Raw genomic sequence first — 71,939 nt, forward strand, 5'->3', positions numbered from 1 at the left:
ATTGCTCGGGGGCTGTCCCATCGTGCTGTGGCTCTTGGCGACCTCTTTAGAAGCTGAGGGAGAGATCCTCGGCAAAGCACAGCCTGGCGCTTGGCGGGGTGACAGATCAGAGGAAGGGTCTCAGCAGGTACAGCTCTACCTAGACACCGTGGAGCTGACCTCGGGTAACAAGCACAGCTCTTGCGGCTATATTCTGTCACCAATGCAAGAGCCATCAACCGAGCAGGTGCCAGCGGCACTGGGAAAGAGGTACAAGTATCACTACCAGAAGGTACTGACCTTACACTTTGTGTGCATCACTACAACCACATATTCTCCCCCTTAGGGAATGGGGAGGGAAGAAGGGAGCCAGAAGACAAAGACAGAGGCAAGCTCGTGGGCACACGTGTGCAAGGAGGAGAGGAGAAACCTGCCAGAACAGCCTTTTACATCTGCAACGGGTGGATTAGTCTCTGGAATAAACAAGGGCACATGCAGTCATGAAGATCTTTCGTGGTTAATTGCTGTTGTTTATGTTAGCAATTACCAAGTGTCATATGTGATTATTTTACATCCTTAAAATTGGTCAGTTAAATGTGTAATCTTTATCTCTCTGTGTGCTTAAGGCTTATTTTTACTTCCACGGTAGTTTTTATATCTGCAGTAATTCAGCAGTCAAAACATGAGTTGGGTACAGATCTTTCCATTTTAATTCCTCCACCCTCCCCTCCAGTAACCAGTCATGTCTGACTGATCTTTTCAGATTAAAAACTAAAAAGGAAAAGATGTGGAATTTATTTGCAAATTCTCCTTGTTGAGCCCTGTCACTTTAGTGACAGCCCTCCCTGAATTCCCCCCTTATTTGGATTTGAAAAGTGCTTGTAACCCTTTTGAGACCAAACACATTTTCTTTGAGTCATTCTCCTGTTTGATTTCAGGGTCAGAGACTGCTCGTCCTGGTGCTATCAAAGGGCATTATTAATTGTGAAAAAAAACTTAATCTACATTATTTTCAATCACATATACACACGCACAAGAGGCTTAAATCCTTGAATAGCAGAGAACATCTTGTTGAAAGACTCCATACGTTCCCAATGACAGGTAAAAGCTTCCAAATCATCAAAATAATTAGCAAAACATTTTTAAATTTGTACACAGAAACTGAGTTTCCCTGAATGAGTATGAAATCCTTAAATTTGTGAGGGAAGCCAGTGGGCAACCTCCATCACTATAAATGCAGACTTTCTTCAGTGCTGATGGAAACAAATTTCTGGGAGAGCTCTGTTCATGCTGCGTGTACCCGAAAGGGGAACGGGAGCCTCTCCAAGACCTATGGCATGAAATATTATCAAGATGGGTGCACAGAACTGAAATAGGAACAGGAATGGCTTAGGATAGCAGCAATGGCATTTTGACTGCTCGTCATGGCACCTTTGAGCCATCTATACTGATATGAATATTTCCCCCACCTATATCATGACTTTATCTTGTAGCATTGAACCCGACTGCCTGTTGGAGTGAGTGCACGTTGCTCTTTGGCCACACCACAGATGAATTTGGCCACTGAATTTACCCAGGTTGAAATGCTGACCTTCACATACATGGTTCAACCAGCATTTCTAAAGATACAGCATAGCAATGCCTGAGGGGAATTCAAAATGCTTGTCTAAACCAATTTTTAAAGAGTTAAAATATAGACAAAAGCCAAACAGATGCAGCTAGGAGTGAGCAGAAGCCAGGTGGAACTTGGCAGGACATTTTTGCAGTCCTTTGTTTGGCACATGCCTTGCTCTGTCTCACTCCTGCTTGCTGGAGCTGGTGAAGGGCTGCCCTTTCTTACAGACTTTTTTTTTTCCAGGCTAACCCTTTGGATTTAGCACCGCAAGCAGAAGGAGCCATTTTGTGTCAGGCAACTGCGTAACTTCTTGTTCGGTTTTCTCCAATTTTTCCCTATCCTAATGCCGAGGCAACAACACGTGCTTTCTCTTTCTCGCACACGCAAGTGGAATTAACATGCATGTTACGCTCTGACATCTTTGAGGCTCCGTATGAACACCAACTAATTAGTCAGTAGGGGAAAGAGCTGTGGGCAGGCTGTTTCAGATGGCAGAAGCTGCAGGGAATGCAGCTTACACGCTGACTGCGGGGCTGAATGTGTAAAGGCCCCAAGAGAGCAGGGAGGTAAGCAAACAGGCGGAAGGGCTAGGGCAAGGTGCAAAGAAATGTAGTGCTGATCACCGCAGCAGCCAGCCTGGGTGTAATGGCGTTGTTGGGAATGGGCTGGCAGTCTTGGTTTTTAGCATGGAGAGGAGATTGCATTATAACATAAATGGTACCCAGGCCTTAATTACAGTGACTTGATACTATGGCAAGCCACTTCAGGAAAACTAAAGTCCCACAGTGAAAAGACATTTCCACATTTTCCTTAACTTTGTTCTAAAGTACTGAGACCTCCAGTGCGTAACTTTTCAGCCCATTGGTTTTCTGTTCTTGGTTTCCTTGGAAAAAATATTTTTCCTTGAGATGTAAGGATGCTCTGGTAACTAAAGCACTGGTCTAGCACTCACCATCCCAGGCTGTGTTCCTGGCTAACACATGGTCTTTGTGGACAGCTCTGCACAGGGGCTCACCCTGTGCTCTCTGTTCTGCTTGCTTACACCGTGATTTCTGTGGCTGGCTCATGGGCCTTCTCTGAGAGAAAGTCTGCAAGTCTTGAGTGAATGAGCACAGAGACTCCTGGCAATCTGCAAGAGGATAAAACTGAGCAGTAAGAAGGTAGGCAGGACCTTGCATTAAGAAGCAGGCTTATCCTAGCTGGAGTAAGGGTACGCTCAGCAAACCAGTGCCCAGGTGCCACCCAGAGTCACCACGGCTTGACAGAGCACGATGGGTTTGTGTCTCTTTGAGGACAGGAGAAGAATTGCTGCCTCCCCAGTATGTCACACGGCCGTTGCAGTGGAGGTTTACGCACGTCCTGATGTCATGAAAACCTCCCCGGTTCGAGATGACTAAACACAGCACCCCAAGGGCCCAGCTCCAGCCTGAGACTGACCTGTCTCTCCCAGCACAGCTTTTTTGCTTCCTGGAAGGACAAAAGAGCGGTGTTGAAAGCCCTCTCCTGTGGGGTGAAGAGAGCGATGAGATATAAATATAATCCTCCAAATGTGCTCAGCTGCCTTCCTGGGTCTTGAGCGGCAGCCCTTTGCTAAGGGAACGGGCGAGCTTGTGTCAGTACCAGATAAAGAATCTTTTAAAGACAGAACATTAAAGAAAAAAAAATAATAAAGAAAGAAAAAGGGTGGGTGGGGGGAGATATTTACGAACGTGTGAAATGGAAGCTTTATCAGGAGTTTTGTGGGGAGATAAGGAGCTGGGCTGGCCCATCTCTGCACAGTGCGGACACACTCACTGCCTTTGAGTCTCTCAGGAAAGAGCAAAAGGAGCTGCTGACATTTCTGCTTAAAAGGAAGAATCAATGAATCTTTGTTTCCCACTGCCTGCTTGTTTGACCTTATTGTGTTGTGGAATAGAAAAGAAAGAAAAGAGAACGGGTAAGGGGAGAGGGGATTCGTGCTAATAAAATCCAAGACAAGATCACAGCCCTCTGATCATCACTGGAGATGCTATTATTTGGTTGCTGTCCTATTTGCTGCCATTGCTCATTTCGGATTCCTGCCTTGCTGTAATAAGTCACACTCTTTCCAGCCATCATCCCTGTATTGACAGGCAAATGTCACCCACGTTTGATTGACGTCCATTGCTCCTGAATACAGAAGTATGATTTAGGAATCAATTCTGTTTGTTTATTTAAACAGCTCTTTGTGTACCTTGTGTATTTGTGAGCAGGACAAGTTGCTTAATATTTTCTCCGGAGAAATGCCACTAATATTGCACATTCACCTTCCTACCCTGTCACAGAGGTGCCCACCAGCTCTTGGGGGAGGAGAAACCTTTCACCAAAGGAAGAAAAAAAAAAAAAAAAAAGACTCAACAAAACACTTTGCTGCCGTGAAGTTAAGCCGGTGAGATGCTTTCTCTCAGGTCCAGGCATCTGTTGATCTGCAGATGCCCCACGCTTTCCTTCGGCTTCTGAACGAAAGGGAACTCTTTGCCTTGTGTCACTTTGTTAGCAAAGCAGTGGCTGGCTGTAACACCGGGAAACACTGCAGCCGGTTATGAGCATGCCACTTTCACTTCATGAACAGAAACTTTGCATTGATAATTGTAATTGGGGAGGGGGGACGAGGGAGACCCAAAACTGTGAGAGATGCTGATGTCTGCTACCGCGCGTGGTGGGAGGCATATTGTCAAATAACTTCCACTTGGACACTCAGTAACTGTAAAGCATCCCCGCGTTTACAGTGATATTTCCCAGCGAGTGCTAACATGGCAGGGTGGCCTCGGGGATGCGTTAAGCAGGAGGTGGATTGACCTTTTAATTCTCGATCGGTGACCTGAAGGGTGCCCAGAGGCTGCTAAGCAGATCTCTTCCTTTCGGTCTAGCTCCAGAAAGAGCTGTCATCAGGCGATGCAGCTAGCGAGTGAGCCTCACGATTTCACTGCTCATCCGTTCACGGAGGGAGGAGGGGGGGGGGGACCGGGGAGGGGAGAGAGAAGGGAGGGGGGGAGGAAAAAAAAATATATATTTCCCACACTGCCAGAGTAATGCCAAACTCTCTGTGAGTGGGAAGAGCAGAGCAGATGCTGGAATGAGATGCCAAAGCAGCTCCCCTTTCCCCTGCGCTTTTGGGTGCCTATAAATTGCTCCAGCGCGCTCGTCAGCCTCCTCCTCTCCTGGCAGGTGGCACCCGGGCAGGATCCCGCTCGGCTCCGGCTCCGGCTCCGGCAGCGCTCGGCGGTGCGGGCTCTCGGCAGCAGCAGCAGCAGCAGCAGCAGCGGGGCTGAGCCCCATCACCTCTGCGGGGAGAGAGGAGGGAGAGAGCAGAGAGCGGGGCGACCGCGGCAGGCAAGTCCCGGGGAAAGTTGACTCGGACTGACTGGCACAGCGTGCGGAGAGAGGAGGAAAAAAAAAGAGAGGAGAAAAAAAAAAAAAAAAAAAAAAAAGTCGATCGCCAGCGGGAGCATAAAAGTGAGGGCGGCCGGCGAGCAGGCAGCTCTCCTTCCTTCCTTCCCTCTGTCCGTCCATCCGTCCGTCCGTCCATCCCTCCTCCATCCATCCCTCCTCCTGCCCCCCCGGGCCCTCCGGGTGCCCCGCAGCCGCCTCCGCGGCGCAGCCCCCCCCCCAGGGGAGCCGGGCTCTCTAGGGCTCGGCTTTTTTTCGGCTCTGAGGAGGTCCCCGCTCAACCAGCAAGATTTTGTCCAAAAGCAGGCAAGAGGATCGCCCTGCGCTGAGCCGGCTGGTGGGCAGCAGGCGGCGGCTGATCGCGGCCGGCGCGCTGGGGGTGGTGATGGTGCTGCTGCTGGTGGTCCTCATCCCCGTGCTGGTCAGCTCGGCCGGCACCTCGGCGCACTACGAGATGCTGGGCACCTGCCGCATGGTCTGCGACCCCTACGGCGGCACCAAGGCGCCCAGCACGGCGGCCACGCCCGACCGCGGCCTCATGCAGTCCCTGCCCACCTTCATCCAGGGCCCCAAGGGGGAGGCCGGCCGGCCGGGCAAAGCCGGGCCCCGAGGGCCCCCGGGGGAACCGGGGCCGCCAGGGCCGGTGGGGCCGCCGGGGGAGAAGGGCGAGCCGGGCCGGCAGGGGCTGCCCGGCCCCCCCGGGGCACCGGGGCTGAACGCGGCGGGGGCCATCAGCGCCGCCACCTACAGCACCGTGCCCAAAATCGCCTTCTACGCCGGCCTGAAGCGGCAGCACGAGGGCTACGAGGTGCTCAAGTTCGACGACGTGGTCACCAACCTGGGCAACCACTACGACCCCACCACCGGCAAGTTCACCTGCTCCATCCCCGGCATCTACTTCTTCACCTACCATGTGCTCATGAGGGGAGGCGACGGCACCAGCATGTGGGCAGATCTCTGCAAGAACAACCAGGTGGGAGCCGGCAGGGGACGGGGGGGCTCGGGGAGCCCCGAGGGGACGGGGAGCAGGCGGGGAGCGGTACCCGGGCAGGGCCGGGCAGGGCCAGGGGAGCCGAGCGGAGCCCCCCGCTGCCAGCAGCCCCCGGCTCCGGGACGGCTCCTGCGGGCGGTGGCTCCTCACAGGGAGCCGGGAACGGAGTTAACGAGGGCAGCGGCTAATTCAATTAGGAAATGTCTGCTGTAAATACTACGGGAGCAGGGAAACGAAGTGCCCCGTGGTATATTCACTCCCAGGTGAAGGCAGTCCCGTCCATCGCGGGGATACCGTTTTACCGGCAATTAAGACATTAATTTTTTTTTTTTTTGGTCCCTATTTATAACGCGTTTTAAGGTGTTTGCTTTCCCCAGACCTGCTACTTTTTTAAAAAATAAAATATTAAACGGAGCCTGGAGTCTAAGCGCCCCCAAGTACAACCGCTCCCGGTACCAGACATCAGACAAATTAAACCGATTCAAGGGGAAAAAATACAAAAGGGGAGGGTTTCTAGGCATGTACGTGTGCATTTTTATGCTAGGATAAATACTTAGGTAAATAAAATTGTCTGAAATCGACAGCTCGGATGCGGCAGCGCTGCCTTTTGGTTACGGTCCGTGCCCGGGACGCGAGCCCCGCGTGGTGTGTGGGGAAGCTCGCAAGTTTTGCAAAAAAATCGCTTAAACGGCGCCTGACGGGGCTGACACTGTAAAGTCGGTGTTTTCCAACAAAGCAAAAGCCGTCGGCAAGCGGGAGCCGTGGAGGCAAACACAGCAATTCCCACGCAGTGCCTCCGAGGGATCCCGAGGTCCCCGGTGCTAACACATCGCCCGCTGCCTGCCGGCTCCCCGGGCGTCCCGGCGCAGCGCTGGGAGGCAGCAACATACATGTCTATGCTGCCTGAGTGCTTTAATTTCCAGATAGATACACTGACACAGCGGCACGCTGAGAAGTCATCTGAGACCTTTCTGCCAGGCTTTAAGAGGAAAAAATTATGCTGCCTCACCCACCGAGGTGAAATACTTGAAAACAGCATGCTGGGGTTTGCAGGACGTTTGTCACCACTCGCATACCTGCACTTTACTTTCCAGGCTTTTGAATCCAGGGTGCCTTTTCTCCCCCTTCAGCCACTGTCTCAGGTCTTACAATGAAATGTCCATTATATTCAGTGTCCATACGCTGACCTCCTCACGACAGTCACAAACACGGTTTGAATTCGCTTTTACTATCCACAGCAGTACAAAATTTTAGAGAAATCCACTAAGCAGCATTTAATTATGGTCTGCGTGGAAACTAGGAAAGTAATTTAAACCATTTATTTTTGCCAACACGCAAGATAATGTCATTTGATGTGAAAGTTTGTCTCCTTCAGCTGTAGCCCTTTTACTCCTTTCCATTTTGCCCTTTCCATTTCTATTAGCACTACAGCCTCAGCCCACCTTATCTTCTTTGGAGGGCATTTCTAGGGTTAATGGCCCAGAGCCTTCAACTCCACCCTGCTAGTCATTAATCCAGACGAAATACCCTGTGCTTAGAATTGTTATTGCTAAAACACTAGCAAAATAGGTGCCCTCCGTAAACAATACCAGGAGATTCGGGATCAAGAAGTCCTGAAATAGATGTGGTTTATTATCATGCGATGCATCAGTTTAAATTTGCAGCCTGTCAAACCTCTGCAAGATTTTCAAGCCCTTCTCACTCATACAGGATGTGTAAAGAAATGTATAAATAATTTCCACCTACAGTGATGTTTAAGCTGCATAACACCACAAGATCCTCCATGGCAAAGACATCCCCCCCTGCCACCTTTTAACATTTCAATATTAATGTGAGGCCATATCACATGAAAGTTTAATTGGAAATTTATCATTTAAACTTTGAAAGGAATCTGTGGAAATTTGTGACTTATAGCCTATTTTTTCAATTCAGAACAGATAAAATCCCACATACAGTACGCCAAGTCATGCATTATTACTTAGTTCAGGTTTGCAGTGCCACTAAATCACTTACTGCTCTGTAACTACACCAGAACAAAGACAAGCAACAAGCAGATGATGTGATATAAATCTCATACAACTAAGTTTAAATATTTTAACAAACGGGGTCAAATTATATATAAATGATTTGGAGACTTACAATGCCACAGACTATTCCTTGCTGGAAACCAACATACATCCACTTCCAGTTTGCTACTAATGTCAGATTTAATCAGCTGTGGAATAGCAAGGGACAAAAAAAAAAAAAAAAAAAAAAAAAAAAAAAAAAAAAGCATATGTTTAAATGAAAGTTGCAAATGAAATTAGAAGTCCTCCATTGCTTGTAAATTCCAAGAGCTCTCAAAGTAAACAGCGACTCGCCCATGATTTTTCAAATATGCATCTTTTACACTACACAGAAATTAAATGTTTGTTTAATGAAATGTGGCATTAACAGCTTTTCCAAGCCCTGACTAGATTACCTTACCTGCCTGTGTGCATTGGAGCGAGCATGTGGGTGTGTGTTTTTTTTGTTCAGTTCTCTTTACAGCACGATACTATTAGCAGCATGACAATAAATCGCCTCTGGAAACACTCCAGCCTGGTACCAGTAGGGCCTCACTGTGGACCCTCACCAATGTCAATCAATTGTTCTGCTGAAATACAAGTCACGCCAGTGTAAAATGGGCACGCGACCACATTCGGTGCTCCCAACTCTAGCTCTTACTACACATGTATATAAAAAGGCACAAAATATTTACGGGATATAAAATATTAAGCAGTTTTGTATTGATCAGAGGACTGAGAAATAAGCAGGTTACTGCTGTAGTTTCAAATACTGTATTGCAGGAGAAAATTAGCAGTGCCCATAAGAAAAAACTACAATGAACATTATTAGATATTGAAAGCGTCAATGTGTGCATGCTGAATCAAATGGTGAGGCTATGCTTTAATTTCACCATGCAGGAAATATGACCAGAGTTTTATTAACCACTCCTTATGTATTTTATGTAGGTTCGAGCTAGTGCGATTGCTCAGGATGCTGATCAGAATTACGACTATGCCAGTAACAGCGTGGTTCTTCACTTGGAGCCCGGAGATGAAGTTTACATTAAATTAGACGGGGGAAAAGCACACGGAGGAAACAACAACAAATACAGCACATTTTCTGGATTTATTATTTATGCCGACTGATAACCAGTAAAAAGACCCACCAAACCAGTCCAAAAACAAAGCTCGCTCTTCTAAGCAATGGATTTGCGTGGCAAAAGTCAATGAAACAAGCACCCCAGCAGAGATCGACCACCGAACACCTCACTAGTGGGGAAAAAAGTCGAATGCTACCTGATGCACATCTGTACGACACAGAGAAACCTTATGTTAAAAAAAATTACTAAGCGAGTTAAACAGATGTGTGATCCACTACCGCCAAAGCAAATACTTCCTCATTGTTAGTGTCCATGTGAATGAAGTCCTACACAGGTCAAATTTTTATAGGAGAAAAAAATAAAAACAAACCACTAAAGACACTGAGCTACTTCTTCAGTGTATATGATACTTGGATGTGTTATGATCTTGCTGCTTTATCCATACTTCAGCTTTGGTTCTTGTGACTTACTCGCTAACAATGATGCTTAGAGTCCACTCATAGTGTGGTGAGGAATGATTTTACAATAAAAGGAAGAGGTAATCGAAATATACTTTCTCTCTCCAAAGGAATTGTTTGCCTTGTACTTTTCTTATTCTTCCACTTAAAACTAGAAAGTAATCAGCTTCAAGCCTTAACTCAATGTTCCTGCTTTGTAGGTTTACATTAGACTTTTAACATAAAGTCAAACCACCGGAGTTGTTTAAATTTTGTCTTCCCCTTAGCTATGTTCTAAAAGAAAAAGAGGGATAGAAGAAACACTTTTTTTTTTCTTTTCTGAAATATTTAACAGCTGACAAACTATTCTATTGGACCAAATCCCCAATTACACTGAAGCCAATGGCAAAACTCCCATTGATGTTAGTGGAAAGAGGATTTGGCTCTTCATTTGTAAACATGTGTAAATATATAGTTAGCCAGTTTTACAGGCCCATTCTTGATGGTTAGTTGTGTAAATATTTAGCAAGCCTAGCATCCACATCCTCAGACCAAGGTCAAATGTTTTCTTTGCAGCAATTAGTCTTCATTAGTCCTTCAACACTTAGACTGCACTTGGGTACAATTTGTAATAAAATAGTAATGACAGCATACTGCAGATGTTCAACTAGAATTTTGTAGGAATGGGTCAAAACCTTAGTTGTCTTCGGTGTCTTGTCTCACTGGAGTTGGTGAGATTACCCCCACAAAGGAGGAGTGGGAGATGTGACCTGAGGGAGAACGGTGGGACACGGACCTTTTCCGTGGTAGCTAGTCAGAGGTTTGTGGTAAGGCGTGCCTATGAAATGGACACAGATAAGCATACTACCAAAAATGAAAACACATATGCAAAGAAAGAAGCAGATATTTACTTGCAAAAAGAAGCGTGTATTAAAACCTATTTTTCTCATTCATATATATAGATATATATATATTAAGGCTCAAAGAAAGAAGTTTAATACGTATAAAGGATTAACGGCTTGGAGAATTAAACTAAACACAGGTACTATGAGTTACATAGTTATAAAAATGCTTTAAAATCTGTCATTCTACTAATAGCCACAGAATACGTGTCATCAGAAATCAGATTTATTATTTGCTTTGGTTTGGGGAGGGGAGGCTGTCTATTTCTCTCAGGTTCAAACTTGCAGGTTTCGATCTAAAAATTAAGCAAGGTCATTAACCAGCTCCTTAGCAGAGATGGTTAGGTTATTTTTAACATTTTGGCAAATTGAAGGTAACATTTGTATAAAGTGTTACAGAGTAATAGAGGCTACCCCTAACATTTCAATTTCATGCAATTTGCCACAAGCAACCTTGTCTAATCTACTAGGGGTACAAACAGATTTATCTGCACTAGAACGCCAAAAGTGTCTGCCATTGAGACAAAAAGCTCTTCAGTGCTGATTGCTCAATAAAAGACGGACAGAGATTTTAAGAATCTCTCAAAATCTCGTTTGAATGAGTGAAGCTTTTCTTAAACAGAACACGTTGCTCATTCTGTTTCTGTTTTTGAGTTGTCCAGCTTGAAAGATATGCTGAGGTAGTCTAGACTAAGAGGATCGCCAGTCTAACCCATTTAGGTTTTATAAAGGGACATAGTGCTGCAAGCTGCTTGTGTATTATCTCATCAGAATGGCTACGCTTCTAGTCTATAACAACGTGCCAAACTACATCTGCACATTGTAGTGATTGCTTTTGTTTTTTTTCTACTACTTTAATAACAGACGTGTAACTGCCCTCACGTCTGTTCAGGCCACAACTGCTTTCAATGCTTAGCCCACTCGCAGCAGTGTAGCTGGAGTTTGTCTGTGCAGCAGCAAACAGCAACGTGCCAAGCTAGAGATCATTTACAACTAACAACGCATATTTACTAAGGTATTTATTGGAAAAGGTCAATACTACAAGACATATAAGGTCAAATTTGAAGAAGCTTTCAAAATCAGACTACCATTGCTACTGGGTATGATTTTTTTTTTTTCTTTTAGATAAATCACTTGCCCTGGTTTAAAGTTAGACAAGAGGAAAGAACACACTTTATGTGAAAAACACATATAAGGCAAACATTTCTTCCTTTTTCATCATATCTTGATATACTGATTTGTAAAGACTTATATCACAACCTTTGTTATAACTATTGCAACTCATTAAAACCGTATTATGTAATATATTTTGCCTTTTGGTGTTGCATCCTTGCAAAAAGAAGCTGGTCTCTATTGCAGTTTCACATGATCACTGTGAGATTCCATCAATTCCCAATGAAAAACTAATCTGGTTAAAAAATAGACATCCGTAACAATACTACACACAGTTTAAGAGGTCTACAAATGGTTTTATTCAAAAATAATTCTTTCCATGTATTTTTTACACATTCAGTTCAAAGTAAGTAAATGATTAAATGAAAAAGAAATAGTATCTTTTTAGAAATATTTGAAATTTGTTTTGCCTTCTGTTCTACTTGGAAGGTATTTCAAAGTGCCAGACCTTTTATCTAGCATTATTTAAATGATATACGGATAATTAACGGATTATCGATATTACAAGAACTGATTTATTAAAATCAACCTGTGGAATAGGGGGATTTAATTGAAGACTGTAATGTTCTTCAAAGCCCTGCTGATGCATAAAAATATTCCTGGATAATGTACTAGTATTATTAGCTTACCCTCTGGAAACAACTATTTTAATACATTGAGAAAATTTTGCAGGTAGGCTCATATCTAGTAAATCATTCCTGAACTGGCTTTCAGAAGGGAGAAAACAAATAATTCTATTATTCTAATTAAAAAGAGAAGTCCTAATCAGGTTGTTCATAGCATGAATACCTTCCAGTTTCTCTGACAATAAGCATGACTGCTCTTCTGAAACAAATTTGAATTATGCCAAGCTCCCCTATAAAACAGGAATTTATAAGTTTATTCACTATTCTTACTTAAAAGTCAACCACCGCTTTGGATTTTCTAGGAGTATTTTATCAATTTTATCTTGGGAGATGCCTCTAATGAGCATTTTAGGAACTATGTTTTTAAGGATATGCGAATATCCATGACCTCCGTATTTTATCAATCTATTCTTCGTGTGCACATCATGAGCCATCAGAATTCTGTCTTCGTAGCCTTCATTGATCAGCATCCGAACCCTGCAAAGGTAAAAAGTGTACCTGTCACTGGCAGCTCTCACTCTGCAACACCGCAGAACTGATCAGTAGTTAAACTTTTTACATTATTGTAGTCCTCCACTGCATCATAACTGAAAGTAGCTACTTTAAGGTACTCAGAAGACATGTTCCTGATATTTAATTAAACCTAAAACACTTACTTTATTGAATGATAATAATACTACTAATAAAAACATACCAGCAAATATTGCAACGTGGACAAGAAAAATTGTTTCCAGCTGGCATGACTTTGAATTTCCAGTCTCATGGGCCCATGGAGGAGGAATTCAAGGATTTCATTATTGCCAAGCACAGGACACAGTTTTTATATACATGAGTAAGTAATCATTTCCTACTAAAACTCCTTGCTAGCACGATCTACTCATGGGGTTAGCTCTTGCTGCTGTCACAACACTGGCCCCATAACAATTGTGGAGGACCAGACTCTGCCTGTGACAGGTCCTTCATGAAGCCTGGCTCAACAAGGCAAATAATTTCACATCTGTGCTTTATTCCCAATTAGAATAACCAGGTTGTCAGCATCATATTCCACACAGGCAATTATCAACCAAACATGTTTCAAAGATGTTCATTAGAGAAGATAAATAAGACAGGCATTGTACGGTGCTAGCATGTGCCAGCAAATTAGAGGAGTTAATTCAGCAGTCCGACTAAGCAGACTTGGCAAATTGACAAGTCAGCTTGAAAAAATAACGAAACAAAACTCATCCTTCTGGTCATTCCCTTGCAGCAAGCCTCCTACAAGGCGTCCTTCTGTTCTGCATTGCACTCAGGTAACCTTAATCCCTGGCTAAGCTCAGTTTTTAGAATCTATTTGGTAGGTGGCTGAACTTCTCTGTTGCATGACTCCACTGAGTTTCAGTTTTCCACTTGCACTGGCGGTGCTGAGGTGGCACAGACAGATAGAGCAGGCCTGGAAGTGCTCATTCCTCACTAAGCCACCCAATTCCACCAGATGCCAGCACTGTGAAATTCTAATTTTCACCTTCTTGCCTGTGCTTTGATCAGCAAGAAAGCAAACACTGGTTTTATAAGTAACCACACTGCATCTGAAAGCCTTTACTGTCAGTTTTTATTACAACTACTTACGAGGAGATACATCAAATCAATATGGAGAGTAGAAAGAAGGCAAGTGAGATAGAGCTTTGTAAAAAATCAGTGTCTTTCATAAAAACAATATAAACAGTGCTGTATAGCACACAGCACCATGTATGCTGTAGGGTTATAACACCGCTACTATCTTCTCCAGCTTGAAATACGAAGAGGCCACAAGCTAATCTGAGAATAAAAGCAATGACACTTCAGTGACTAAGTTCTTGGCTGATCAAACATCATCTTAGAATGATCTCCTTCCACATTTGGACTCAATTTTGTGGGGTGGGGAGGTATATGGTCCTTTAGATTCCTTATTTATTGCTTCTTCTTGCTTGTTCCTGTAAGTTTAGTTCATACTTCCTGCTGACTCAAAAGAAAACTCTTCTCTAAAAAATTCAGTTTTCTACTTGCACTGGCAGCAGATTACAGCATAAATGCCTCAGTACACACACAGTTAAGCTGTGTTTGAGTAGGTATGGTACGGCTACAGAAGTTTACTTATCTTTTGGACAGGCTAGACCTGAGCAATGTTCTCCATTTAGTTTGGTCAAAATGTGTTTCAGTGACACATTTAAAGATCAGGTTGGTTTCCATCTCTGGGGCGCTGCTAGACCAGAAAAAAAAAATCACAAAGAAAACCAACAATCCAAGGAGACTGCCACTGCCAACATATGCCCAGTGTGGATGCATCAAAAACTCAACAAAATCCATGTAATGGCATTTCTAACTGGAGGGCAGAGAGCCACACCACACAAAGAGAGGACAAGCTCTTACTATTTTCTTCCTATAAGCAGCCTGCTGCACTAAACGCTCAGCTGCCAGAGAATTTTAAGGAGAAATCTCGGTGGCTAAGCAAGTACCACAGACAGAATAAAAGCTGTGCCATGGCTGAACAAACACTTGCTAACCAGGGCATGCCCCATTCTTCTACACATTTTCCTCACAGTGCTTCTGTACACGCTGACCTGCTGTGGCACAGGAGAGCGGAGCAACTTTAGTGATTCTGAAGGTGAAAACTGCAGATTCATCACAGCAGTTTAAAATACTGTGTGCAAGACTGAGAGACCTGTTAGCAAGAGAAACTATTTCTAGTGTGAAAAGCAGCAGCAAACGCCTGGCAGTAAGTAGAGCAGTAGCCACAATACCTTCTTAGGAGAGCAGCCTGAAAGCAGAGAAGAAAAGTTTTGCAGCTAATTTGACAGTGAGGGGCAAAGCAGTGTCTGAAGTGTGAGTGAAAGCTAGAAAGCTCCTTCATTAGTGATCAGGGACCTTAAAATCTTTCTCCTGAAAAAAAAAGGAAAGAATTATTTCTGACTCTGGAAGCAAAACGAGACATAGGGCAGGATGGCATCCCACCCCTCAGATAGCTGCTGCCTGACTACACCTGAATACTGAGGATGAACAGTGAAGGAGCCTCACTCCTCTGGACAAACTGGAAGGAGGGAGAAGCCCACTCCCAGCTGACCATACCTGTCTCAGGCAGTTTCTGCAAGGAATGCATCTGCTTGCAATACTTTGTGTTAGCACAGCACACAGATTTGTTATGCAGCTGAGCTGAGAGAGAAACGGGGAAGAGAGATCTGGCCAGCAGGGCTAATATTGTCACAGTGTGGCTGTGAAGAGCACGGGAGTTGTGAGCCTTCACCAGTGGGAAAGGACAAAAGGAGAGGGGTGGGATAAATGCTAAAATGTATGGAGGAACAGTTGTATGGAAGTGCTGAAAGGTATGGAAGAAATGTATGGAAGGCTGTATTTCAGGATGGAAGCACAGGACCAAATCCACCCAATGAAACTGATCACTTTTGCTCCTGTAAGACACTTGTGAGAAGATGTAATAGGCTCAGAAGACACATAGTAGCAACACTAGTTTCCAACAAAAGCCAAATCCTAACATAAATCCTCTATCTCCAGCCTTTCCTTTTATAACACTTTAATTTTTTATAATACATTAATATATAAATGCAGTAAATGATAAAATTCAACCAAATCAGCATGGAATTAGGACAGAGAATGAAGTTCGAGTAGCTTTTGATCTTTCCCTCAAGTCACACTCTATGACTTTCTGATTCCACATTTTCCTTTGCAGATAGAAGAAATTATACATGCTGCCCTAAAGAAGTGACAGCAGCAGAAAAAAAATTGCCATTATTTTAGTATGAAAAAAGACACTTTTGAACTGCTAGCAGAATCACTTCGTGATGCCCTTTAAGACAAGTACCAATAATATTCATTTGTCAATGGCAATGCTATTGCTCAAACCCCACTGAAGCAGATACCTTGCAATTCTTTCGTTGTCACTCGGCATGTCGATGTCCGGATGGAACTGGTAATGAAGAAACTCCGTACCAAATAGGTCATACTCTAAATAGCACCCAAGTTTAGCAAATTCCAGAAGTTTCTCTGTATCAAAGATAGTCCTGCAGAGCATATATAACACAAAGTCAGCATTGTAATGGGAAGAAAAAAATCTCACGGTGTGAAGGTGATGTATTCTGTGAGCTCCTGTTTGCAGGGAACAAAACCAGTTGAGGATTTTGAGAAACAGAATTCCCATTTGGCACATGCAGCCGAACCTGGTAGACAACAGTGTCCTTCTTACATCCATCTGGGACTTCATGCATTAAACAAATATGAAACAAAAGCAACTCTTCCCCCATGATATATTAATAATAATAATAAACAAAAACATTTACAATCATCTTTAAATGGAAACAGAAAAGTTACTTACTTTTGGTATCACTAAACCTCTCAATAGACAACCTAACAAGGAAGGACATTTAAGGAGGAGGTTAATTCAGAGTGACATTTAAAAAAAAAAAAAAGAAAAAAGGACAATAGATTACTGACATAAAACAGATTTATGTTCTTAACAGCTACCAGAGACAGCTACATCCAGGACTTGTTTCATCCATCAAACACCGTTAATACACAACTTTGTCTTTAGTTTCTATAAGGTACAGTGATGTTTCCAGATTGTCACCAGAACTGCAATATATCTTAGTCTGTGCTCGGATCTGCCCGGAACACCTCAAGGAAATGCTCTTACCAAAATATATAATGGGACTGTGAGAACCCGAGGCATGGGCTCTGCATCAGATGTGGAAAGCAAAGGAACAAAGCTGCTAAAACCCATCCCTCACTTGGAAAAGAATGACAACGGAAATAACAGCTCTCTGGAATATTTTTTTCTATGACACATTTTTACCAAGAGCATAAACTATCCAAATGAAAAACAACAACAAACCCAATCACAGAACCCTCAAATGACACCTGGTAAATTTATCTTTTAAATTTATCACAACACTTTTTTTTTCATCTAGGGAAAAAGCAGGTTCCCACCAAGGCAGCGCAGGTAACCAAAAGTAGCCAGGAGTACTCATTCCTATGCAGGTGGTCCTACATGTTTTTAAAAACAAAAGAACAAAAACCCCACGAACAGTGTATCTCAAAACCACAGCCAGAAAAATTTCTTTTGAGAACTGTTTTTGGTGTTTTTTGGAAGCTCTGTCCCAACAAGGGGCAGGAGAGCTTAATCCCATCAGCCACGGGTTCCTCTTGTAAGCCCTGCTGATGTAGCAAGAGCAGCAGCTGGCAGCTCGGTGCTGGAATGAGGTGTTTGGGCAAGTCACCACAGGGACACCCACCAAACCCTCTTCAGACCAGCATTCCTAGCAGTTGCAGTGATTTTTCTAACAAAAGCTGCTGAATTCAACATATGTTGATCTCTAAGATGCCTCTGTAACCTTTTTCCCTATTAAATGATGAGGTTTGGTAGCCAAGGTTTAGCAGCTGCTCCTCCCTAGCCTGCCTGGGCACTGTGCTTTCACGATGGACACTTGCAACCTTTTGCTCTGAGATGTTACACTGCAAAACGAGGCAGCCAGCATTTTAGCTTTTGCATCCGACTGTAAATCCACCTGAAAACTGCCCTTCTGTCTGTGTCGAAAGCAGGCATGAAATATGGAGCTATGCACAAATTGGTCTCACATTTAAGGGCCTGGGATGCTCCCACGTGGATTCTTCTCACTGAAAGAGACTTAAAATGTTAAACGCACATTGCAAAGCCAAACTTCACAGCAGTTCAGAGCCTATGTTACAGCAAGTGCCAACCTGAATGTGTAAAAATAATGATAGAAGCAGAATAAGGAAAAGCCATGCATACCAGCGGCTGTTAGTGAAACTGCACCTCTGCCTTGACTGTTTTCCCACTTATGCTGTTTATCTTTTCCATCAATAAATCACTGAATTCAATGATTTACAACAGTGCATAAAAGCAAGAAAAAATCAGAACTGATGTTTATGTTGTAGCAAAAATGGCTACATAAGTACTGACACTGCAGTTTGCTCAGTCGTCTTTCGCAGAAAGATTTAAGCCGTCTGTTTGTCTTAATAATTGAGAAAAAATACAGCTAGACATACAATGGCATGCAGGTAAATAAGGAAAGCCCATATCATTCCTATACAATCAAATATAAATAAAATTTCATGGCACTGAATTTTATGCTCCTAAAATCGCCACACAACATTGAGCTCTGTATGAATACCAAAAAAAACCAACCTGACACTTGATTTATAAGAGCCTATAATCATTAGAAATTTAGAGCACAGTGCTTTTGGCTGTGTTACACTCACATCGACGACAAACAATCCGATTGCTGGGAGTCATATGACCACAAACAGTCTCCATTATTCAGCAACTGTCCAAACCAATCAATGCTTGGACATTTTCCAAGTCATCATGAGCCACGCAAGGTCAGAAGAGAGAAAAGTACCCCAATTCCTTTACATGTCTGCTGTAGGGCTTCTGGTGTTTGCTCTCAAGGAAACTAAAAGTTAGCTCTGGGGTCTAAGATGAGAATTACCCAAAATCCAACTGTTTTCTTTTTACGTAGTATTTCTTCTGTCTGGCAGCAGAACTGAAAAGATCCAGAATTCAGCCAAATCAATGAGTATGTTAGCATCTGCAAGACTTTGGTCAGGCCCTTAAGAGTAGCCCTGTTTTCAAAAGTGCTGAAGCCCGACAACTTCCCACCCAGCCTGGCAGGAGCTTCTCAGTGTCCAGTGCTTGTTAAATGCAGCGATTTGCACAGGGATGTCAATTAATGGAATCCTCTTTTTTCTTTTTTTTTTTCCTAGTATGGTTACAGTTATTCCTAATCTTGCATCCCAACCTTCAAAAGGAGTGTTTCAAACCCCCGGATCATTTTATCAGCGTGAACCTACGAGCCGATCCAGTTTGAAGTGCTGGAAGCTGATTAAGCTCCAAACAAGCAGTTTCCTTACCTGTCGAGGTGAGACATGACGGTTTTGGAAGCGTCAGCCCCAGCTTCCTGCAGAATGCGGATGATCTGGAAGGGCGCATCGCTGTTCCTGCCGGGGTGGATGATCACCGGGCACCCCAGCTGCGCCTGGGCGCGCGCAGTTGCCTGGAGCACCCTGCGTTCGCTCTGGGTCAGGGGCCAGGAGCAGCCGATTTCCCCCACCACGCCACACTTGATGTTAGTCCCATCCGCTCCGTCGAGGATCTCACCAACAATGATGTCTGTAAGCTAAAGAACGGGAAAATGAGATATCTGGTTAGTAATATTGTCTGTGTTACACAGCATCACGTTTGGCTGATGGACACTGCGCTGGTCCTAAGGTCCTTTTGAACCTACTTAATTAACAGTTGGGTGTGTGAAAACACTGCAGTTAAAATCTGGTTTCTGCCAACTAACGTCAACCTAGCCATTAACTAAGACCAAAATAAACACAGAGGCAAATCAATTTAACAGTATGCACTCACACAGCTGCCTGGGTTTGCAAGGAAAGATTGTCTACATATAATCCGGATACTGCTTTAAACTGAGACTAATTTTTCTTAAAAGTCCAGGATAAAATCTTGTGCTTCACAAGCCTATATTGGATCCAGAAACAATTCAAGGTAGTTTCTTGCTAAACAAGGGCTCAGAGATTAAGGAATCCTTGTCACTGAAATGGGGAAGGAACAAAGTCCTGCAAAGATTCTGGGCCACAGATCCTGAAAAGACAAGTTTAAGGCAAATCCTGCTCTTGCGAATGCCAATGTAAAACTACTGTAACTCTGCTGACTTTGGAACTACAAGAACAAAGCTCAGCTGACAAACTTACAGGGTCAAAATTACCTTGCTTTTAAAATATTCATAGGCAAAAAAGACATCAAAATCTCCAAATAAAATCAGCTTGTTATAAAATCTTTCACTTTTCTTTTTCAGAATAGGCTTGTGTCTTCAAGAACACACTCAGAAATGAAAGCACAAAATGGCACTGATGGTGATGTTCTAACTATTTGTCCCTGAATGTTAAAGAAATCATGATTTAAAGGAAGAATAAAGTGAACAAAGGAAGAAGGTTTTCAAGCAAACACAGGAAATCAAAAAAGCTCACACCAGTTTTCAAATACATTTCTAACTTACCTTTACTCTGCATCTCATCTCCTCAACAGGTCGATACAAGACATTTTACGGCAGGTCTCTGCCCATCACTTTATCCCATGATCACACACCTCCTGCCTTGTGTATAACCAATCTACCACCCACTTCCAGGGACAACCAGACACAGAGTTTGCTTCTCTCCTGAGAACAACCTGAAGAACATTGCTCCTGCAGCAACACCCATGTGTCACCAAACTGCTCTGCAACCTCACTTGTGTTAAAAAACACAGATCACTAATGCCGAAATACTTCTCTCGTTCAGTTGAAGTGAGCACCAAAATATTCAAATTATCTTTGCTTAATCAGGAAAAGTATCATTATGACAAATTCACTGGCAAATGAAGAACCACCAGTTATCATGGTGCAGTCCCTGCACAACCCTCGTTAAGCAACTGATTGTTGTTTTGCCTGCATTAAGTATTGATTAACTGTTGACTACAGGACACCTGTGGGTCTTCAGCAGCCCATCAGATCCAGGAGGGAAACTTTTGCCCAATGAAATCTTTTGTATCGAATTCCAAGTGATGCAAAAATATTTAGGAAAAGTTGGACCATACAGCTTGAGCCAATTTGGTCCTCGGAGTTGACAGAGCTATGTCACATTGCATCTGCTGAAGCTTTCAGCATTTATTATTAAAATGAACTTGACTCATTTGTAAACTGTGATAGAATTAAAAAAATAATAATTCAGCTCCATACATTCTCATTCACAGCCTCCTGCCTTGGAGGGTTCCGCTTCCTTCTTCTCCCCATCATCACATTTTCTTAATAAAAGACGAATGAATATTTATTATTACAGAAGTATCTGGGGACTTCTGTCATTATTAACACATTGTCGTGGGCACTGCACAAACAACTGGATGCCCTGAAAAAAATAGGGAAATGGCGGAAAGAGAGGTAACAGGCAGCTTGAGCAGAGCGATGATTTACAACCATCCTATAAATACTGCAGTTATTTATGCTTCTTAAAAGAATTCTGGGTGATCTAATTGGGAAGTAATTAGCCAGGGAAATATACAAATGAGGAATAAGGAATAATGTTTCTTCCTTAAAAAATTGTAAAATGCACAGGGTAGATGGTGTTGTACCGAAATCCCACATATGAAATATTTTATTTTCCTTTACTGTTGCAATCTAACTAATCCCTGAGAGAAAAGAGAGTTCAAGAACTGGAAATGCTGACAGATACTCCCAGTACACACAAGTAGGGCTGGTCCAGCTACAACACACCAGCAGTAACACTGCTCTTAAATTCTGCAAATTAGGAGCTTTTAGATTTCATCTTTCTTACTTGAACTTCTCTCCAATTTTGACTCATCCAGAGATAATCCATAGGAGAGAGGCTCCTAGGAGATAGTTAAGACTTACCTGCTCCACTGTCATAGCCTGTGTTTGAGAAGAGTGAGTGGAACCCACATAAAACCCAGCCCCAGCAATAATATGGACTCCAGTTTCTTCAGCGAGTTTCTTCAAAGTATTCATATCCCGACCGATTCCTGTGGTCGTGTTCTCCACGATAGTCCCACCGCCTGCTGCTTTAAAATTCAGCAGCTCCTCCTTCACAGCATCCCTTTCCTGACACAAAAGAAGGTTTTCTTTGTGGCTGTAGGGGTTCTGCTTAATCCAAAACAAGTTCTTCATCTCAATGGGCCCATCAGACAAAGGCTCTTGGCCTGGGGAAGGTGGACAAAAACAGCTGCTGTAGTTCATTGACAGGTGCTCATGAGTCAACGTGTAGCCAAGCTGCTCCGGCTCCACGAGGCCCAGGACAGCCTGTGCCTTTCCTCTCAGGGAAGGCATCTTCAACAACTTCAAGAGGAAAAAAAAAAAAAAACACAACAGATTCTGCAGAAGTCTAGGAAGGAAGAAGAAAGGACATTTCAGAAAAAGCCAACATTTCTTGGAGAATGTCTGAATTCTCCACTCTCACACGCACATACCTACATGCTGTGTGTTTGTTAGAATGTTTTCAAGTGCTAAATCCAAGTACAGTAGGCATTACGAAAACCAAAGCATTTATTTTACCCAATTACACTTTCATCAGTACTCTAGTAACGTAAAAATACCACATTCAGTAAAAGGAAATTGTCATCATTTATTGTGTCGTAGTCAATACCCCATTAAGATAAATGTTTCCTATTTAATAACCACCACTGTATGTTTATTTAGGATTCTTCGCTCTTCAGCAGCTGTCAATTTTTGTCAGCTTGAGCCACCAGATGAACACACTTGGCACCAAGAGTGAATGTTCCTTACTGGTACGTTCATTTGATCAGTGTCCTCCACGACTTGCTATCCCCTTCCCATGCCGAGGAACCCACCTGGCTCTGGGCACCTCCCCTGCCCCTCCACTCGAGGAGCGCAGGGATGGGGTGACATCTTCTCAGGCATTTAGCAGGGGCTCGAGTCCTCCTGCCAGTTTTGCTGGCAAAGCCTGGCCTAGCCCCAGGGCAACTCCTCCAAAGCTGACAGCAGTCCCTGAAAACACAACCTGGCCCCCATCCAGCTGGGCAGAAATTCCCATCTGGTTCCAAAGTGCTTTTTTCTGTCAGCTTCGTTGGCCAAATGTTTTACCAGTTTAGAACAGACCTTAGCCTAACGTCTCATTTCCATGGCTCAGCCCCTAAGACGATTTTTCCCTCGTCTTTAATATAAATGAAACCAGGTTATTCTTCAAAACTTCAAATGAGTGGTGACGAAGACATACCTTGGGGCTGCTGTCTACAATTGGTTCATGTCATAGGCATCTGCTCTGTGAAAGTTTAGCCCGGATCTCTACAGGTTAGAATTAGCTGCAGCTGTCTCCATTGGGATTTGGGGGGATTTTTTTTTTCTTTTGAGGGTGGGGATGATCTTTATAGTTTATGTGCCGTATTAACATTAAACATAGCTGACTACTCAGCTCATGTTAGATCTTCCTGATGCTGGTTGCGAAGGCTTGAGGATATGTAGTTATAATCCCTAGTCAACCAAAATCATCAGTTATGAAACAAAATACATGTTTAATCATGTCCAGGGGACAGGACTAACTAGAGCATGCATTATTGATTAAAGAGAGAGGTCTTTCCCATTTCTGTCTCCCTTTTAGTGAATAATATCATAAACATGGGTTTGTTACTGGTAAAGCCCTCAGAGGACGTCTTCCTTTTAACTGTTAATGTTAATCTACCAGGATGACAGAAAAACTGAAATCTGAAGGGCACTGAACTCTACATATCAAAGGGCACAAGGATGTCTGGATCTCTTTGGGGATACTTTCTTTTCACGAGTAAGACTCACTGCCAGAGTACCGCTGTAATAGTGACCCAGCTCCTGCAAAAGGCAGATACCCCCTGTCTAGTGATGTTTGAGTGCTGGCAGTTAATTTAACATGAAAAGTCAGCCATCCATAAGAAAAAGAAAGGACTGATTGACTGTGTGTGCTTGTCTTGTGTATAAGCAGACGTGTATAATAATCCCACGTAGGAAGAACTGTTCTTTTATGAATCGCGTTTGTAGACTAGCGTCTTGACTTGTTTGAGAAGGCAGAAGTATAATAACTCTCACGGAACAGACTGCTGGCTGATTAATATCATGTTGTGTTGTGGCTTTTGCCAAACAAATTAAGAAGTCCATGATTTCAGAAAATATTATTCGTGAGAAAATAATGAAAAGCAAAATACCTGTCTTAGTCAGAAACTGCTGCTAACTGCAATTCAGTTCAGTTGTCCAACTGAGCCATTAATTGCACTCCTGAATAAAGCTAGTGTTGTGTAGAGCAACGCCCCAGTCTGGAAAAAGCTCAACGAGCCAGGTCATTGTCATACACGCAGCAAAGTGACTGCAATAATATATTCTTTAATTTTTATTTTTCTTCCATCAAGTATCTGCTCTGGTATTCAGTTAAGTCCCTATAGCATAAAAAGTGATATCCACTCTCTACTGGAGAAGCATATTTTTCTCCACATTTATTGACAATTTTCAAATCCATTTATTAAGTTAGGAAAACAGACCTATATAAATAAGTTTGTATATACTCAAGTATTGAAGCTCTTTTAATAAAACTAGACACAAAGTGATTATAATTATGGCCCGTTTCCTTAAAAAGTTTCCACTTTATTTTTTTTGGTTATTTGACAGTGCAGTGGCTTAAAACAGCCATTCTAATTGATTCAGATTTTTTGCTCACTTTCAGATTCCTCCTTTGAATGTAAAAAGGACAATAATTAAAAGTTTATTTTCAACATTTGTTCGACTAATTCCTTTCTGACATAGCTAAATTAGACTACCATCAATTAATCTGGCCCATACACTGTGAAAACCTATGGTGGTGTGAGATCTTCTTACAGCCTGAGGCTGCTGTCCTCTGATTTATAACAGCAGGAAACATCTAAAATTACCTGTTCCAGTGCCAGGTTCCTCTTGCAGCAGACATGAATCTGTTGATTTTTAGGCTCTGTACTTCAGATTATAGCATACGTACAGAGCTAACAAAACCAGTACCTACTATTGAACCTTTTGATTGAGCACAAGTGCTTTTATGACTGTAAGAAGCATCACAGAAATGGAAACTGACATAAACAGCATTTAAAGCAGGCCTAATTTTATCTTCCTGAAAAATATGATTAACGTTAATGTCAGTGCCTGCTTACTAACAGTTTTAGAAAACCAACACTTTTAATAAAAAAAAGAAAGAAAAATAGACAGCCAACAATTCGTGACTAGAATTATTTTTAAAAACACAGTCCTGATATCTTCTCTACCATCATTTACATAGACAGCATGCCATGAATATGCTATAATGATACATTATTCTTGATAAGATTCACCTGATGGAACCATAATTTAATTAGTGTCTTTAAAATAGATTTATGTGCAAACAGCTTTCAAATTGAATAATGACTGCTGCTTAATTTAAACACGTATACGTTAATGTTCGTGCGGTTTTCTAATGACTTGTATGCCACGTTCTACACAGAATTTTCTTTTTTGAGCAAGTTTCTTCTTTTGTACACTGGGGATTGAATTCATACCCTCTCACTTAGCCATCTAAAATGGTACACGTCCTTACAAAATAACTGTCTAGACTATTTTCATACCGGAGATGGGAAGACATATCTACAGGCAATTCATCCAGCCTATTTTGAATGCTTGTGACAGGACAGGACAAGTTACTTTCTCTAACATCTGCCTCCTTCCATGGACTAAGGAAGGAGCCAAGAAACAATCTTGGACAAGCCAGTAGATCTTAAATGGCCCCGTGTGAGATATGTGAATTAAACTTCCTGAATCCTCACCCAGTTCAAGGGAAGGGGCAGGGAGAGAATGTGAGAGGAAAAAGGGGAAAGGAATTCATATTTCTATGACAAAAAATAAACAGGTAGGCTTTTATCTGGCAATAAGATGTATTTTGGTTTTGGAAATCACTAATTTATACTGTGTTAGTGCTAAGGCACTCCCACTCAGATCAAGGTTTCCCTGTTTAGGTGCTGCATAAAGAGAAATAAATAGTATTTCCTGAAAATATACTCAGATAACAAGAAAATAATCTTGAATAAACAATCTTTTTTTTTTTTTTTTTTTTTTTTGTCCACAACAGCTTTGAAATAATGACCTAACATTTCCTCAATAAACTCTGGACTAATCTTTACAACTCATTGCACGGTGAAATACAACTCTCACCATCACCCTCCTGTTAAATACCGGCAAAGTACATATTTTTCCTAGAGGTATTATTAAGAGGAAAGAAACTTGCTACTAAAAAGGTCACGGTACTGCGTTCCTTACTCTGGTAAAAACTCCACTAAATTCAATGGGTGTTTTGCCTGAATATTGATGGCAAGACGCGTGTTTCTGCTTTTCCCATCTGAAACTCACACTTCAGTCATCGTGTCATTTTAATGGTCTTGTAATGGGACGTCTCTCTAGGTTTGGATTAGTTGCTTCCTACAGTAATTTCATATTGCTGGAACATTATAATCTCATAAACGCGGCTTCCACACGCTAACGCTGCGTTTGTTTTGATTCGGTAAGCACATCTGAATGGTATTAGCACAGATTCTCTCGACTTGCATGAGAATAATTGTATTGTTACGTTACAATGCCAGATTACAGGGACACTAAGTGGAGATTGTTGTGACAAAAACTACAAAAAAGCAAAATGAATGGGTATTTATTGTGTTCAGAAACAAATTACACACAGCTGACATTTAGAAACACGGGTTGCCCTGGCTGCATGAAGAATATTATAAGAGGGTTTTTCCCTGTATAGCCATGCAGCTTGAGGAAAGGTGACACAGCAGAGGTTCAATGTGTATTCACAGCTGGAGGAAATGCTTCGAGCATTCAATTCTACTGTGAGTGACCTCAGCAAAGCACGGAGAAGCCCCGTATCAGTACAGGACACATCTATGGCCCATTAGCTAGTCTATCCTGCGTTATCTCAGCATCCCCCGTATTTGAACATTTTGCAATGAGGGAAAATGTTAGCAAGACAATGCAAGAGGAGAGGCAGAGGATACGAGAACACGTGCAGGCTGTTTCAGGATGAAGTTAAAAACAGAACTTCCCTCTCCCTTCTCACGTGCTTCTGCCAGCTCTGCAGAGCTTTGTGGGGTGAAAGGAACTCAGTTCTGCAGGCACACTTCTCCCCTATACCCATCAGACAATCAAGTTTTCTAACTTCTCTGGCAGACAGGCTCCACATCAACTTTACCTTCAAAAATACATGTAGAAGCTTTAATTACAGGACAAGCATGCCTGAAAACCAGCCTTCTCATCCACTGCTTGCAATAAGCACATTTTTGCTCATGCACAGTGTCAGCAAGTGCAGCTACAGTGCTGGGAGTGGAGCTGTCTGTGAGCTGTGGGGTTGTGGTGGCCAGCAGTGACGCTGCCTCTGCTTCAACAGGACCTCTACAGGCTCACCCTCAGCTTGCCCAGACACTCCTCTGGTGCCAAAGGTGTCCAACAGCCTCCTAAACAGGCATTCTCACTACACAGTTGTCTCTGAGTTATGTGAGATGCCAGAGAATGTCTCCTTTGGGTTATTTTGCCCCAAAAACAGAATTTGGAAATGAGGTAAAAGGACAATGAAAACTCTTGTCTCTTCTGCAGAAATGACAGAGGGGCTTCTCTGAAGATTGAGTGGATTATTTCCATTAAAGTCCTAAATATCCTTCCCCAGCTCAATGATCAGAAGTGACATCGAACTTTTTCCTCTCCCAAACTGGACCTACGAGACTAACATGATTTGCTGAACTTCGTGCTAACTCAGCAAATAGAGCCAAGGCAAATAACCTTACCTAATCACAGGCAGTGTTTTCTTTCTTCACCAGCTTCACACTCTGTAAATTAAACAAAAAACAAGTATGATAAGTATCATGGCAGTTTTTCACAGTATAAACAAGCATTGTGAAAGTTTTTCACAGGTGTTTGTTTAGCGCAAAAGTATAGTAAAGGGAAAAGGATGTACAGTGCTGGCCTTCCTCCTAGTTATCAGGGTGGCATCCTAGTATTTCCTTGCACATAGCACTAAGGCAAGGCTTTGTGTCCTAAGGACCTGTGCCACATGGGGGATTTTCCACGCATTGACGAAAGCCCTCAGAGAGGAGGGGGACACTTACAGCACCTCTCTCCTACAAACACTCTCATCTAACCCTGTAAGAGAGTATGTTGTAGATCTTCCCTTACACGGTACCTGCACAGTACTCATCTTTGCGTGGCTGTATTTTCAAGGAAAAAGTAAGAACCTCACCATTTCAGATATCTGTCATCTCTCGACTGCTTAGAAATTGGCCAACAGATCCCAAACCTAGAGATTTCTTGGGGGAATATACAAAAAGTGAGAAGCAAAGCTTTTAAATGCTCATCTGAACGGGTAAGCGAAAACTCTCTGTGGCTCTCATAGCAGACCTCTGGGACCAAAGGAAGCTCCCGTGACCTGCACAGGGCCATGTGTGCACTACTGTCTTAGTATTTAATACTCTGAGTGCTTTTTCCTCAAATTGGTTAAAGTTCAGCTGCTGTTAATGCAGCAGAGTCAGACTTTTGTTTTACCTTATTTCTGTGCAGATAAGGGTCGCAAAATTAAGGCTCCTCCGAGCAAAGTCACATTGAAGTTTGTTCTCCTCAGAGATACGAGACCAACATCCCCATAAATGTTTTTTCATCAGCAGCTCCTTTACAAGAACTTCAGGGGATTTTACATTTTGGGCAGCTTCCAAAGCAACTCCTGAGAAAAGGTCATAGAAGAACTCTCCCCTGGGGTGCAACATTACATTAATTACATTTTACATGCACACACAGTGTTTTTAGGCCAAAAATCAGGCCTGAGGAAACTTTATACTGTATAATAGTCCATGCAAGGATGGATGAGTCCTGCATGCTGCTACGTGCACGTGTGTTTCTTTACCCTAGATGAATCGTATGTACCCCTTGTGGGTGCTGGGCTACAAGCACACACTCTTTCTTGCAATGAAAATACCACACAGGACAGCAGCCTGTGCTTTTTAGGAATATGTCTTCATTCTTCATTCCCTCTAAATTTCAAATTTGAAACTTAAGCATATACCTAGCTAGCTTTACCATTATTCTCATTGACTTGATTGGTTTCACCAAAAGGCATAGCAAATCACTCCCTAGATCTTTACACGCAGAAATAAAGAGGAAAGGGATGGAGATCTGAGACACCAAAGACTCAACAACATCCTTCTCACCACACAAATCTAGGCAATGGAAGGGTGATGTTCACTACTGCCTCTTGGTCAAGACTAGACCAAGAACTGGAGCCATTCCTAACTAGGACATTCAGATGAATGAAACCCAAGGCCAGCTCCATCCACTGTGGGCTGTGAAGAAACACAGAGAGGAAAATAGCATGGAGAAAGGTTTAGTGCCTCATTCAAAATGGCAGACTGCAGCAACTGGTACAAGCAGGGATTCCAGAACACTTTCTTTTACTGTGGTGGATGGGTCGAGGGTGACCGAGCACTGGCTCAGGTTGCCCAGAGAGGCTGTGGAGTCTCCTTGCCTGGAGATCCTCAAAACCCACCTGGACACAGCCCTGGGCAACGTGTTCTGAGTGTCCCTGCTTGAGCAGAGGGATTGGAGCAGATGATCTCCAGAGGCCCCTTCCAACCCCTACCATTCTGTGGTTCTATGGGCTTACACGCATGGAACCAAATTCATTTTCCTGCTGCTGCAAACAACTGGGTCCCCAGACTTACCACCAATCTGAAGACCCACCGAAAATAAAATCCCCGGAGAACAGTTCCCCTTGTGACTGCTCTGCTGCAGTTGTTAGGAGACAGAAGCCACACAGCTTTCCACAGCAGCCCTCACAAGAAAACGTGAGCCGACTGAAAGCTTGAAGCTGGTGGGTGTAACTCCACAGAACATCTTTCAACTCCGAGACTGTCTTTACAGAGCCTGCACGCTTTGTCAGTGGTCAAAGCCACTGACCTCTTGATTGTACAACTGCTGGTGCAAAGTTCTCTGCCCTGGCTGGGTACAATAGCAGAACAGCAGGCAAAGCCAACACACAGACCCTGACACGACTGTCAGATCCCCTGCGTGGCCTTTTGCTTTCTCACCAGGTACTGCTGAATCTTCAGTCTTAACAGGAACTGGACGCAGAAGCCAGCAACTGCTCTGGCTTTTTGTGTTACAGAGTGACTAAGTATTTTTGCCAGAAGATACAAACTCAGTATCTTTATCCTGGAAACTAATAATTAGCCAGGTTGTAAAAAATCTTTGCTTCCAGACTAAAGTGAATAACAAAGACCCAAGTCCTGCAATGAAGTTTACAGCCCTCAAGAGTTCTAGCAGTAAGGCTAGTGGAACATTTCCAGACCCATCTGAGAATGGCAGATGGTATGCAAACAGCAGTGGTGAAGGAGTTAACTTGCTTTCATTCGGTTCTGGGTAGGTTTTTTAATTTGTGACCATAAAGCAACAAGATGTCAAAGCAGAATCCTACAAGAAAACCTCCTTGATTAGCTGAGATAAAGGTGAAATTTCTTTTTATAACCAGGGGGGTAGGATACTCCCTTTCCCTCCACAACACAGCTGATCATGCAATGACTTGGATATTCCCCAGAAAAACAGAAGACCTATGTTCAAAACTCTGCTCTAAACCAGAAACCAGGGACTTGAACCTTAGGTTCCACATCCTAGAAGGATTTCCAATCCTCCCACACAGGTGGCATGTCGGATGCAAGCAAAAGATTGCCTTTCTCTGCTCCAACTAAACCTTAAGAAACCTTGGTTTCAGCTTACTGAAAAATGAATGTTGCTCAGTGTTTTAATTTTTGAGATGGAAAAAATATTTGAGATCTACATAAAGCGAAATAAGAAATAAAATACACAGAATGATGAGAGAAATGACTCTTTAATAAACACTCTCCGTTGCCATATGGTTCACTATGTACTGGTGGTGATATGTGAGGAGCAAGCTGATGGCTTCCTAACCACAGGCAGTGACACTTGCTCCTGCTCCACCACGCATTAATTTAATAAGTTAACACTGGTCACCTATACGAAATGTAATTAAGCATCTGAATGCCATTGTTGCCACCTTTGATTATGGCTACAGAAATGAATGTGATGATGGTGACACAAGGGTAAATATTACGTCTGTTAAATTCCAAAACACGAGAGGCATTCGTAATAACAAATGACACGCACATAGTCCTTCATATGACAATCCCACAGTACCTGACAAAATGATACAAAACCACCTATTACAAGCACCGCTTCGCCCATCACCGAAACACAGCCCCCAGCAGAAAGGAGGCAGCAACCTTTAAACACTACAGAACATATTATGGCAGACAACGCCGAATAACGCATCCACTATAAACCACGGGAGAGTTCTAGACAGGCAAAACGCAATTTTCCAAGAGAAAGTGATCTCTGGCTAAAAAAATTGTTTCATCCAAGAGCTATCACAAGCCACCAGCACAGAGAAAGCAACATCCTCCGCAACAAACGGGCCTAAAACCAAAGAGCTGTGCCTGCAAGTTTCCTGGAGATCAGGCGTATTGATAGTTTTGGGTCAGAAAGTGTTCATCCGAGTTCCCTGCCCATATGACCAACATGCTTCAGCTCAGGTCCAAGCTCACGCAGCCCAGGACGGGCTGTGCCCAAGGCACCACTGGGTGCTTTTCCCTCGCTCCATGAGCCCTCATCCCTGCTGCAATGTGAGGAGAAAGCAGCCCTTGAGCCACAGCAGAGCTTCCTAAAGGGCAGGGTATCGCAGGGAGAAAAGATGTGGTGTCTGGGTCCCAAAGCTGGTCCTGGAGCTTTGCTTTTCAGCCTTGCTAAGCAACTGTGTAAGCACCTCGCAGGGGTCTGCGGGCGCTTCCAGATGGAGAAGCCGCCGAAGGCAGGCTTGGAAGGTCCAAAATTTGGACCGAGGCACTTGTTCCCTCACGGATCCACCCTGAGGGACAGATCTCCAGCTCACAACTTGGGGCGGACCAACGCGAAATACCAGCGCTAATAATAGCAGCGCAGCCCCACCGCGCTGCGGGGCCAGCCCCAGCGGGCTACTCCTGGCCAAAAACCTCCCAGCGCCTGCCCAGCAGGGAGGGGACGCTCCCCGACCCCAAACAACCCCAAACAACCCACCCCAAAACAACCCCAAACCCCAGCCCTCTCCCGCTTCCCGCTTCTCTCCGCCTCACGCAGGCGCCCTCCTCTTCCTCCTCCCCTTCTTTCTCCTCCTCCTCTTCCTCCTCAGCGCCCCGACCCGGCCGCCCCTCACCCCCGGAGCCGCCCTCGTCCCATAGCTCCGGCCGAGGGTCCCGTTAGGGGCAGCCACCGGGGGCCGCCGCCATGCCGCGGGGCCCGGCCGCGCTCGCTCACCCCGCAGCCGGCACCGCCACGGCCGCGGCCCGGCCCCGCTCGGGGCGGGACTAACCCGGAGCCGGGCTTGGAGGAGGTGGCTGGGAGGGCGGCGGGGACTTTGGAGCCATGGCAGCCCCCGGGCTCCTTCTTCTCCGTTCCCCGTTGTCCCCCGTGCCCCACCGGCCGCAGCTGGTGCTCCCCAGCGGGCCGTGGAGCGGTGCGGTGGCTCCAAGTGGCAGACGCTGCCCGTCCCCGTTTGCATAGCGGGGAGGGTGCTTGCCCCGAGCCCTGTTTTTGGGGGGTGGGGAGGGGGTGTGGGGCTGTGCTGTTACGTTTTATAATTTGCCCTTGCAGTGCAAAGAACGGGGAGGTTGAAGAGGTGCTTCTGAGGGCTCACAAGCAGGAGGGTGAGGGCAGTGATGCTGGGTAAAAACAGATGCAAAGTATGAAGTGAAAACAAGCCTGACACCGAAGTTTGTACACTTCCCGCCTGGATCTCAGAAGTGTTTTATTTCCCTAAGGCTCACAGCATCTCCTGCTATGGCACTAGTCCGTTTTCCAGCAGGGTAAGCAGACGCTGGCAAAATGACTGCCAAAGGCACTAAGGACAGCAAACTCCAGCCCTCGCACACAGAATTGCAGCAAAGCCGCCTTGTGCACTGTGCCGACATGTCGCCTGAACCCGGGAAGGGTACCTCACCCTTTCCTGAGAGGATTATTGCAGTTCTCACTGCTCTCCCTTCTTCTTTGACCCCTTCCCAGTCCCATTCTTAGCACCTTGCTATGCAGAGCCTCAGCCTGTGCTCAGAGGTACAGTACAGTGCCTGTGAACAGATTCTCATGTGCCTGCCTTCAATAAAGGTGTTCATTGCCTGGCGATGTTGGATCCTAGCTCTTACGTGGATCCCAGACAATCCTGTGACGTTTTCACTATCATGCAGAAAGTGAGTGGGCAAAGCTGGGAATGAAAGCCAAGGTGTTCTGATGCGCAGGCCTCTTATCATCTATCTTACTGTGAAGGACAAAAGTGGAGGTAGTGGATGAAAAATGAGAAGGATTCGGGAGTAAACAATGTAGGTGGGAGGTGAGAGAAAGTTGTACTTTTATAAAAGTGATGGAAGGAAGGAAGGAAGGAAGGAAGGAAGGAAGGAAGGAAGGAAGGAAGGAAGGAAGGAAGGAAGGAAGGAAGGAAGGAAGGAAGGAAGGAAGGAAGGAAGGAAGGAAGGAAGGAAGGAAGGAAGGAAGGAAGGAAGGAAGGAAGAATGAAAGAAAGAGAGAGAGAGGGAGGGAGGGAGACGGAAAGATGCTCACCACGAGGGGCAGAGTCCACCATGACTGGTGGTATTGATGTGGGGAGGGCTGGGCCTGTAGGGTCTCAGCTGAAAGGGAGATTACTGCCCAGTAAAGGGAAAGTAAAGGTGGAGAAGGTGAGGCAGGTAAAATGTTTGGGATGTTTCCCATTAGCAGCAAGTCGCCACATATATGCACCAGTTATTAATACAGATGGATGGCTAGAGCTAAGCTTCTGGGACAGTTCCAGTCATCAGCCTCACTTGTTTTTATTTGCTTCTCATATGGAGTCAAGTGAGCATGGGTCCAGCAAAGATTAAGTGGAGATATGAAAGCCTGTCATTTATAATGCCTTGTACTTCACCATGTTCATATAGCTGGGCAATCAATGCAGGAGAAATTATGTATGAGAGCTATGTTAAAAATAGTCATGCAGCGGTTTATGGGACATCATTTGTCACTGGCCATATCAAACCTATTTTGAAGATTTGTGATGAATTTTACATAAGGCCTGCAATTCTACATCTCTTTTGTGTTTTAAAATATAAAGGCAATATTAAAACTGGGGTAGGTCCAAAGTAAAACCATATTCAATCTGCATTTTTACACACATAGAATGAGTTTCTCTTTAAAGCAATCTTCAGTATGTCCAAATCAAAGTAAGGTACTATTTTTTTTTATGTCCTTGCTTCACTCTCCTACAAAACAGAGGCTTGTAAACATAAAGTAATGAGACTGTCTTGTTCAGACCAAATGTGTAGTGAACAGTGAAAATAAGTCAGCACCTGGCAGAGTCTGTACATATGACACTGCATGCACAATTTATGTGATATACAACCTTATGTAGTGTATCTGGCTTTTGTAGCCCCTTTCCCAAGTCCGATAGCCAGGCTTTGGGCTTCCTAGAAATATTGAATTGGTTACCACATTAAATGGCACATGAAACTGGGGGAAACAAAACCAAAAGAAGCCTCAGCTGCATTGCCATACAAACAGCAGTGGCAACTATTTGTAACATCACAAACTAGAATATCCATGTTGCATGGTTCAGAAGCAAGGGCCAGCAACTTACTATTAAAAAAAAAAAAAAAAAAAAGTTCTTTGCTTTAGCAGGTCTGCACTAAAGAAAAGCTTAATGGCAGTAGCTTTTGCAGAAGTTACAGTGTGCTAAGACCTAAATAACATCCGTTCTTTTGCCTACCTCCATCATGCAATTATCAAAAAGGACACTACAGCCTGTGAATTATGTTTTTCCCATCTGGACACTGTTGTAAACTGGGTCCAGTGTATAATAGGAAACACAAAATAAGGTCCAAATACCATCAGTTCATTAGCTTCAATACCATTTTCCCTCTTTCCATGGGCAGACAAAGAAGAGAGCAGACCACTAGGTGCAATGCCAGACCTGATACAACAAGAGCTCTTTGCTGTACAAGAAAAGGGACTCACAAGAGAATTCTAGTTTGCTAGAACAAAAATTAGTAACCAAAGACCACAGATTGCTATTATTCTTTCTTCAGAAAGACAAACAAGGAAAGGAAAATGAGGCAGTGTGTCATTTAAAGTAATCTTTGTGGAAATGACTTAACAAATGTGTATGCACATACCATTGAAAAGTATGAAGCAAGAGCAGGACTTGCACACATGTGCAATATATTCCACAGTTTGCAAGTTGGTAGCAGGTATAAATGGAACCCCCAGAATGATGGGAAAATTCATCCAGCAAAGTTAAAATATGCAAAATTAATCCTTCAGAAAACCACTTTATTTAGCATGATAAATCAGCTCCCCCCTCCCACCCACCCCCTTTCAAAGTGGTTGCATGAGCTGAGAGGGTTGCAAAGAGCAAATGTGCTTGTCACTGTGGCATACACCCATTGCTCTGAAATGAGAGGACAACAGCCAGGAGTCCTTCAGTACACGCAGGAGATGAATTATATGATAGGCAGGGTTTTGTTTGGAAGTTTTTTTTTTTTTTTTTGGTTTGGTTGTTTGTTGTTTTGTTTAGTTTAACAATGTTATTCAAAGGTGACAAGAGCTGCTCTTGAAGAATTCTGATGTGCTGCACCAGTGAGAGTTGAATTGCAGGTGCTCCAAGGAGCAAAAGAACAGGAAAAAGTAGGTAATACCTAATATGTAACAGAAAATAACACAAAGCTGTTCATTAACAGCAAAAATAAACTGTTGTTTCTGAAGAATATGAAGTTAGAGTTTTCTGGAGCCAAAAGCAGAGCAGAGTTGACTTTTGACTAAACTGTCAAATATTACAGTCTTAGTTATTATTTAAGATGGTGGAGGGTATTTAGAAAAAGCCAAACTAGGCTGATCATTAAGAAACTTTGAAGAATTCAGCTTTAATATTACTTCTGAATGACATTTTTTCTCTTTATATTTAGAATCAGCATCTGCTTAAAATCCATGGAAATAATGCAGAAGAAAGTGCTTGCTATAACTGAGAGAGTTTGGAAGACCAAGCATCTCTAGAATACAATATAATTTTCCATCTGTAGAATAAAATTATTTCACCACCTTCACCTGTTTTTTCTTTGTCTGATTAAGCAAGAAGAGAGTTTTACGGTGGCACCTTTTTTGTTGATTCATATTTGAGGAGTATATATATTGTCAAGCTTTTGTCTGATCTGAAAAATGTGTTGTTGTTGGTTTTTTTTTTTTTTTTTCTTCAAAAAATACATATTTGCTGGGTTAAGAGGAACTTACCAAAGACACGCATGTAAATCTACTTGATCTAGATGACAAGTGACTACACAGACTTTTTTTAGAAAATGACAGGTTTACTAGTCACATCTAATCTTAAGCTGCGGGTGTCTTACTACTGATGATCACACAGTAAAGGAACAGAAGGAGAAGAAGGATGAAATTCTTGGTTGCACTGCCGTAGTGGAAGATGGGATGATGGGGCAATTTGCATGATTCATAATGGGCTTCCAGTTGAGAGCAAAAAGTTCCCAAATAAATATTTCAGTCTCTTTTCAAGAAATAAAGATTTTTTTTTTTTTTTTTTTTTTTTTTTAACCTGCACACACAATAAATAAATAAATAAATAGATTAGTGTGACTTTTGCTGTTTCGCTCACAATTATTGCCTTCGACATATTTTATAGTACTACCTGGAGGAATTTTGGAAACTTCTGCTTTGTTTCTATCTCTGTGGTATGGTGGCTTCGTTCAGAGTACAAAATGCAAGCTCATTTCTGTCAGTGATCAGGTATAACACACATGAGTAAACAAAGAGTGGTCACTTCAGCCTGCTGTCTTACTTTCATTCTTTTGATAAAACCCAAGAGCTGCAGTTAAATTACTTTGATACTCTCTGTACTTGCAATTAGTGCCAAAGTTACAAATATCATCATGTGGATGTAATTGAGGGCAAAACTTGAGGCCATTAGATTTCAATTCACTGTACAAACACAATTCCTTCTAGTTAGTTGCCACCTTTTAAACTTTATATCTTTAATGAGAGAAACTGAGAATGAGAAAAATTCCTTAATGAGAGGAATTGAAATGGAGATGGCTCTACAAACTCAAACTAAACCGTAAAGGGAGGCCAGACAGCTTTGTTTTCCCACTAACTCACTGGATCAAATCCTATCTCCTTAAATCAATTCCCCACCTCCCATTACTGTATTGTAAACAAGATTTGTCCTTTATAGCCTCAGATTACCATACCTTTGAAGGTCATGAGATTGCTTATGTTTAAGAAAAGTCAAAATTCGTCTCATGAGCCATTTGCCTGCTTGCTTGCTTAAAGCACATTTCTTTTTTTTTGTTTAAATGTGTTTCTGTGCTAATTTGGGCACAGAAAGACGCTGTAAGTAGTGTTCTTTAAACCTAGGAGTGAATTTAGGGGCATGGGATCAGGTTCTCTAAGCTCCATCCTCTATGTAGTCCTTTTGAAATTAGTGAGGAGAGCATAGCCCTCGTTATGGCCAGAGGGGGGTTGCACGCTGGGCATTATCACAGGAGAAGGTACAACTGCTGGCAGCCTAGAAGCATGTGCAGTTAACACGAAACATCCAGACTGCTAGCCAAAGTGGGGCAGATGGGTCAGAAATTGGTTAATGCTCAATCAAGTAAAGCCCAAGTGTGTGTACTTATTAACGTTATCTAGGTTACCTCAAGTGATTGTGGTGCACTCCTGCATGCTTTGGCTTGCCTGTACTTTGCACCAAGCTAGCCTGATCCAGAGAAGTACATAGACAGCAGAGGAGGTTATCACACAATGCCTTTAACCATTTCCCTGTTGAGTAAACTTCAATAGCTCTGTCTCCAGCCATCCACATCCTAAAAGTTTCATTTGTGATGGCTTTTGCTTATAAACTTATATTATTGGTCTATTTTTTTTTCACAAGTGGAGTTTCTTTATTTTCCCTTCTTGCAGTATGACCACTTCAGCTTTAACAGCATCTTCTTGGACTTTTATTCTCACCAGTTCACTTACCCGTTGTTTTCACCTGTCTCTCTAAGTAATACTAAGCATATATCTTTCCATGCTTCAGCGTCCAGCCTTTTGCTCTGCTCCATCTTCTCAGTTTTTGCTCTCTGTCATGGCTCATGAGACACACAGTTCAAAACTTTCTTTTAGAGAAATGAAAGATATTGCATTTTCGCCAGTCTCTTCACTTTAACCTTGATCCTTTCTCTCTCATTCTTTTTTTTTTTTTTTTTTTTCTTAATTTTTTTATAAACCAATTCATAACATCAGACCAAGGAGATGCCTCCCCATACAATGCAACATATTATTATTTCATCTTTTATTGGAGAAATAAAATTACTTTGTGCTCACAGCAAAAATGTAATTCAGTTTTAGGCCTCATAGAATTGTGCTTGGGAGATACACAACAATTGTTCTGATCTGTGACATTAACTTCCAAACGCTAATCGTGATCAGAGTTAGCTTGCTAAAAGGGGATTCAATTGAACATTTAAATGCCTGAGGGTTTTACTTCTGGTCTGTAAAGATGAAGCTCATTCTTACTGTACAGCAACCTTGGCTATATGCTATTCCCCTAACAGCCGACGTGCATCAAAACAGCCATTTTTCATATGGAATCCTCTTCTTAATACCTCTTTTTGGACAATATCTGCGCATTTGTAGGGGCAGCCTCTTGCACTCTTGCTCTGCTCTCATATTTCCAGCCAGTAAAGCTGCCATGATAGCAGGTCTGTAAGTGACCTGGAAGCTCCCCCGGGACCAGATTGCTATTTAAGACTTGAGCCTTGTCAGTTTGCCTGCACTGCAAGGAACTTGCTTTTATCTATGGTAATTGCTTTTAGAGCTGGATAGCAAAGAGGCTCTACTCTGAGATTCCCATGCTTCATCCTTGCTTGTGGCAGACTACTTTCACAGCTGCTCCAGCCCATTTAGGAGTCATTTTTCTTTCACCTCATGGATATAAATCTGCTGCATTCTGCCTACAATTGACTGTCCCTCTGCCTCACTTTAGGACTTGTCCATTCAGCACTGCTTAATGATCCTGATCCTGCAGTCCCTTGGCACTGACCAGAAGTTGGGTGGGAAAGGGGTCGAGTTTGAGGCTGATTGATAGGAACAGAAATGACTGCCCCTTTCAAGTCAACCTACGGTGAGCCAATTCTGCCGGCCTGCTCCATCTAGCATGCAGCTGCAGTCCACGTTATTTAAAAGCAAATGTTTACAGGAGACAACCAGTCTTCACAAAGCAAACAATTTTCTCTGGTTCTTACAGATTTCCTAGTTATTGATCAGCACAGCAACTTTTCTGAAAGGGAATGAAGGAGCTACAGGTTTTAACAGCAAAGTAGCAAGATTTGCACTGTATTAATTTGTATGATACCAACTGTATGCTAGATGGTATTGCTTCTAGCCATATTATTTAGCCATAGAAATTTCAAGGCTGACTACTGTCACCTCCAGGGGCTATCACAGCAGCTGGGGACTGCTGGAGTGAGGGTGACCTGGGTTTACCTTTTCCTGCATAATTCCTCAGTTGCAGAATCACTAACAGGGACAGGAATCCAGCTTTGAAAGTGAAAATGTTTCCTTTCTGCCTTGTGCTCACCATGCAGGGATTGATGTAGCCATGGGGAAAGGGAAGAACTGACAGCTCTTCAAGAATAACCAGCTGGAAACCAGGCAAACAAATAAAAGGGGTTTTCTCATATTGAATGTTCATGGGGGAAGGACAAGGAAAAAATCTGTTTTCAATTTTGCTTTTACAAGGAATTTCTTGAGCTTTTAGATCTATTGCTCTTCAGTCAAGTTCCTGCTTTAGACAACGTTTTGCATCATTAATTAGCCACTGATGCTGCAGGCAGCTGCATGTGGGAAGCCCTGTGCTCCCATGTAGAGCCTCGCTATTTTTAATGGTGTGCTGTGTGGGCAAAGGCATCTCTCCCTGGAGAGAGACTTCCAGCATGAGGTGTGCCAGTCACTCTTCTCTTGTTTGTTTGTGTTGATTTTCCATTAAAAAAAAAATAAAAAATAATAAAAAAAAGGAAGGTAAAACATAGCGAAGAATTGAAAGCCACATGCACATCCTCAAACACAAGCATGCAAAAGTACACATATATGAGGACAGGACTAGACACCAAAAGAAGCCATTCTGATGAATTTTTGTGTTGTCTAAATTATGAGCTGACAGTACCCCCTCATATCTTAAAACAGTGTTCATCAGTTGAAAAATTTCACAGCAAGAGTTTTCACGTTTCTCTGTGTTTTGATTTCACTGGATATAGCTACAGTTAGTGTATATATTTGCATTTTTATTTCTATTCCTATTTTCTGTTGAATCTTAGTTTTATATCCAGATGAAAAATAAAAAGGCAAGTACAGTTCCCTTTCAGCTGAAAACATTCTTTCCTTAAAAATTTGGCTGCTGTGTTCTATGATTTGTTGCCTGGCTTATGTTGGACAACATACCAAGTCTCAAGTCACAATATTCCTATTATGAATAATAGTGTTTTTTTCTCCTCTCTCAGTGATAGATAAATCAGATGAGCTTACATTTTAGGAGACAAAACTGCCATTTGCTGTTCTGAATATTACAGTAGCTATCTAAGACACCGCACTCGGGACACTGTACATGCCCTTTTAATCACCGTGCAGGAGATGTGAGTTCCCATATAGCCATGTAGATTATAAAATCACTTACCCTTGTGCAAAAGGGTTGTGAAAACTGTACTTACTGAAATTCCTCCTTTGTTCGCACCAGTGACAACAATCATACGTGGAAGTCCATGTTTACAGGGAGATCATCTTCTGAGCAAAACAGATGGGGCAAATTAATCAGAGATAATAGGCACATTTTACAAATTTTGGTTTTATTTTTGTTTCCTGTTTGAAAAGCTATCAATTCAGAAATGTTAACGAATATTTAATACAATTGTCTGTAAAATGGGTGCCAGGTTTCTAGAAATATTCAGAGTCTGATCCAGCTACTTGTGTTTCTATCAGATTTTGGCTTCCTTTACCAAATCAGTAAGAATACTTTTAACTCTTATATGATGTTACAAGCCAGATTTTTTGACCCAGACAGGGTCAATGCTCAGTGCTTGATGTATAGAAATCTTCTGTCCAGTGGCCCCCAAAACACCATCAAGAGGATGAGGATCCTGGGCATATATTTCCCCCAGTCATGCCACCTTCCTCAGTAGCCCTGAGAAGTGGCTGCCTCCTTTGACAAGGACACCCACACACTCGTACTAAAATGCCTTTACATTACTGGAAAGTGTGATGTTCCCCAAAACAACATCACATTTGTTTCTAATTTGTCCAACCTGCCTGAAATAGTTTGATACCTTGTCTAGAAAAGAAGGTCTGGTGTGGAGCCAGCAGAGCTCTGCTGGTGTTTCCATTGAGAGCACAGTAGAAGAAATACACAGGAGGTCAGCTCCAAATTATGCCTGCACATTAAATAAAGTGGAGAACACGCAGACATGAAAAACCTGGGAAAAACATTGTCACTGCCTGTATCAGAACCTGATGAATATTGAAAAATATATTTGCTAACATTTAATAGAATGAAAATGAGGATGTTATTCTCAAAAGAGACTAAGCAGATGTTCCGAGAAAGCTAAATCTCCCTCTCTCTCTTCCCTCTATGAAAGAAGACAGTATTATGAAACACAAAAGAAAGGTGTTAAAATATCTGTAGAACTGTTTATACTCGTAGCCATCTCTCCACAGAAAGACCTTATTAACTCAAGGTAAATTGTACCAACTACCTTAAAGTGGTGCCTGTCTGTTCTAATTTTTTTGATGTAGCAAGCCAAAGCTTAGCATAATAGTGATTGCACTGACCTATTAAGACTGAAACAGGAAAATGCAATTGTAACCTACAGGTTTATATTTTGATGAAACAGGAATATTCTTTTCTTGCTCTGTTCTTGCTTGAAAAGGAGACAGCAGTTCATTCCTTTTGTTTTCCAATTAGATAACGCTGGTAAGTTTTGCTATAAGGGTGCATTTTAAGTGGGATTCTTTTTAAAATGCATTTGGCAGCCTGAAGTTGCTACCAGAATAAATTACTTATGTTTAGTTCTGTGCTCTAACAGTACCTTTTCAACTGGTTTGAAAATAGAGCCACTTCCATGCTTGTATTGGTTTACCACTGCTCAGTACAGCTCGTATCATTCTGCTAAGCTAAGCTGGTAACTTTTCCTCTCTTAATTTTTTTTTGTATGAATTTGGTGTTCATGAAAGATACCAAATTAACAGCCTAGAGACTTTCCTTTCTTTGTCCTGAGGACATGCAGAGGGTCAGAAGCAAGACTACAGTTTTCACTATATTGCCCCAGCAATGTGACATTCATTTGACCACCCCAAACGAAGGAGAAGGTAGTTCGGATTCCTGTGGGCTGGGTCTCTGCCTGTCCTGCTCACACTGCCAAAAAAGGAGGTATCGCAGAGCTGTGCAGCATTGAGAGCTAAAATCACAGATTTGCCCATCTGCCACATCTTCCACCATAGCACGTCACTGGATTTTCCTCACAGTTTTTTCCAGGTCTGTTTGCTATGGGAAAGTGTTTTGGTAGGTTTGTGCAAAAAGTGCTGTACACTGATGGATAAATAGCCATGAGTTCCTAAAGCAGCTAAACATAGTCCCACAGAAGAGGTTGGGTGCCTGCTTTGGTTTAAACACATAGTTAAATGTTCCATTGACCTCATTCTCAAAGACTTTTATACTTAGTAACAGCTTTGTGCTGCTAATCACTTTTGATTAATATTGAGAGCTGTTGGGTAGTATAACTAAGTCCTCTTGTAACACTTCATAAAATAATTCAAGTCCAAGACATAGCTTCTCTTTTAGGTACCAAAACATGCAGAAATCTGAGGGTACAGGATATTTTCACATGTGTTTGAGTGTCTTGGGAGCTAGCATCCTGACTGATAAGCAAGCGTTATCAGATAGTGCAGATAGGACTTCAGACGCAGAGAGATATTTTTAAAACCATGATATAGCAGGTGTCAAGCTTTGCTTGCTTCTTGTACTTAGAATTCAATTGTGTAAAGTTTACACCTGAGTACTTGGACCATGAACAATTTATTTGAAGGTGCCAGTCAAACAGGCAGCAATACAAACACTCCCAAATGTACCTGCATTTCATTTTGCAGGTACAGGAGGAAAACTAGTTTTCAGAGCAGTTGAGTGCCCCCAAATCTTGTTTCTTAATTAAAACTTTATAGGGTTTATTTTTGTTCATTTGGTTTGGTTTTACACATGCTGTGGGGTTGTAAGGGGGCATCAAGAGAATTTATTTGGCTTTTCTTTAAAGATCAGCAGAAGCATTTTTAAAACTATGATTTCAGTGAAATACCCAGGAAGGAACTATGACATTATAACGTTATCAGTAGCATCACTATAGGTTTTTCTCAGGATCTACGAGTTAGATTCCTGTACCAGTAATAAAATTTTTTCCTATCCCTAGCTGACCCAATAACAGCCAGGGGAGGCTTACTGATGTTTGGTACCGAAGTGCTGGTGAATGCACTGCTGTCTCCTCTGCCAGCTGCCTTGTGAGTCAGTGAACATATGGGTCAGGAACAGGGAGGGGGCAAGGCAAAGCAGAGCTCAGCAACATTTAATCTTCCAATACCTAAGTGTTGCATCAGAAGAGACATCATTTTTCGCAGGCCATCAGCATGTTAGCATTGAGACTCAGTGTACTGAAGCATGGAGGACTGTCTTCACTCACTAGGAAATCGGTCTGATGCAAACCTACAGAATATATCAGGCCTACATTGTACCAACATAAAGTAATTGGTGCAGTTTGATATATTCATGGGAGCGTGCCTTGGTGTAGCTAACTTTAAGACAAAGTCTTGGGTCTAAGCCAAAAGTAGTCCTACAGGTTTTGAGGGTGTAAGCATGTGTTATAAAATGCAGTAGGTACGCGTTATGCTGTCCCCAAATTCCTTGTTCTGGATTAGGATGAAGCATTCTCATTTTCAAGCCCTGAAGTATTGTTTAGTGTTGGTGTGCACTGTAAAATAGCTCATAGGTTTCAGTTTCGAGCTGCCTGTATTTTGTCATTAGGTATGGGATGCAAGAACATGTAAATCAACTTGGCATCTCACTGCAGGAAAGGTGCTTCATTTAGGTTAAACCTATGCCTCTAGTGTCTTTCTGTGGTGGACTATTACAATAGGCATATTTTCTATAACTAGGGGAGCAAATACAAGCAAATTCTCTCATTTGTGATCTAAAAATATAGACACGATTAATAGTTGCTAAAATATTAAACATCTAATTTTAAGAAACTTCCTCTCTTGAAAATATATTGTCATATTGGGTATGATCCACCTCACTCTCATGTTTTTTTTCAGAACAAGTCTGTTCCCTCACCCCCTCCAAATACTCTTACTTTACGTCTGTTTGTACAAAAGGTCTGCGTTTTAGAAGTCTGAGAACCAGTGGATGCTCACAAAGGAGATTTTCTTGCTACCTTAGGTCATAGATTTAGTTCCTGCCCTCATTATAGAGTGAACACAAACAGTATTTACCTTCTCTAAATCACTTGTCCTTGAATATGTTTTTCTTTCCTGTAATCTCTCTTTTTAAAGGTACTTAAGCAGAAAAAAAGAAAGAAGGTAAAATACCTTTTATCACATGAGATTGTTTAATGTAGCTCAAGAAAATTATCGGCTATGCAATATGCATTATACAAGATTAGTTTATATTTCTGAAGCCTTAGTCTTCGTTCTCCCAAGTTCAGGTTGTAATGAGAACATATTAAATAACTAGTTATAATTGTATGCTGAAATAACGCTATGTACACATTAACATGAGTCTGTGTAGCCCATAGACACACAGACTTTATAACTGCTGTGTGAGCAAAGTTATAGTCAAAGTTATGATGACACCAGTTTGCAGATATTGGTTCCAGGGTTGTTGCATAGCTGTACTCCTTGAATAGGCTGAGCATTAAAAAAAAAGAGATGAGTACTCTATATTTACATTAAAAAAATAAATAAATAGAATGCCCCTGAATTTGCTACATTTATCACAGAAAGTGGCTTTTAGAGATTTTCAATATTTTCAGAGTAGTACCTGTTCTCCATAAAATTCTGTTTTGTTTTGTTTTCAAAAAAGGAAAAATATTTTTCACACAAGAGATAAAAAGGTCAACACGTACATTTGACCACTTCTCATAACAATTTCTAGAAATACAATTTGAAACTTGAAAAATACACCACAGAATATGTGATTGACATTACCCGTATTATCTGGAACTTGGCTACTTAGTAAGTCTCACAGAAAAAAACAGTAAATTGGAAAATAATTATCTGGCAGGGACAAGACATCTATCTGTTCTTGGCTCATTGCCGTTCAATTGTCTTACTAAATATTTTTGAATCATCAAACTAAAACGTACAGACTGAAACAAAAATCATAATGGGATAGATTATATTTGATGTGCTTACTTAAAGAATGTATTTTTTTAAATTCAACACCATACAAAGATCTTGACCCAGAGAAAGTATTGATGAGAGTGCGAATTCAACAGGTCTGAAAATGAGATAAGAATCACAGCAGATAATCAAAAGAAGCTGAGTTCCCAATCTGATGCCATATGCAAGACAGCAATGTAATTCCTCCGTGCTTATACCTGCAAATATCAAACAGAAGTAGGAGATAGAATTACTTCTAATCCATAGTGGCAGTGCCTCATGTCTTATTTCACTATTCTTTCTCTCTCTCTCTTTTTTTTTTTTTTTGTCTCTTCACAAACAGTACTGAAAAACACAAAAAGCACTCAGGGAAGGATTACACAAAGGGGTCTAGGGTCAGAAAACATGAAAAAAAGAAGCGACTCAGAAAGCTCAGTCTGTAAGTTTTCAAATATTGCTTATCAAAGATAAGATTAAAAAATATGATCATTGTGTATTGAGATCACCAATTTTATACAGCTCTTCATCTGAAAAAGTAAAAACACTGAACCTGAAGCTAGACAAAAAGAGATTAGAAATAATACCCTTTTTTTTAACAAGTAAAACAATTGATCACTGGAAAGATTTATCTAGGGAAAAAACAAACTATTCATATCTTTTCTCCTATGAAGACAGGCTGGGAGAGCTGGGATGTTCAGCCCGAAGATGAGAAGGCTCCGGGGAGACCTCATTGAAGCTTTTCAATACTTAAAGGGGGCTTAAAAAAATGTGGAGAGCAGCTTTTTGCTCAGGCAGATAATGATAGGACAAGGGTGAACTAAACTAAAAGAGGAGAGATTTAGATCAGAGGTTAGGAGGAAATTCTTCACTCAGAGGGTGGTGAGGCCCTGACACAGGCTGCCCAGAGAAGCTGTGGATGCCCCATCCCTGGAGGTGTTCAAGGCCAGGATGGACGGGGCTTTGGGCAACCTGATCTGGTGGGAGGTGTCCCTGCGCATGGCAGGGGGTTGGAACTGGGTGATCTTCCAACCAAGTTCCCTTCCAACCCAAACCATTCTGTGATTCTATGGTCTTGGTTTTAAATCAAAGGATGCATTTATACATAATCCACAGTCACTCAAACCAAACTTGTGTCTGTGATATTGAAATGTTGAGACAAAATTCTCTGTTCCATAAATGCTCACCCTCTTGTAGTTTCTTCAGTCTCTCAGGCTTTCAGTCTCTCTGCTTCAGTGACAACACTCCACAGTTCTCCAGCACTTTCTATCAACAGCTCTCACATGGATCAGTGAAATAGTGGGACCTCTCCAAGACAGGGATGCATCTAGGTACTGCTTCAGGAATCTGGAAACCCAGAGTCCACATGTACCATGACTAATTGCTTCATTCTTCTGTTCCTTTGCTTCTCTTCCCACCCCTTTTCCATTCTATGTGTTTAGGTCATTAGCTTTGAAGACAAGAATACGACAAAGTATAAACAGAACCTTTTTGTGTGTTTTTGTTGTTGTTCAGTTGGTTGGTTGGTTTCTCTAGATTAGATTTTCATGTTTAGACACCAAAAAATGGCCTGTAGATGTTCACATTTCTGAGAATCAAAAGCAAAGTAACTGTGTTTCCACACATCTTCTCCATCAGTCCAAGACTGCAAAGATCTTATAGTCCTAAATATTGAGCTTCACCATGTTGGTCCTTTATTCTTTTACATGTACATATATAAGGTATATATGGCCCACTCCTTTCTCTCTCTCTCTCTCTCTCTTTTTTTTTTTTTTTTTTTAATTCCTCTTTTAATTTATTATTATTTTTTTTAATGTCCTCTTACATGTCTCCCCTGTCTCTCTTCCTATTGGTTTTCTATTAGAGCTCAAAGCCTCTGATTGCAGCTTAATGAACACTTGTGGATCAGTGTTATTGGATAAGGGATATTTTCTTAATCTCATCTGCATATATATATATATATATATATATATATATTAGATATTTCAGTGCAGGGTCTTAAAAGGGCCAATTTATGAGGAAACCTGATAAGAATTTGGGGATTTTTTTTTCCTCTTCTGCTAACTGTGTATAATAATGGCACACATCACAGCTCGGTGTTCTGTTTAGTAAACAGTGAGTATTGAACAAAGGCACGATTTCCCAGCCCTTAGTTTCTGTGCCTGAACTGTCCAACTTGTACCTCCATCTTTAACACTACAAAGCTGTTTCTTAGTGTCATGCGTAACTGCACTGAAAGGCTTCAGATGTTGTTGTTAGTCTGCAATTGCATTAGCAATGTAATAATTGTAATAATTGTACACACTGCTAATGTCTGTGGAGACCATATGACTGCTGGTATTACCACTGTGGAAAGTAACAGCTGCTGAAGAGTATCGAATTTCATTGTTGACTTGAAAAAAATGGACTGAAGTACCTTAAAATGCCTGGTTTTCACTATATGTCCTCATAAACATGCCAGAAGGATGCTATGCAGTTAGATAGCAAGCAGTTGGCTATTAAAAGGTGATTCATATAATTTGGTAGAGTTTGACGCTTGATAGAGCTGAATTTGAAATGTATAGCTAGAGTTTTTCTGGTAGCTGTCTAATTGCGAAGGTAGCTGTCTTGCTGTCCAGCTTTTTTTTTTTTTTTGCTTTTTTTTTTTTCTCCCACATACCAAAAAGATGCTGCTGTAAAAAAAAAAAAAAAAAAAAAAAAAAAAAAAAGACTATTTTATTTTATTTTATTATTTATTTATTTATTTTAAGGCTATGAAAAGTGCTCTCTACCCACTAGTATTATCAAATAGGTCCAAATGGAAAATGTTTTTCAACCTCCTTGGAAAAGTTTTCTTGATTCTTTTTCCACATGGGGATGAACGCAGGTATGTTCACCTGCTTTCAAGCTGTAGAAATGAGAATATTAGATAGACCACTTCTAATTCTGGACAGACATAAATGTTATGTGGATGGGAGTGTGAAAGGGGAAGCTCATTCCCTGTCAGGTTTAAAATCACAAGTCATGCTATGTAAGAAAGGTGGTTACAGCCTATTCTTCCTTGCAATTCTGGCTCTGGCCTTGCTCTCCTCAGAATGACTGCAATCACAGTATTTTGACAATTCACCTGAGACGAGGAGGCTTAGATGCAAATACCAATTCTGAATCTCTTTGTTTGCCTACTTGTTTGTTTTCAACAAAGGTTTATCAAACCTTTTTTTTTCTTTTTTTCCCCACAAATTTTTGATTCTGTGAAAATGACATAATTATGACAGGAAGCTATTTTACCAGAAGAAAAATCCTACTAATTCCAATATTGATCCTTTAGAAGGGTAGTAGCAGGACTCTAGTTCTATCAGGGATTCCATCAGCAAATTTATAAGGAGAGAGTTGTTTAAGACACATATTTTCAAATGTTTTTTCAAAACTGAGAAAGAGAATTCATATCTCCCATTGAGATTTCACACTTGGAAGTCTCACACTTGGAGATCTTCAAAAGCCACCTGGACATGGTCCTGAGCAACCAGTTCTGGGTGGCCCAGCTTGAGCAGGGGTTGGACCTGGTGGACCCAGAGGTGTCCTTCGATCCCAACCATTCTGTGATGCTGAATGGTTGGGGTTGGGAGGCACCTCTGGATCCATCTACATTTCTGATTTTGTTAAGAGCCTGAAAGTTTTATTTTTATTTTTATTTTTATTTTTATTTTTATTTTTATTTTTATTTTTATTTTTATTTTTATTTTTATTTTTATTTTTATTTTTATTTTTCTTTTTCTTTTTCTTTTTCTTTTTCTTTTTATTTTTATTTTTATTTTTATTTTTATTTATTATTATATTTTTTTTCCAGAGAAGACGGAAGTGGAGAAATTTGCATCAGGCCCTGTGATAAGAGGTTGGAGCCCTGACTTGCTACAGGGAGATATCTTAACAGAGAATGGTTAGCAGCCAAAAACTGTACTCCTGGTGTACTCTGCCCATCAGAACTGCTAACAGTTGTCCCCGGGCTCACAAGAGCCTGTGGTGGCCTTTTTGGCAAGGCTCTGGGCTGCCGCACTCCGTGCCAGATGGGTGTCGTCTGCCTGGCCAGCTGGTGCCCGACTGCCAGGGCTGCCGCTGGTTGCTTTCTTTTTGGGTCGATTTTTAAAATAAAAGAAAAAATACAGGTGTATCACAAAACTTGCCAGGAGCAATTTATTTCGAAAATAGAACTGAGTTATTTAAATATGTTTGGTTTGATAAAATTTTAGGCTTCAGATTTTCAATAAAATATTTTACAGGGTGAAATAGCGGGGGTTATTTATTTAAAGCATTTTACATCAAATAATTTGAATTAACCAGCTCCAACATATTCACCTATGGGCTAAATATTATTCCTAGAAGTCTTTACCCTGCTTTTTTTTACTGTTATCTACTATATCTACTTGTTCAGAGCTTTCTCAGAAGCGAGGCAGCACATTCAGATGAACCCATCATGATTTCAATGAATACCAAAGCAATTAATAATGATTAAACACTTACATTAAATGTCATTCTCTATATTTCAGTTAGAATAAAATTTCTGGCATCTATTTTTATTTGAAGAGAGTCACATTGCCCACAGAAAATTTCAAGTGCATACTCAAAGTTTAGCAATTAGCAGAGATCAGAAGGCCAGGAGCAGAACAGACAGCACTAAGCGGTTTGGACTTTTGGTTATTTCACGGGAGGCATGTGCTTTCCCAAGCTGTTTCTTTCCTGGAATCAAGATGAGAATCAACATGCAAAGCAAAAAAAAAAAATAAAAAAATAAAAAAAAATAATAAAAAAAAAATATATATATACATATATATATATATATACACATTGCCAGCTTTTTGAATAAGAGAAAGGATGGGAGAGGTTTCTTTGTTGCAGTTGTCACAACTGGGTTATGAAAACATGAAATGGAAGTTTAAGAAGGGCACTTTGCCCTGGTCTTCCACAGTCCTGAGATGTCAGAAAAATATTTTTTTTCTGTTTAGCTGTCACTTCTGAAACAGACTGCAGGGCTAATGGAGGCTCTGTTACCTAATTTCCTTTGTGGCCACACATATTTTTATACACATAGACGTTAATGGTGAGGAGGGAAATGCAAGACAATCAGAGCAGTTTCATATATCTCTGATCATATAAAATACAATAAGCCCTGGAGTGGGGTTGAAAAGAAGGTGAGGATATAAGTGTCCTCCAGGGACAGTTTGTCATTGATTTATGATTAAATCTTCTCCAAAAATCAAATTGGAATGGTTTCCATTTTGCATTTTGCAGGCCTTACCATAACAGCAGCCTCACTGGCTTTCAAAGGACGAAAGGCAAAAGAAAGGTAAGTTCCCTGCTTGTACAGCCAGTCAATATATCCATCCACAAGAGTATTGAAATGATTCCCTTTTCCTGGCATGATTGTGGACTAAAAGGACATGCAGTTGCTGAACTTGTGCTAGGATTCAGTAGCTCTGATAACAGTAAATTATTTATCACTCACGGCCCCTTTTATAGGCTCGGTGGCATTTAGAGCTGCGTCACCCAGCATCGTAATGCAGCTTTCAGTGCACAGGGTTGCATCTCCTTTGCTAAAGAGGAAGAAAATCCAGCACCTGACTGACAGGTGGGCAAATGGCTGGTGCAGATCCATCTCAGCTACTTCCCACATAGTAGCCTTTATAAATAAATAAATATATATATATATTTTTTTCTTTTTTTCCTGAGGGTAGGGCAAAGTGACGTTAATCTGCCTTTATTGAGATATCAGCTTGGTTAGCAGGCACGAAGCAGCCTTAAGCAAAAGGGCAGAGCTGCCTGAGAAATGCTGGCTGTTTGTCTCCAGCGAGGTGCTGATGGGGAAGCCCTGGAGAGGTTCATATCCCGGCCTGTCCGCTAAGTGGTCTGTGGGGAGACCTTAATCCTGCAGAGAGGATCACGGATGGGAGCTGACTGGCGATCGATGCAGGTGCTTTGCTCGGGATGTTATAGCTACCCCACCTTCGCTTTGGCTCCTGCAGCACGGCATCTCTCTCCCCAGAGGTGTGCGGGACCCTGCCGGCTCTGCAGCAAAGTCTGTCAGAAGCAGGACTGACATTTTGCTGATTATCTCGACTGCTTTGACATCTCGCCGGCAGTACAAACGATCACTTATGTAAAGGTTATTTGAATAAAGGTAACATCCCTTGGTGTGACTTAGCTGTGAAAGTGTTCCAGTTCCCTTCAGGTGCCCCTCTGAGATTTCCAGTCTCCTAAAATGTGCATGAATTTCTAATTTGCCTGGAGGCTAAGAAAAAGTTGGAACCTCAGGTCTGTAGAGCTTGTCTGAGCTGGCAGAAAACACTGAAACAGAGGCTTATTCAAAAAGGATCCCGCAGAGCTACAGATAAGACATGAAAAAATGTTGAAGAATTTCTGCCTCAAGGAGCTCCTTTAACTAAAAGCACCAAGGTGGGGGAGCAAGGGGAGCAGCCAGGTAGCTGCAGGGATGGATGTTCCTGCCACCAACATCATTTCGTAGGCAAAGGATTTGTTTCCCAGCAGGAACCTAGGGCTGATCTGCTGGGGCTTGCTCCCATCGTAGCCCTGGGGGCTCCCCTCCCTCTCCCAGGGTGTGCAGGGCAAGAAGGCTCAGCATGAAACTTCCCTTTGCCAGCAGTGCCCGTGGGTTTTGGCAGATTAATGAGACTTTGCTGGAAAATCAGCGTGAGTCCTCCATAATCACCACTCAGCTCCTCCCTTCCCATGAGCGTGGTGTTTGAGAGAAGCAGGCACACGACTTGCCTCCACTTTGCTTCAGATTTATCTGCTTTTGGGGCGCTTGGATCGTGTGCATGGGGTTTGTGTTGCAGTTCCCCTTAGGGTTAGAGACAAGATGTTAGGGAGGGAAACGTGTTGGCTTGTTGTTGGTTTTTGTTTGCTTAAAGAATATTGAATATTTGTAGATGAAACAATTTAACTCAAAGATGAAGGAGATCAAGAGATGACTTGAAGAAACACAATCAAGTATTGCAAAGGGCTCCTAATATTTCATCAGCAAAACTGAGGCTCAGATGTGGTCTGGGCACTCACCCCCCACTGCTCCTGCTAGGGGGAAGCTGGATGGGGGATGGAGCAGAGATGTGTGTGCAGAATCCCTCTAGAAAGGGGAAAGCCAATGTCCTGGTGCCCTAAATCAACCCTACCATGTTCTCCCAGAGCTCTTCTAGAGAATTCTGTAATTATACCCCTCATTTGCATGCCCATGTAGGCATTTTCTTCATTAACTCTACAGTTAACTATCTAATTAGTGTACACAGACGTATCTGAAACTTCTGTACATGAGAAAATCTGTCATGGAAAAATGCAAGTATAATTTTAGATACTGCTTTGCTTCATGTCTGAGAAATGTTCAGATAGTTCACTGCATTGATAGATGCTGTTAGATCATAAGCCAAAATGAAGTTACCTCAGGTTAGCAGAAATGAAAATGCCTTGCATCTGTAGGTGAGTAAGCAGTTCAGCTTCTCTGAGTACTTGCCATGAGCTCTGAATTAGTCTGATTCAAAATCATTTTGAAAAGATCAAACCTGGGGTTAATTCCAGTACTTCTGCACTGTACTGCAATGTGGGAAAGGTAGTCAGAGGCACATGAAACCTTCATGTCTCAGAAAACCACCCGAAAGCTCCATGTCTCAGAAACTCCCTTAGTTATCCTCCCGTGATAAACTGGAGCTAAGGGAAAGAGCCTCTGGCAACCGTATTTGCAGCAGTGTGCTGATTACCTTTGTGACTGTGCTCTGGTCCTACTTCCAGGCTCAGGATTGATCACAGACAAGATGCAAATACAGGTTTTTGAGCTGATTTACAAAATGCCCCATTGTATCGTATTAAAATCACATGGGGTCATATAGTAGTTACGTGAACAGATTTCTTATTGTTCCTTTCAAAACAGTCTCTGCTATAATGCCAAGTTCTCATCAAATATGATGAAAAAAAAGCCTACATTTCTACATTCTGTGCAACATAGTTAAAAATCCTTGTGTTTGAGTAGTAATATTTCTTATGAGGCTTCTCATCTCAGGCCATGGACTAGAAATCCCTGGTGTACCTTAAAGACAGCAAAATCTGAGCCTAATTTTGTTGCACACAGAAACGCTCATGGCCCTGGAGCTGGTGGCAAGGTTTCCATCAGGTAGACACAAAACTTCAGTTCCCTCTCACAAGAGAAGATGTACACTCACTCAACTGACAGAGAAGAGCTGTAATACATTTGGGTCTGAGTGCAGGGAAGAGAAATGGTGCTGTTTTCCTGTGTATCTTGGTTGTAAACTTTTGCTAAAGCTCTTTATTTTTAATGAAAATGCTGTACCATAAGTACATTAAGAACATTAGCTGGTGCCAAGCTATAGCAGGCATCTGGAATTGTCTGTTGGATTCATAATTGCAATAAATTAGTATATGATGATTTTTATACCAAATTATGAAATGCCAAGATAATTATTAATTATTGGACACTTGTTATACAGTATTGCTTGTCAATGAATGACTCCATCTGGTCTGAAACTGTTGCAGATACTCTGAAGCGAGACTGTTTAAAAGAGTAGGAAGATCTTCATAACATGCAAAGTGAAAGGATCACAAAATAGAAAAGAACAAACATTTCCAACTTTCAGTTTCATTTGCTTGGTGTTTAGGTTCAGTGAATTTCTTGTTAGGCTTTTCAGAATCCTGTAAGGGACTTGTTCCTCCATGCAGAGTCAGTTGCATGAAGTTCCCCTGGCTGCTAGTCAACAAATGCTCTCACCTACTTGTGGATCCATCTTCTGTCCTCCAGGACGAGTAGACTAGCAATGAGAGAAGAAAGGACTTCTTTCCTGTAAATGTCATTAGCAGATTTTTGTTAGACTTTCTGTGCTGAGGAAAGGTAGTCATTGGTAACACCATGAGAAATACTGACTGAGCAATGCAAGGTGAAGTGAATTCAGTGCTGCTGTGCCCTGCAAACCCAAACTAGAGTAGCTGTCTTCACTAAGGTCATTCCTGTCAGCACAGAACAGTACTGAAGTCACATTTAATGACCTTAATTTGAGAAACTCCTTATAGGATGTAGATGGTCAGATTTATTTATTTTTTGTCATATTTCACTGTTTGCTCTCCATCAAGAGCAGGATGTTTCCTGTGCTGAATATGTCAGCTGACCTCCCACATGCTATCTTCACTTCCTTCTAGCAAGGCATTTCAAATGAAAAGTTGCAGATTAATTGCTGAAAGGCAGCTGAGCATGCTTAGTGATAGCAGTGTGATACCAGAAACAAGGGACTTCGCAGATATGACCATTGGTAACTGTAATCCTGCCCATCAGGTGGGATCTGATTAGCTGGCCCAGCTTTATACAATATTGCTCAAACTCAAGGCCATGAGGCTTCCCAGGATAGGGGAAGCCTATTTTTCTTATCCTATCTGTATCACCTATTTTTCTTCCCAATTTTAGGATTCTGTTCTATGATTCTACAATTTTTCTTCCCAATTTGAAAAACAGGACTCCAGCTTTCTGTTGGATCTCTCAAACATCGCTGAGTCAATGCAGATGATTCCCCTCTCTTTTGGGTTTCACCATGATTTGTTTTTGATGATACAGTTGCAGTCTCCCTTTAGAAAGGATTTTACCTCAGCTAGGCATTTGCCTATTGGCAGCCAGCTAATCACAACCATTTGAAATCTTTGGGCCAGAAACTCCACTGATGTCATTTCAGTTGACATTTACTGATTTACTGAAGGCAACTGAGGACATGGCAAGATATAGACCTGTCTTGCCACGTCTTTTACCTATGGACTCTTCAACTGATCAGTTTCTCCACTCAGTGGTCAGTTGTTTTCTTCTCTTGGACCACAGTCAATTTTTAGGTCCTTTACCCCCGACCCCCCCCCCCCCCCTTGCTTATTTTCCCCTACTCCTTCTAAAGCATCAGTGGGTTTTGGTGTTTTTTATCTTTCTGTTTGTGTGTGATCTGTTTTCTGAAGCTTCCTCTTAATTCCCTTTTTGACTCATTCCTTTCTGCTTCCTGCGAAAAGCATTTTGTTTTTATTACTAGGCAACATCTTTTCTGTCCTTCCTGGCTGTCACCGTACTCCTTGCCAGAGTTGGCACAATAAGTCACAGAAGAAAAACAAATGTCTCACTTGCCAATGAATTTTCCACTTTCCTTCCTGTTGCCCAGACCACAAGGGTTAATTCTCATTAAAATCGAGTCCCAGGCAGCCCTACAGAAAGACTGTCATACTTGCCACAGTATTCTTCCTCTGTTAAAACTCTTTTTCAGATAAAAACAGGCACTTTTGGGGCTGACCTAGCCCAAACGAGTGCTCTCTCATAAGAATTTTCTGGATTACGCCACAGAAGCTCCTTTATTTTCCACCGAAGGAAACAAATTGCTTTCTTGCCAACCTCCAGCTGTCTTAGAACAAAATCACGGCAATTAACAAGAAAGACTGATACTCTGTGACTCGGTTGCCACTTGACTGCAGGATACCTTCAGTGCTTAGCTGCCTTTTTGCCTTCCTTTGGGTAGCGCTTCTGGTGGTAATCACCTCATCCATCAGCTGCAACGGGTGTCTGCGCGACGCGGGCCGAGGCTCTGCAGACTCCTGTCGCTGTGAATAGTCACGCTCTTACCAAGCGCAGATGTTTCTGGTGCTTTATGAGAGCATCGGGTGCTTCAGTTCGGCTTGGAGTATTTCCTCCAGCACGGGAACTGCAGGCAGAAGGAGAACTGAATGGGGAAATGCACAGAGGGCTCAGGGAAATGGCAAATTTCCCGAGTGCCTGTTGAGGCCACTTCCAACAGCCTGTCCCTTTTTTGGGACAAGACATCCACTTGTAGCTTTCCACATGGCTCATGTGCCACAGACTGATCACGATGTTGGATGTGGCCAAGTGTAGGGATGTGCACAGCCAATTGAAGGAAACCCAGTGAAGCAGGTAGTCTGTGTGCAAGAGGCACAAGTTATGCTATTATTCATGGGTTTCTGACAGCAGTGCTAACATTTCTGTCAGTGTTGTGGTTGCACGGGTCTGTCTCGGCTGCCCCAAGCACCTGTGAGCACCTTTACCCCCACAGCATGAGCTCACGGTCCCTAAGAAGCACCTGGTTCAGCGTAGGGCTTGGAGGTAAAATGACAGATTCCAGGGAAAGATCCAGACTTTCAGCAGATGCAGCTACTGAGTAATATCTATTCTAGAGTCTATCGTGCACGAACCCTGGCTTTCTGCTAGCAGTAGCTGTCTGTTTTTATGTATATATTTTTTATTTGAATCCTTGGCACCCAGGCCCTGACGGGATTCATACTCCAGCGAGCTAGCAGCAAAGGCAGGATTTAGCAGTTTTCTCTCAGCAAACAAGCTACGCTTTTGTTGATTTCTTGTTTATTTTACTTCTGCCTCAAAATGTGGTGCTTAAGAATGGTATTTTAATTGTAAATGAAAGAATCACAGTCTTCTTGCTGCAGGGGGATGCACGCCTACCTTCCAGGCTTGGTTTTTAGAGACCGACTGGAAAGAAGAGGCTCTTTTTCCTCAGGAGCCCTGGGGAAGATGAGGGGTGCAGAGGAGCTCGGTGGCTGGCTTGGCTGGTGAGGGGGGCTCCTGGCACAGGCACTGGTGGTGTGAGGGTGGAGAAGGGGCTGGAAGAGCTCCTCACACAGTGGGGGATCCTGCAGCAGCTCCCCTAAGCCATGGGGTGTCAAGGAGTCATTAAGCATGAGCTTGGGGTCGCCATCCCGAGTGAGATTTCTTGGTAACCTGTTTTCCCTTCCAGGCGCTCAAGCTCTCAAAACACTGCATTTGTTGCCATAGTGAGAGGACCCGGCTCAGACAGCACATGCTTGCTTTTATTTGACAGATGTCCAAATAAAAATAAGGAGAATCCTTCTCTGACTTCAGCGTTTGTCTGTCACCCAGTGAAAATCCGTGCTCTTGGAAAGAAATGGGCTCCAGACAGCGTGCCCTGGGGAACTGCTTTCAGGACTGGAGCCACCAGGACATAGCAAAGAGACAGGGAATGCAAAAAGAAGATGCAGAAATATGGAAGGAGTGGTTGATTTGTTTGCTGGCTGGGAAGGACAGGTGGTGTGGGAAGGAAGAGAGGCCAACCATATCTGTATTGCAGCGGTGTGCTTTCCAAGCCTGAGGAGAGTGCTCCTGCCACCAGGAAGGAAGGATGGACTTCTCCTAGGGCTTCAGCTGGCAGCCCTGTGTGCCTGAAGAGCTCTGACTTAGAGCTGCTCCGTGGTGCATGTGTATCCCAAGAGTCTAAGAAAATGCTTTTCTTTGATGCATGTGCCCTGAGAGTCAGCAGCGGGGCCATCTCCTCCCTACCAAGATTTTTACACTTGCTTTTAAGCTAAATACCAGCTGACCTGCACACTGTCACCTGTCTGTCTATCTCTTTCTCTAACCTTACCACCTGGAAAGACTCAGAAGTAAGGTTTTGCTCACTTCTGTTAGATGACCATCCTCATTTGTGACAATGTCATAAAGGGAAGCCCTCCAAGTAAGCAGAACAAGTGTGCTAGTGAGAAGAAATGTGGTCAGATATCTTCTAAAGAGAAAGACAAACATGCAGGTACAGGAGACATTGATCATGCTGTCTGTGTGATCAATGGGGTTTTGCCAATGACTCCAATGGGAATGTATTGGCAGGAAAGGGAGCAGGGAATGTTTGTGAAGAAGTGCATCAGCTTTGCATTCGTAGAAGAAAAAGCAGCTGCATTAGCAACTGTCCCATTAGAAGGTGCTCGGGGAAACCAAGATTCATTACTTCTGTCTTCCAGGCATTAACTGTACGCTTTTACTCTACCTTCTGATTAGAATATTTAATTGAACCAAGCCCCATTTCTCCTCCTGCATGCAATGTAATGGGCTCAAGCAAGAGGTTAAATGTAAAGCTGATGAGAGAAGTTTTCACACAGCAGGGTCTGTGATGGTGTTCTTTCCTCAGAGACTGGCTGGGACATCAGCAATCTTCCTAGTGGGGGTGCTGCCCTGTGCCACAGGCAGACCAAGACTGTCCTTATATCTCCAGCTAGACATGCAGGGAGGTCACATTTACACAGGACCTTCACTACTGTGTAGAGAAGTTCATTGGTTCTGAGCCATCTCACTCAAGCACACCTTTGCCATTATCCTGTTTTTGAAAGCAGAAGACTTACACACCCAGAGAGTGCAACATTAAACTGAATTTGCAAATTTGGAGGCCCTGTCTGAAATCATCATCTCCTGTGGTAAAAAAAAAAAATGTGTTGAAAAATAAAGTAAGCAGGAATAGTCTGTGATTTTATGGGTTGGCAAAAGAGCAGTGAGTTCTCTGGAGGTTACCTTGGTAAGTACTAATCGCCTATGTGACCTAAAACTAGCCACTTGAAAAAGTTTGTCTTGGCCACTGCAGCTGAAAGCAAGACTTACTGGAGCAGGAAGATACCATGTTAGATTTGAGCTTTCTGGATCATCATACCCCCCACAACTGACAGAGAGTTTTCTTGATGAAATGGAAGCATGTTCCATAACTTTACTAATCACTTATGTTTCCATATGTGAGGTGATTCTTTTCATTAACCAGATTTGTTCCTTCATTCTCAGGAGTTCTCTAAAATGCCATCTTCTAAGGCTTTGCCAGTCTATTAATTCATACTTTTCAAACAGCCACTTACAAAACATTGTGTTTTTGAAAATATTGCTTTTCTGCAAGCACTCTCAGCAATCTTTTGCAGTAATGATATCCCAGAACACTTCTGGAGACAAATATTTACCCTTTACTACAGAAGTAAATGTTCTTATTAGTGGTAAATAGATGGCTACGTACATGGCACCCTTCTTTATCAGTGATACAAAAACAAATTAAGCAACGCTAAAATACAGTTGCAGCAAAGATGAGTCTTCCAGTATGTAATTTTTTCCTCTTCTGTGTAAACAGCATATTTGCATATTATTTTTTTTTTAAATATGAAATACAGTATTAGTATAGAAAAAGAAGTTCCTTGGTCAAACTTACTTTTTCTGCTAACAAATTGCTTGTTCTTAGTAATCAGGCAATTTATCTTGCCTTTACCTTTCCTCTTTATGAAGGACATCATCCTTATTGCATGAGAAAATAGTGTTTAAACAACAAATCAGAATATCATGAAGAAAGAACTTGGTGACCAGAGGACTGAAATAGACAAAGTAATAGGAAATTGGATAAGAGGTAATTGCACTTAAGGGAGAATAACAAGATCTTTTGTCATGAACTGGGAATTCTTTGATTTGAAATGGGAAAAGAAAAAACGGGATGTGTTAGTCCATGACAGAATGGCTGCCAGCAATAATTATGATGTAATTGTGAAAAATTCAAATTTGATATTAATGTAGCCTATGGAGCATTTTCTGAAAATAAAGAAGGAAGTGTCATTGTACAATGTAAATTATTGGACATAACTCTGGATCTGCATGCTAGAATGATGAACTCAAATTAGAATTGGTGTGGGGATTGAGGATGACCAGGAGGAATGGAGACTAAACCATAGGTTGGTACAGTTGGTATAGGTTGGTATAGATTGTGCATTAGAAAGACGTATAGGACATATGTAGTCAGAATAGAGAAGATGTAATCAAACAAACAAACAACAACAAAAAGCACATAACAAATAAGTATATATATATTAAGGTGTAAATTAGCAAAAAAGAACATTCCTAACTGTTGAAGTGGTGAGATATTCTGAAGCAGCCTGGCCAAAGAGGTAGTTTCAGACAGCAGAGCTTGGTGAGTTCATGAAAAGAAGAATATATTACTGCTGTCTAGGAGTTAGAGAATAAAGTGCTCAGGAGTTTCTTTTCTATTCCAGAGCTCACATTGGTTTCCCACACTTTGCCATATGAGAAAGCTGTGAGAAGGCAAGGAAGATTTACAAATAGATAAGACCTCGCACTGATGTTCAAATTGTAGTCAAGTCATTCGTGTTTTGGCACAATGAATGGCCATGGCCAAATGACCATGTCTGCAGCCATTTCAACTGCTTTTCTTCAGGGAGAATACACAGAGTCACTGTCTGACACCAGGGAGTAAACTGTGTGAATCACTGTCTTCCAGTTAAATGTCATAACTGCTGCCGTATCTCAGACAGGCACTTGTAGTAGGTATCCTTGGTTGTGGCCCAGCACCAGAAGCCTGTGCAGCAAAAATAGACCCAGGGTCCTCCCCCGGTTATAAGCTCCAAACTGCTACAAATGCACCATTCAGTTGCTAATGTGATAAATGACAAATTCAGACTATGCTAGTCCAGAAAGTTTCTTATTCAGGCAGCAAGTCTCCTCTCTGCAACAATTTCTGTCTCAGAAGAGTCTAGGCAATGAAGGGTCTGGGAGAGAAGTAATAAAATAGAAAAACATTGTTTTCTAATAATATTCTCTACTTAAAATATTTGCGTTGCTGACCTTCCTGCTGCCTCTCTGAATACACATTCCCTCCCTTGAAATAGGTATTTTTATTTTCTTGCTGTGTCACATGAAAACTAATCTTTCCTTTCTTGCACCACAGAGCTTCAATTCTGATTAAGCTCAATGGCTATTTTGTATTGGGAATTGCACTTTCTCAGAACAAAGCAGTTTTTTTTACTGTACACTGTAACTGTATTTTCTGTGACTGAGTAGCAACGTGCTGCAGTTCACCCTCAGCATTCAGTTATACATAGCATGTGGGGGGAAGCAGTGAATTAAAATGACAAAGAGAAGAGCCCTCAGTCTCGGACTCCATCTTTATGCATCGAGTATTATACTAAGCATGCTTTGGCATCTTCTGTCTAGTTTGAGCTGTTTTATGCTCATTTCCTCTTGATGCAATTTAGTTAATAGCGGAATTCAGTCACAAATCTGCTTGTAAATAAACACCTTGTTACAGATTATGGCATTCTCAATCTGCATGGCTGCTTGGCTCAGTCTATCAAACAATAAAATCTGCCAATACTGTATATTAAGTTCTGTCATGTTCAAGTGTTTTTATACATTAATGGAACAGCTTGTAATTTCACCATATAGGCTACCTACTCCTGGATATACAGCGCATATCAGATAAATAAGCTGTCCAAAAGAGACATTTGTATTGGATGTTCTCTGTTGGTTTCTTCCCATACTGGCCTCAGATGCAGAAGCTGCCCTGGGAGATGAATGTGCCAGGATAAGTTATCTGGGGCTCATAAAATCTTTTTTAGAAGATTGAAATAAAGTCAGTGCTTGCAGAAGACAAATCAATTGTGACATTTCTGAATAGAGTGCGATGCATTTAATTAGCACAAGACATACTGGCAAATGCTGAATTACCCAATAAATCACTGAATGCTGGAACCCATACAGAGCCGGGAATCAGCTGTCTTTTGAGATGTACAGCAAGTGATAATAGGAAGATCTGGCCATTTCTCCTCCATTTTCTGCTAAATTTCTTCATTTTGACATTTACATGCCAGACCATTTTAATTATTTTCAAGTATCAAAGAATTTCTCCAACATAATCTGAGAAATCTGTAACATTATCTGCATTTGCTGAAGACTTAAACTTTTGTCTTATGATATACTACAGTTTTACCTTTCAGTCTGAGGAAAATGATGGAGGTTTATGCTCTGGGAATAAAAGAATTCTTATTTATAAGAAAAATGTACAAGGCTGTTCCCAAGGGCAATTGTGGCAGGACCAGGTTCTGCAGTGACCACTGATGTTGGCCTGGATCTCCTGGGGCTTCTCTGTGCGATGTGCAGTGTGGGCTTCAGGCTTCTTGCAGCTGGGCAGGAAAGGGAGCAGAAGAGAGCTGAGCTCAGACAGAAATGCGCTCCCTTGTTTGAGGCTCCTGGCCACCAGCTCTCCTACCATGAAGAGGTCAGGACTGAAAGAAGCAGCAGGGATGTGGTCAAATCTGGGTGAACACAGGCAGAAGTGCCATCCTTAGGTGTGCAACCCCTTATCTTAGCCGTGCCCTTGCACCACTGCCATTACTCTTGTTGTGTGGCAGGAGTAAATTCGTAGCTGTTCAGCAAAACTTCTACTAACATGGAAGAAATCTGTCCAAATGTTTATATTTGCTCTTATCACCCTACTATCTGAATCTCACTCCCTTTCATTTCACTTCCCTGTGCTGCACTATGCAAGCTCAAGAAGGTTTTCATCACAACAGTGTTCACCTGGGAAAGACAGAGAGTGATTTCAGGTATTTTGGGGGTAAATCCTGTTGACTTTCGGAAGGAGTTTGGGTAGTACGTCTAAACATGAAAAAATTGATTCAGTGGTTAGGAGTAATTTTCCAGACTTGTGCACCTAAGTCACTTAAGAAACAAAACAAAGAAACTGCTAAGATCCTAAGGTATGTACATGCTTATTGAATATTTTGCACGTAGTAAATTTGAATTTACAAAAGATTTTTGTTTGCTTGTTGCTATACAGCTTAATCACATTTTAAGAATATATTTGTTTAATGGGAAAGGATAGGACTGTTTCAAAAAACTTGACCTCGAGCTAGACTTAGTTGTCTTTAGGAATAAGATACAAAAGACATACACAACTGCACTGCTAATGATGTGCCTGCAGTGATACAAAACTGAATATGCAACTATGGCCATGAAATAAAGATTCTGCACACATTTAGGAGGTCTGTGTTTTCTAGGATTTGGTATTTAATGATGTTTCACCATGCAGGGGTGGCCTACAGTCTCTGTTCAGCATCTTCTATTAGGCGAAAGATTAGAACGTGGCCTCTTCTTGAGAACAAATCTAATTGCTTTGGATGTTGCCAGTACTTGATATTTATTTAAATACATGTTTACCACTAGCATAAAAATAAATATAAATCTAGCTTCAGTACACGGGCCTAACTTCTCTGTTTCTTCTGGCTAAATGTGTTCGGTGTAACACTGACATAAAATATTTAGTAACCTATTCTTCTTCTGTAGAGGATTTGTTCTCTTGTCAGTTTTGCCTGGTCCCATGCTTGTTTTCAGTCTAGTAGTTCTTGCTGCCCTGAGAGAGGTGGTCTAAGCCTCTCTACCAGGCATGGTTTTGCTGTAAAAATGCTTGACTTCATTAGTAGACACTACCATAACTGTTTTTTAAAACAGGTTGCAAACAAGCACACGACCAAAATCCAGCTAAAATCCAACTACAATGCTTTGTGAGCCAGTGTGTCCCAAAGCACCCATGCAGAATGATGCAGACTACTGACAAAACAAGTGTGACCTCCAGCAAGGCCACGTCCCTCTTCGTCCCCATTGCTCTGCATGCCAGCAAGACTGCATTAAATCTCATTTGGGGCTGGTGCTGAAGGTGCTCTGAGAGGCAAAGGGAAGGAATTTGACATTAGAGCTGTTCTGCCACCCAAATCCTTCCAGTGCCTTCAGCTCTTGGGACCTTAGGCTTTCAGATCAAAGCCACAACACTACTGCAGAGAGGAGATCAGTTTGCCAAAAAGACAGAAAGAGGAATGCCTGCCAAAAAGAAAGCTCACAGAACATTTGCGACGTGTATTAGAAGTATCACCTTCCATTCTGGTAGCCCACGCAGACCTGCTTGCCTTGGGAGCCAGCTTCTGTCCCACAGCTTCTGGTGCAGGTGTCACCGGTGCTTCGGCAGCATGGCCCTCAGACGAGGAGGTCACCCCGCAGCCCTGGAAAAGAGTCAGCTTCTGATTCCCATGAAACTCAGTTGCAGAACAACAGAGATCTCTGCCGAGCACTTTGTCTGGCTTTGGTTTATAATTACTACTGCTGAGACAAACTGTGGGTGATGATCACTACAGCTTCGGCAGGAATGAGACGCTACAGAACTGAGACTGTTGGCTTGGAGAAGCCAAAATAGAAAATGCGTTGCCTGCTTTTACTAAATCCTAATAAGTTTTTTGTGCCACTTGCATTACTATTCTGTTCCTTTCCTGGAGATCTTTAAGGCATTTATTTATTTATTTCTGAATCGCCTTCATGATACTGGTACGTCCCAGAGGGGTGTTAGAAGCACCCAGTCTATTTTGTGAATCCTTATTTTTGTGTCAGTGTTGCTAGCAAAAAATTTAAGCATATTCCATCATAAAGCTTGTGATCTGGGGGTTCCACTAATAACTACCCGTTTCTTTTCCCATCATCATCCAAGCCAGTTTCTAAGTGAATTTATGATTCTTGCTCTAATGCCAGTCTCTTCCAGCTTAACAGTTTCTCATATGGCACCATATGTAGATGATTTTAAACTGAGGTAAATGAAATCTAGGACATTTCATTTGTGTTGAAAACCAGCAATTATCATACACAAACCCCAAATAATATCAGGACAATTTGGCATAATCTATTCTGGCAAGGAAATTTATTTCCATCTTATTCTCTATACATTTTTAAATCTTTAATTTTTCTTTCCTTAAGGATTCTTTCTCTAATTTGAATACTGCTAATGTACCTTGGGGTTTTTATCAGTTCTTCATAATTATAGATATCTAATTAATTAATCTTTGATGTGTGGCACATAACTGACTTGACTAGTTTGCTGAAAACCCTCTGTGAGGAAATTCTAGTTCCTTCTTTCACATATGTGGAACTGTAGGGATTTGCCTTCCACCTTAAATGTACTGATTTCTGTCTCCCTTCCTTTGCTGGTGTCAACGAGACCCGAATCTGGCCTTTTGTTGGAAGCAGCAAGCAGCAGCGTGTACACAAAGCTGGGAATGCGGAGAGGGGCAGATGGGATTTCAGAGGCTGTTTTTGATAATTTGTCCGTACACATTTGTCCTAGTACACACGAGGCATAACAGTATGCGAAAAAAGGGAAAATGAATCCCCTTGCTAATGGACAATTTGTTTCTGGGATCCTCCCCAGTGAGGGGGGTTAACACACAGGCTGTTTTCTTTGTAATATTCAAGCCCTGTCATGGTACCATCTATCTTTTGCTCTGTAACATGGAGTTTTCCTGTTACATTTGTCTTTATAGAAGTTAATTGTGAGCTTCACTGAGTGTTTTATGGATCATCTGTATCTTCATCGTCAACAGAATTCCTTATTAGTTTATTTTCTGTAATACCTCTCACTAACAAAGAAAAGTGAAGCTTTAGCTGGTATTATTAAGACTTACGTATTTTATGTCTTGTATTTATTGCAGCTATCATAGCTTCAAAATACCTTTTTCCTTAACACTCCAAACATGAGTTGGCATTTGACAGTATATATATTTTGGCAGAGATAAGATCAAGTTAACAGGCTGATGGCATTTTAATTATTTTATTGAGATGGCACTGGCCCAGGATGCTTGTTGGAATTTACAAATGTGCGTTGATTTATATTTTATTTTGTAAACCAGGCCCAAGAGGCTGACTAATTAGAAACATGACTTTAAGCTATAAGGGCTACTTATTGATTCAGATCATGAAAAGACCAGAATGATCAAAAGCAAACATCTATCTCCCTCTTCATCTGGGGTTCAGAAGGTTAAGTGCTATTTGTCTGAAATCCCTGGCATTAGCTCTGTCTCTGTAATGGAGAAGACAATTAACATCTATATCTATTCAGTTTTAGCATGTATTATATTATTTAGAAGACTGTTTTTCATAACTTAATTCAACCATGCACAACAAACTATTATCACAGATTGTTTCTTTAAGTGGTATTTTGCATTTTTCTCGCCTTAACTTAAATTTTTACTCAATTTATTTAAGGTTCAAAATGAATGGTGGCTGCATTTTAGAATAAATAATACGATCTGCTAAGTATATAGGTTTTGTGCTGTAAATCTCATTTGCATACCATGGCAACATATAATAACTTCATTGGTTACTTGGGACCAATTTTAAGCAGCATCAAGTCTTCTGTGTTGCCACAAAGCAGTAAAAATACTAAAATGTTAATGCATTCATGGGATAGTCACAGAAAAGACAAAGCAGGAGTGTTTTATACTGTCTGCTCTCCTCCAGGTCTCCACTGGAGATTGACTTCAGGGCTGAAAAGGAAGGAAATGGGTATGCCGAAGGCAGGCTGAGAATTCAGACTCCTCCTGAACACAGCTGAGGGAGGCTTTCTTCTGGGGAAGAGAACAGGTGGCATCCATACCTGCCTCCTTCTGCCCTTCATCCTAACAGGGTGACCAGTTTGGGGCTAATCTGGGTACACCCTTCTGACCCACCACAGCACTGCAGGGGGATGTTGTGTTTTCATGGGTGTCTCAGATACTTAGGCAATATTTTTCAGACTGAAGAGCCTGATGTGAGGAATATGGTTAATTTTTAGTAAGTAATAAAGCAGGGATAAATCTCAGGGTCTTCTGAGTACTGTTCTGTCTCTGCCTGTCGTCTCACCATGGCATGCACGCAAAGCACAGCTAGTTGCACTAGCACTGGGATATGGTGAGAAGTGTGTTCGAGCTGGGGTCTGAAAGCAGTGCTCTGCTGCAACTGCCTGTGCCAAAGCATTCAATACTATGAGCAGGAAATATTCACACCCTCCCACACACAAGGACTGGATTGAGAAAGTTGCATATTGCAGAGTTACAGAAATTATTAAATAGAAAAACAAAGGATGTCTCATGTGGGAAATGATCTGTCTGAGGGTTTTAGCAGTGTTGATGGGAGGCAGGAGTTTCCATTCCAGATCTGAGGGCTTCAGTAATGACTGCCACCAACTCGTTGCAACCCCACAGCTGTTTGGTGCCAGAGAAAAAGTGGCTTGACACTCCCAGCAGAGTGCCTGCAGTAGAAAAGAAAAGATATTTTCTCTAGTGGCCACATTCTTGGCCTCAACTGCAAGACCGAGTGTTGAGCACCCCCAGCTTTCATGGCTGGAACCTGGAGGTGCTCAACATCTGGTGCAGTTATGCTGTCTGTACTGCTTTCACCCTCAAAGTGAGAGTTTCAGGCTGGGACTGAGACCAGTGACAGGCATCAGGCAAAGCCCTGTTGGGTGTCTGCCCATGTCTTTCCTGTCCAGCGGGTGACCACATTGAGTGGGAGGGGGAGCAACAGAGTGGTGCTGTGGAGTGGTCAAAACAATTAAAAGGTTTCTGGATACCGTATTTACCCCGTATCTGGATATGGCTTGTAGAAAACAGGCTCCTGTAACCAAACACGATTTAGAGTGCAGCCTATGAGACAGCTGATTTCTTTGAGCTACTCCAGCAATCATCTCCAGGTGTGTGTGAATGGGGACATTTAAAAAAACCTCACCCCCACCCAGTGGAAAAGAATGTGGAACCACTGCTTGAAGGTTTGACAAGCCAGAATTCCATTTTAAAAGGACTTAAAATAGATATTGTCACCTGGTTAGAACAGCAGGTTGGTTTCATCTAAATAAATGTAGATATCCACACCTGAGTTGGTCAGCTCGGCTCTGTTATAGTCAATAGAGAGAAGGTCAATGGAGTAAGTAGAGCATAAAGCATGATTCCTCTCTTCCTAGAGGTGTCCAGAATACAGCATGAATCCCAGCATGAAAAATACTTGTTTCTAACCAAAGGAAGCTCCCCATGACTAGCTCAGACTTGGATCTTTGCATTGCAGATGTGTAAAGTCAAGTAAACGAATCCTACTCAATGTGACCAATATTCCTCCTTTCTTCCTCAAACATTCTTACCATTGCCTCTGTTCCATGAAATATTTGAACTGTAATGACCTTACCTCCTTACTCTTGCTGTTTTGTTCTGCACCTTATTCATTTCTCTGGGCTGCAAATACTACCAGGAGGACGCTGTTCTTTCCCTGATGTACCTACTTACTGCAAAATGCTGTGTACACTGCTGTATAAATAACATCTCAGGAAAAATGAATAATTGAAAAGGATGAAAAACTTTGTTCAGTTGACTGAAATAATCTAGTAGAAGCTGCACAAGAACAGAATCTACTAGGACAAAATTTTCTAAGTGTACTTCTGAAGAATTAATTCTGGCAGTTCTGGACAGAGTTCTGGACAGATACAAACAAGCCAACATGCAGCTCTGGAGAAGACAAAGCAGGGCTCCCAGAACTATTAACAACAAAGCAGGGAGCCCTGCTCCAGGTGGAGTTTTGCTGATGCCTGTTTCTAAAACTCTTTGAAAGGTATAATTCTTGCTAGAAGAACTACTTTGCAGCCCAGTGTAAGGAAGAAGCCTCTGTTTTCCTGGCCAAAGGGTTTTATTTTCCATTTGGGTTGCGAAGTGTTTGGCAGCTACCTTTCCACACTGGGTTGTTCTTCACTTTTCTTGAGTCCTGCCAATGAACCTGCAACCATTTCTGTGGGGTAGCACTTGCTCTCCCACCGTCTGCTTTGACACGAAGACTGGACTACAGGAATTTTCAAAGAAGACCCTTCAAGGTTGGGTGAAAGGTTAGTTGAGTTCATTTTAAATCCCACTAGATGAGGGATCTGTGGTGAAGCCAATGAGCTTAATGGTGGGTGGATGACTGTTCCATATTTATGTAGATTACTTCTGTGGTCATGGACAAAATCAAATCATTTTTCCTTTTCTTTGTGTCCTATTAAAGATTTTGTGATGAGTGATGGGACTTCCTTTGATCTTTTTCCATTTCTTATTTAGAAGAAAACTCTTGGTATGCCTTCTATTGCGTACATTTATGTTACTTTACACACTGTGGCTCTCCTGGGGACTCTATATCTTGCTGTAAACTAGGAATGTAATTTATTAGAAAAGAGCAGTGTACCCCTTATGCATTTTTCACAGTCATTTTCTTCTCAGTGACTCTACTGTTTAACAGGGATAATAACCGTTAATAATTCCATTTAAAAATGTAATTATTTCTTCAAGAACTTCAGAAAAAAAGCTTGTTATCATAGAATCACAGAACACTGTGGATTGGAAGGGACCTTAAGGATCATCTAAGGGGTGTCCAACCCTCCTGCCATGAGCAGAGACACCTCCCTCCCACTAGATCAGGTTGCTCAGAGTTGTCATCTTTAAGTAATTTAGGGGAAAATAATGGATGTAGAGAGTGCTTGTTACAGCTCTAGTATAAACTAGAGTCACATGTGGGGGAAGCTGTAAGATAAAATTATTTAATTCTTGAGGTTTATTGACAAATAAATGAACAAATTTAGAGGAGAGTTTCAGTGTAATACAAAGACATCTTTAATCACACTGCAGTGACTGTGCTAAGCTGGATACCCTCCATCAAAAAGTCATACTTGCTACCAAACCTGCTTTTGTAACACTGATGGCATGGAGCAGGGCAGAGAGCTATGACGGGACTGCAGACCCTGTGCATTTCTGGCACTGAGGTCTGTGCAAAAGGCTGCGTGGAGCTTTTGCATTAGCGGGCACCAGAAGATGGGACACTGAAAGACATAAATATGAATTAAGCTAGCAAGCACCTGTACTTAGTACCAACTGCATATACCATAATCTTTTTTTTGTCTCTGAAAATTCCTGCCTTTGATATGAGCAGCAGTGGGAAACACACGGTGTGCTTGCATCTCTTTGGGCAAAAAACCTGCTTGAGACATGTTTGAGCTGACTTTACGTCAGCCTTTCAAGTGACCACAGTGCTAGAGCTGTGTGATACAAACTTCATGGGGAGATGTCTGGCTGAATAAGTATGTAGAGCCTGTGCAGGATTTTAGAGCCTGTGCAGAGGCCCAGGATGCTGTGGTCTTTGTCTTGCATAGATCAGAGCTGGCACAGATAAATTTATACCTGTAACAAGCATATGGGTGACTTGAAGCACTCAAGGGTATGCACAGACTCCAGGCTGAATGCTCCCACCTATGCTGGCAGACTGTGTTTTATGGGTTACTGTATTGCATTGGCTCATTAGTCCCCTAATTAAGATTTTGACAAATGCTTATGAAGCTAGATGGGGGTTTAGATGTGCTTCCTTGTCACTTAAGATGGTTTTTGGCCTGAAGCTTTGTCATTCTTGGGACATAGGCTGTAGTTTGTGTTCAGAGACCAGGGAAATAAATATCTTTTCTCATGAGGCAGACAGAGAAAGAGCAAAAGCATTTCTGAAGTAGTTGCTTGTAAAGTGAGAGCTCATCACCAGAATGTGCTGGCAAGGAGCTTGTTGTGGAGCAGTAAGTTGCGTAAGAAGGAAGTACAACAGATCAGAAGGAGAGGAGGACACTGTATGTCACAAGCTGCAGTGAACACTAAATTAACAAAGAAGGTAACATTGGGAAAAAGAGAGATCTGCTTATGTGGATTCTGCATTTTCCATGTCAAGAAGAGTGCATGGAAGCATGTTCTTATTCAAGGGAAGACTTGAACAAAGCAGCAGCTCCAAGAGCTTTACAAAGAGATGAGTATTAATGATCAACTATTAATTACAGAAACCTCAGGAACTGGCCAGGGGAGGTGGGACGCAGGTGGGACCACTTTGGAAGTGGGAGAGGTCCCACGTCCACAAGCAGCAGGAGATGCTCCAGGCCTGAGACCACCCAACCCCGGGTTAGATGCAACCAGGAGAGAGGTTCAGCAGAGGACAACCCCTGGGGCAAAAAAAGGACTTAAGAGGAGCAAAGACCATCCATTTAGAGAGACCACATAATATCATGCTAGGTAACTGGAAAACCCAGTCTTTCCACCTCCTCCTCTTGTGAATGCGCTTACCCCTGTGCACAACCCTGTTTTATCATCTTCATATGTTTGTGTAATTTCTGTCTCACAGATAGACAGGGTGTTAGCGAGGCAAACGCTTCCCTGAGAAGTAGCATCTTCTGTATGCCCGTAACAGTGCTGTCTTTTTTTAGGTCTAGAGCTGAGCATTCTATTTCATTTGAAATAATCACTTTTTTTTTTTTTTTCTGTCGTTTTCAGTTTTGAGTTGAATACAGTCTTTGTGGGGGTGGGACTAAAAGAATTTTCTTTTGTTCTAATGACCGATATTTTCTGTAACTATTTGCTACCCATTGCTGTCTGATTGCTAGCAGCCAGACTCAGTCCTTCTGTATTTGTTATAAACTTGGCCTTTAGACCATGCCTCTGTTAAAGCCCTTAAAACTTTGCAAACCATGTTGATTGCGCTTTATATTAGACCTTCCGTAATAGGTTCTCACTGATTATATACCCTCAGGAAATAAACACATACATATACATATATGTAAAACGTTTGTCTTGTATAGACTTTTAAGCCATTCATTAGGAATGAAGAGAGTAAGCATCAATTTATAGATTACCTATTACTACAAGAATTGTATAGGATGCTCCCTGCTCATAATAACACATGAATGCTCTCTGCAATAAGAATAAAATAAAAATAAAATAAAATGAAATAGAAATAATAAAAATAAAAATAAAAACAAAAATAAAAACAAAAATAAAAACAAACATTCGTGCAGCAAGCAAGAAAAAATTTTTGGAAAAAAATCTGATCAGGATCAGACTACCATGGGCCTCAACCCTCCCTCTCTGTGCTTCAGGCTCCCCCATGACCCTGGTTAAAAGCACAGAGAGGACAAATGGTCTCTGAAGCCCAATGGGGGTCTTTTATGGTGCAGCTCTTACTTCTGGCTGAGAGTTACACTTGAGTGCTTATGAGAAAATAAATACAAAATCTTGCAACTATGAAAAAGTAGGTGCTTATTGGGAATATTATTGCTGCTACATTTAATATAGCTGCTTCATCATGCTGTTTATATTGGCCAGTGATCCCCAAAGACTTCTTGCATGCCAAGGCACCTCAAGTGTGTT

The 71,939-nt window shown here is 41.9% G+C and overlaps 2 protein-coding genes across 9 annotated transcripts; one reads left to right on the forward strand and one right to left on the reverse strand.

Annotated features, from left to right (window-relative positions):
• The first annotated feature begins 4,681 nt into the window (after positions 1-4,681).
• On the forward strand, positions 4,682-11,866 carry C1QL3 (complement C1q like 3). The gene is made up of 2 exons (XM_084511455.1): positions 4,682-5,975; positions 8,987-11,866. Exons 1-2 carry the CDS (start codon positions 5,388-5,390, stop codon positions 9,164-9,166), a joined length of 768 nt encoding a protein of 255 aa, XP_084367581.1. The 5' UTR covers positions 4,682-5,387; the 3' UTR covers positions 9,167-11,866.
• A 41-nt stretch (positions 11,867-11,907) lies between these two features.
• Positions 11,908-32,376, reverse strand: PTER (phosphotriesterase related). Of its 8 annotated transcripts, XM_084511447.1 has the most exons (7): positions 32,068-32,150; positions 28,359-28,562; positions 27,605-27,646; positions 21,690-22,176; positions 19,153-19,418; positions 16,146-16,286; positions 11,908-12,735 (listed from the first exon to the last, which is right to left on the reverse strand). In XM_084511447.1, exons 4-7 carry the CDS (start codon positions 22,119-22,121, stop codon positions 12,525-12,527), a joined length of 1,050 nt encoding a protein of 349 aa, XP_084367573.1. In that variant the 5' UTR covers positions 22,122-22,176; positions 27,605-27,646; positions 28,359-28,562; positions 32,068-32,150; the 3' UTR covers positions 11,908-12,524. The 8 variants fall into 8 exon arrangements, with proteins under 8 accessions (XP_084367573.1, XP_084367577.1, XP_084367572.1 ...); XM_084511451.1 differs by lacking the exons at positions 28,359-28,562; positions 32,068-32,150 and adding an exon at positions 32,224-32,376 and having other exon boundaries at positions 21,690-21,994; XM_084511446.1 differs by lacking the exons at positions 28,359-28,562; positions 32,068-32,150 and adding an exon at positions 32,169-32,266.
• Between the last annotated feature and the right edge of the window lie 39,563 nt (positions 32,377-71,939).

Source organism: Aythya ferina (genome assembly GCF_964211825.1).
Source record: "Aythya ferina genome assembly, chromosome: 2".
NCBI classification, from domain to species: Eukaryota; Metazoa; Chordata; class Aves; order Anseriformes; family Anatidae; genus Aythya; species Aythya ferina.

What these genes read in the sequence shown, in the direction of transcription:
- C1QL3 (XM_084511455.1), top strand. Translation starts at nt 5,388, where the DNA reads ATGGTGCTGCTGCTGGTGGTCCTCATCCCCGTGCTGGTCAGCTCGGCC. An exon ending in ATCTCTGCAAGAACAACCAG is followed by an intron (nt 5,976 to 8,986) that starts GTGGGAGCCGGC and finishes TATTTTATGTAG; the next exon opens with GTTCGAGCTAGTGCGATTGC.
- PTER (XM_084511446.1), bottom strand. Translation starts at nt 22,121, where the DNA reads ATGCCTTCCCTGAGAGGAAAGGCACAGGCTGTCCTGGGCCTCGTGGAG. An exon ending in AGGCTATGACAGTGGAGCAG is followed by an intron (nt 19,419 to 21,689) that starts GTAAGTCTTAAC and finishes CCCGTTCTTTAG; the next exon opens with CTTACAGACATCATTGTTGG. An exon ending in GACAACGAAAGAATTGCAAG is followed by an intron (nt 12,736 to 16,145) that starts GTATCTGCTTCA and finishes TTACCTTTGCAG; the next exon opens with GGTTCGGATGCTGATCAATG.